The sequence below is a fragment of the Acomys russatus genome, chromosome 24, assembly GCF_903995435.1.
Source record: "Acomys russatus chromosome 24, mAcoRus1.1, whole genome shotgun sequence".
NCBI classification, from domain to species: domain Eukaryota; kingdom Metazoa; phylum Chordata; class Mammalia; order Rodentia; family Muridae; genus Acomys; species Acomys russatus.
The window spans coordinates 1,598,630-1,670,718 of record NC_067160.1 but is presented as its reverse complement, the minus strand read 5'-3'; the positions used below and the strand labels follow the sequence as shown (position 1 = coordinate 1,670,718).

Sequence of the window (72,089 nt, the reverse complement as noted above, 5' to 3'; positions counted from 1 at the left end):
ATCAGGGTCTATTAATGCTCTATACTTACATTATAAAGACACTAATGATTCACTAATAATGGTATTTATAGTATTGTAAGCTTAATATACTTTTCCTGTCAGATATTTTCATGGAACTATCATTTGCACATATCCACACATGCACATATGAAGAAGATAATGAATATACATTGTAAAATTTATTATATCTTTTTATTTGTATGTGGTATGTATGTGTGGAGAGCAACATGCAGGAGTTGTGTTTCATTTGTTTGTTTGTTTGTTTTACAGTTTTCTGAGGAAGCATTTCTATGTAGTTTTGGCTGTCCTGGAAATCACTATGTAGACCAGGCTGGCCTTGAACTCAGAGATCTGCCTGTCTCCACCCCCGAAATGCTAAGACTAAAGACCTGTGCCGCCACTGCCAGGTAGATTTCTGCTTGTCATTTTCTCCTTGTCAGGAGATCACGCGCTCCTGGTCATTTGTATTCCAAAGTGCATTACATTTATCGGGCTGCTACTGCCAATATGTGTACTGCAAAGTGAATCATGAAATTACCTAATGCTTTTCCTTAGAGGCAGCAGTGGAGAGAAGCATTGTGTTTTGCCACCTAATGGCTTCTCAGAATATTGAAAAACCATCCTCTAACACCGACCACGCTGTCATTCAGAACGTTGTGAGGTGTATGTAGGAGCCCAAGAGATATAACTTACCAAAATATGGGTTTTTTTCTACTCTGTAGGCAAAAATGAGATAGTATATGTTTTATGCATTTGTGGTTGTTGAACTCTCAAATAAACAGAAGAAAAAAATCATTATTACAAAACCGAATGTTCCGGTTAAATTTGTGTCTAGATTGGGTTAACTGAAGAGAGAAAACCCATCTGAAACGTAGGTGGCCATTCTCTGTGCAGGATCCCAGACTCAAAGAAAAAAAGACAATGATCTGAGCACCAGTGTTCTTCTTGCTGTTTCCTGTCTGTGCACACAAAGTAACCAGCTGCCTTACACTCCTAAGCACCATGCTTTGATGAGCTACTTTGGCTGAAACGATAAGCCACAGTGAACTGTATCCTCTGGAACAATGAGCCAAAATAAATTATTTGTCTCTGATATAATTGTTATAAATTTAAACACAAAAGTAAGAAGATGTAGGTTCTCTCACTTTTGGATCAAGATAAGCAGAACCCCCCCAACCCCCGAAATCTGTGGAGGGAATGTCTTGAGTGGATGTAACAACTGTCAATAAAGCATTGTTTAGCCAATTAGCTGGGCAGAAGGACAGGAAGTGGAAGGTGGGACTTCCTGGAGAGGGGCATAGCAAAGATTGACAGTTGAGAGAGAGAAAGAAAATGGTTTACAGTTGACAGGGAAGGAGAGAGGAGCCTCCAAGGATCATAGTGGCAAGTGCTTGGGATATATGTATGTGATGAGGTTTGGAGTAGTTTGTTTATGTTAGTTTATGAGTAGATTAGTGGCAGTTTAGATTCTGCCCCCCATAGAGCTAGCAGCTTTAAAGTACGTTTCAGACTCTGTCAGTTATTAGCCATCTTAGGTCTAACTGATACAATTTACTGTAACAGGAATCATTTTTATTTTGTGACCAAGGACAAGAAAATCAGAATCCTTTTAACATTTTACTGCATTTTGAACCACACATGATATGCAAACACATGTGGTCATACCAACCTCTATCTCTGAATTTCAACTCCTTCCATGATGTCTGCCAATATACTCCTTCCTATCTTCACTTGTTTGTAACTCTTAGTAAGATCAGTTAGAGACGCCTGTGTGTACATGGGTGTAGGAACGCCGCTGGAGCATGAGAATCCTTCCAGTTGTCATGCGCTCCATAAAAAAATTGTTTCTCCACGCATGAGCCACAATCCATTGCCAATATCTCTTCAGTAAGGTAGGAGGGCTGTAGATAATCTATACCAGGTCTTTTCCTGGATTGGCCACGTGTAGATCTTGGGTAAGAAACACAGCTACTGTAAGGTCACAATTTCAACAACCATCTCATATGCAGGAGAGAGCACTGCATTTCACTTTACTCTTCATCACCAGCTGGCTCTAATTTGTGGCACTATTTCAAGGAAATCCAAGATGTCACTATGGCCTTCCAATGGGTAGGAACTAATTCATGTTATGGGTGTAGAGGAGTTTTGGCTCACAATAAACTACTTTCATTGTGGTTATCCCGCTTATTGGATGCATGACTACAATAGGCAGGTAGTTGTCAGCTTGTTTAGATCTAAAATAAGCTAGAAGATATACCTATGGACATAGTTGTTATGAAAATTCTGGATTGGTTTATTTAGATGAGGATACTATCCCATCTGTGGGAAGCACTTTATGTGGGATAGGGTCCTATCTTAAATAAAAATGAAGAAGCCAGGAGAACACTCACATTCTTCTTGTCCACGTTTGGACTGGCACAACTTTCTGTACTGTGATGAAATTTTGCCTCAAGTGTAAGTCAAAGCAAACCTTTCCTCTCAGACATTGTTTTGTCAGGCAGTGATCACAGCAATGAAAAAAAGAATACATCTTAACAGATGGAAGAAATCCTCACTTTTTTTTTTTTAGCTTTGAATTTTAAGTAATAGATAAAATTGGAATAAAAACAATATTAATATCCTAAATTATGTAGTGGGTTTATTTTATAGTGTCAGCAATTGAACAGGGTGGTAAATTTGGATATGAATTTTAAAGTATGAAGAATGAGGGAAAATTTTTTTGAGGAAGCAAATGAACTAAAGAAAATTTGATTTATCCCTAAATTATGGGTTACAATGCAAGAAAAGGTAACTGAGTGAGACAGGATGAGATAACAGAGGCATGGAATATTATATGGTAATATTTTCTCTTAATTTGTTTGGCATAAGTGATAAATCACCAACACATTTTAATATAAGCTATTGTTGGGGACGATATGCCATATGACCAATGTTCAGCCATCTTGTCCAGGTCTGCACCTTTAAGTCTCTGTTTTTCCCAGAGCTTGCCTTTTACCAGAAACTGGCTGACCCTATTGTGGGTAAGCAATTAGACTAAAGACAGATAGAGATGGAGCAACCCTGTTATGGTTTAGCAGTTAGACTAGACAAAGAGGGAGCTAGATACCCTGTGTGGCAGGACATTATGACCCTGCCTGGAATTCCCCTGTGTTTTGAGAAAAGCCTGCAGCTGGGTTGCTATAGCAATATGTTTCCCTGCCTTCTGAACTACAAAAGCTGCTGCCTGACTAATAAAGTTTGAGACTTGCTCTTCTTTCTTGTGTCTTGCATTCTCAACAGGTGACCTCCCTCCCGAGTTTTAGTCGAACCCGGCAGGTTGGGTCAAGCTGACAGAAGGATAATGTTTTTGAGCCATTTTTCTCAGATGTTACTGAGTCACAGTTTCTGTAAAAAGGAATTATTTTGTTTCCAAGGAGGGCAGGCAGATAACCACCATCTATCTAGGGCATGAAATCCTCTTTCCAAGGTCATTTTATTCCTTGTCTGCTTCCACTAAGCTTCCAATGAAATTCCAATACCTTAAATTTAAGAATTCCTTGCATAATAGCTATAGAAATGCACAGTTAGGACATATTTGCATGGCTTTGAACTAGAATTTATTAGGGGTATATGACTGTATGTGCTATCCTATTTTAAAAGCGAGGAACCGAGATGGATAGTTTAGAAAACCAGAAATACTCAGTGGGACAAACCACATTTTTTTTTTTTTGGTTTGCTTGTTTTATTCATAGGTAACTACTTAATATGTTTGACTCATTGTAGTGAACATTTACTCATCAAGTGGGATGAACTAACACAATCCTATATTCTTTCCTTTTTTAGCTGAGCACCTAACAGCTTTTGCAATGTAAGGAAATTGATTGTCTTTTCTATAGCTCAGTTGCTTCACATCAATATTTCAAATTTGGATACAAGGACTTTAATGGGTTTATATCAATATTGATAAAAAGTGTTAAAAATGGTGTTTATGAAACTATGCTGCATTACTAGTCATATATATTATGAATACATAACCTTGGTGAAATTCAACTACTATAAAATGTAAAGAATAGCCTAGAAAATAATGAATTGGAGAAGTTTCCTCAATACATTGAACTGATTTGAAATTTCTCAATTTTCAAATTTTGGGAATTCCTTGTTTTTAATAGCTGAGTAGTATTCTCACGTGTTTTTGCATTTTTCTAAACACTTAACAATATAAATAAAGCAAACAAAACCAAAAAGCTAAAATGGCCTCACAATGTTAACTTTCAAAGGAACCTGTGTTCTGTGCATGATTGCTGCTTGTTTGATTACACTGTGCCAGGTTATGCAGCACAGTGGTTGTAAGGTCCTTACCAAGACAGATGAAGTCCCCGAAGAGATCAATCTATTATTCCAACTCCCAGGTTAAAACTACCTGAGCTGTCTTCAGAGACTTACAATTGGCAGGATTGAGGACTTTATTTATTTATTTTTATTTCTATTTTTAATGGTCTAGAGAAAAGCTCTTTCTTATATATATAAGAAACACCTTTGGTTATTAGCCTTGAAGGCTCATTTATTTTCCTACTTCCATTGTTCTTTGTAGGTAAGTTGTTGGAAAGTAGACAAAGTGCCATTTTATGAATTGTTAGGGTTGTTTTTCATGGAGTACAAGCATTTATTCATAGAAGTCAGGTATGGCTAGACAACTACTATATAACTTTGTTTATTTTGACTTATCTATGTGTATGTATAGTGAAAAATATTCAAGATCTGAGAATGTGGGTTATAAATACTAAACAAGTAGTGAAATGCTCAAGGAAGATTGTGAATTCAAGGCCAACCATATATATATATATATAGTGTGTGTGTGTGTGTGTGTGTGTGTGTGTGTGTGTGTGTGTGTGTGTGAAACTGCTGCTGGTTGAGGTTGCAGGTTGCCGACCTCCCAGTTTGGAGAGCAATTCTGAGCTCTGGATTAAGTGTAGGCCTCCCGATCCCCAGCAGGGCCTCCTGCTCTCTGCCTGACCTCATTTAGAAAATGTATTTAGACATAGATGCCCCTAGCCACATTTGAGAGCTCCCTTTCACCTATAGGATAATTAATTGGGTACTGTGTTCCCATTTATACGATCAGAGCATGCTGAGGAATCCACACAACCGTCCTCTAAGTGCTTTGCTACAACCAGTTACGTGTACATATCATGGAAGCTTCCATCCACTCTTCAAGGACTTTATAGGCTTTCTTCTCCCTGATTAAGGTTGGCCTAGCTCTCTGAAGTGGTTGGCAGAGTATTCAATCTCAATAGTGCTTGCATTCTGCCAAGCTCTGCTCCTCAGCTTCTGTTCCTCCTGCCTTGCTTGGCTCAAGGCCAACATCCTCCTTGGAAGAGGAGAAACACACAGGCACACAGACACACAGACACACACACACACACAGAGTACACATGCACACACACATATAGGTAAGTATATATATTAATATATAAGTATAAATGTTAATGTATATATAGAAAGAAGTAGCTATAGATATTAATTTTATATTAGCATTTATTCATTTGAGTAATATATATATATATAATATATATATATATATATATATATATATATATATATATGGAGAGAGAGAGAGAGAGAGAGAGAGAGAGAGAGAGAGAGAGAGAGAGAGAGAGAGAGAGAGAAGGACAGACAGAGAAACAAGCCTATGACGGAGGAGTGGATTAAAATTGTTGACTGATTTTCACCCTTCTAGTTAGACCTCAGTAGCAAATTCAGATTGAAAATAAATAAAAATGAGGGAGAATTGCCAACTGTTTGTTTTATATATTTCTTCTACAGTTTTTTCTTTCCCCCAAGGCTTAATTTTTAGGATTAGTTATTACTTTGAGAAGAAGCTATATTTATATTATTATTGTGTGCAGTTGAATATCAACCAAGACTCTGAAATCCTAGCCTGTGATTTCAGTGACTACTGAACATCTCACTAGTCTCACAACTGTAGACAAACAACATGAATTAAGTCACTTCCATATCCCAATCAAAGTCTGATATTTGCATAATTCACCTGTATAATTTTTATTGAGGTAATTGAAAACATGCTATGAAGTTTTCCAAAACCATTAATGTGGGATTTGTAATTACTTGTTCATTTGACAGGATATTTTTCCTTCTAATTAGGAAATATGAGTTATTGATATTTTGTACTTTATAAAGATATAAAATGATTTTAAGCTATCATTTATAACCATTGCATATACAATAGTAAAGGTTTTACATGGATTGGTCTAGAATCAATGTTAACAGCCAATGTCTTATGTCCTTTCCTTCTTTGTGTAAAGTAATCTGGAAAATTAAATCTTAAAAGTGGTAAAAATTCATTTGTCTATTATAATTAGTGGGGAAATATCTTAGAATTACAAATTGATATGAAGTTTAAAAGTAGAATAGAAAGATCAGAAATGAACATGAAAGTAAGAATTCTAATTTAGAGTAAGAAGGTTTGTATTTCAAGAGAAAAATACAAACTAAATGTTTAAAATATATTTTATTTTTTACATAAACATTTATATTATTACATACATAAAAAAATACCTACAGCAAGAAAAACCATGACATGATCAGGAATTATGTAAGTGTTACATTCTTAGTATTTTGGCAATTTGTATTTGACGGGCTTGAAGAAGACATCTTTCCTATCTTGGTGTGTCTAAATTCTGAATATAAACCAATATCTATCATATCTCATCATTATGAACCTAAAACATCTATCTAGACCTAAAACATCTAAACCCATAAAACAACTAAGTTTAATTACAAATAAACTATTTGGTCTTCAATTCCATCAGAGATTTGAGAAGGAAAATGGATTAGCTGGGTGTATTGAGTGTATGGGTTAGTAGTTTTCCAAATGAGAATATGAAAGACACTTTGCTACCTGAGCAGCCACCCAAAAATCTCTATAAAACTGGAGCATTGTTTTCAGATTGCTGGCCCAATATATCTCACAGACATATTTGTGAATCAGGAACTATTGAGGACTTGCTTACCCTGTCTTGGAAGAGTTTGGTCATCGACTCTGCCTGCATCCAAGCTTGCCCTTTAGGTATAAGCCTGTGTGTCATAGAAACAAGGACATTTTCCCAGTGGCTTGTTTGCCACATTTGAAGCCATCTCCATGAGGAGGCTCTTAGATGATCATCATCCTTTTTGAGATAGGCTGGGTGTTGCCAGGATTTAAACTGTCACATTGTCAGTAAATCTTTAACAGAAACACTTAAATGCCGTATTCTCTATATTTCTGAGGTTTTTGAAGACCTTATTTAACTAATTTACCTTATCTTTCTATAGAAACATATTTATCTGTTGTGCCTAAGATGTATATTGTTGTGACATAGACTAGTAATTGATATGACCATGATATGATCAACTAACATTTAACTTGTATAACTTATTTATCCTAAACAGCCTGCAATAGCACTTTCAAAGTATTTGAAAATAAACCTTGTATTATAATTGAATTATATGTGTACAATACATCATATTATAAGTAATATATAAAATGTGTGTGAAGAATAAACTTACATTTGAATTCTATATCATGGTATCTAAAATTAAAGTTATTTAGCATCTATATACAAATTCTGTACCTGTGAATTAAAAATAACCTTGTGAGTGACAATTAAGGCATGAAGTGGAGTAGATTCACTTACCTACTTTTTATTCTTTCTTCTGTATATATTTTTACAATCCCCCTTCTTTTCTTCTCAACTCCTATCTCCAAACCTAAGAATGGATGATAAAGGAATAGAGAGACATCCCTGAGTCCAATCTTGCTTTCTTTCTAAATAAGACCAATAACTTGCAACCAACTCCCATTGAAAATAACCATCTATAGTCCAAGAAAGCAACCAAAAACCTACCCAACCCCCCTTAAAGGAAATGGGGCATCATTCTCTTCAGGTTCCTTCTAGCTGATTTGGGACTAATAATACCTTTTTAAGGGCCCAAGTAAAGTTGGGGAAAAGGTTAAACAAGCTGGGAATAGCACTTTTGGTCCAGTTTCTAAATATTGAGTAATTCTAGGCTTGATTAGAGTCCTGTGTGGGACAGTCTGAAATGCTGGACCAAATAGGATCGAAAGTTTTCTTTGAAGGTGTCCTGGGAACTGTCTTATTCTGATGAGGGACGGCAACTGAAGCACTTGGTGCTGGAACATGAAGGATGCAGGATGTCAGCATCCAGTATGCTGGGAGCAATGAATCCTCTAAGGTCTGATCCAATATCAGTGTCCGGTTCTTTTGTTCTGAAAGCGTATAATTTCTCATAAGCATTATTGACTCCTAATATTATAAATGTATACGGGGTGTGGGATGCAGAGTACAATTAAGGCGGGTTTTCTGTTCTTTGTATGTGCAGAGAAAAGGACATCTGTAAAGCGTCATTCATGCCATACTAGAATGGCATCTAATAATTCATAGGTGTTCTTTAGCCAAGAAGAAGCATTGTCTATGCCTAGACATTCATATCTCAGCCAGTCTCAGAGCTATTCACATATAGTGGGTTTAGCAATATAAGTTCCCTGCTTTTTCTGCAGTTTAAATTTTTTCACATGCCAATTGTATCCTCCTGCCTCATGCCCTTCTGATACCCCCTCTCTCCTTCATCCCTTTTCCCTCCCTCCGCTGGTCCTCAGAAAGGGGGGGCCTCCTCCCCTTACATATGACCTCAGTCTATCTCGTCTCATTTGTACCTCTATTACCTCTTCCTCTCTAGCCTGGCAAGGATGTCCTACCAGAGGAGAAAGATCAAAGTTCAGTGGCTGGAGTGCATGTCTGAAGTAGTCCCTGCTCTCCACACTGTGAGGCCCACAAGGAGACTGTGCTGCTACATCTGAGCAGAGGGTCCAGGTCCACATCATACATGGTCCTTGGTTGATGTTTCAGTCTCTGTGTTGTAGTGTAGTTATCCTGTATTATGTGGCTAATATCTGCTTATGAGTGAGTATATAGCATGGGTGTCTTTCTAGGTCTGGGTTACCTCACTCAGGATGATCTTTTCTACTTCTGTATATTTACCTGCTAATCTCAAGTTTTCCTTGTTCTCAATAGCTAAATAGCATTCCATTGTGTAAATGTACCACAGTTTCTTTATCCATTCTTCAATGGAGGGACATCTAGGTTGTTTCCCATTTCTGGCTATTACAAATAAAGCTGCTATAAACATAGTTGAGCAAATGTTACTGTTGAATGGTGGAACATCTTTTGGGTATATGTCCAGGAGTGGTATGGCTGGGTCTTGAGGTAGAATTATTCCCAATTTCCCAAAAAAGCACCAGATTGATTTTCAAAATGGTTGTACAAGTTTGCACTCCCACCATCAATGGAGGAGTGTTCCTTTTTCTCCACATCCTTGGGAGCATGTACTCTCAACTGAGTTTTTTTATCTTAGTCTTGGGAAATGTGTAAGATGGAATCTCAGTGTCATTTTGATTTTAATTTCCCTGATAACTAGGGATGTTGAGCATTTCTTTTAAGTGTTTCTCTGCCATTCAATATTCCTCTGTTGCGAATTCTCTCTATTTAGATCTGTACCCCAGTTTTTAATTGGATTATTTGGTTTGGTGGTGTTTGATTTGTTGTGTTCTTTATATATTTTGGATATTAGCCCTTTGTCACGTGTAGGGTTAGAGAAGATGTTTTCCCAGCCTGTAGGCTGTTGTTTTGCTCTGTTGACAGTGTCCTACACCTTACAGAAGCCTTTCAGTTTCATAAGGTCCCATTTACTAATGGTTGATCTTAAGGTCTGAGCTGCTGGTGTTCTGCTCAGGTTGTCTCCTGTGCCAATGAGCTCAAGGCTCTTCCTCACTTTTTCTTCTAACAGATTTTCTGTGTCTGGTTTTATGTTGCGGTCTTTAATCCATTTGGATTTCAGTTTTGTTCAGGGTGATAGATATGGATCTATTTTCACTTTTCTACATGTAGCCATCCAGTTAGACCAGCACCATTTGTTGAAGATGCTACCTTTTTTTCCATTGTATGGATTTGGCTTCTTCGTCAAAAAGCAAGTGTTTATAGATGGGTAGGATTATGTCTGGGTCTTCGATTAGATCCCATTGACAACCAGTCTATTTCTATGCCAGTACCATGCTGTTTTAATCACTCTTGCTCTACAGTACAGCTTGAGATCTGGGATGGAGATTCCACAGAAGATCGTTTATTGTACAGGACAGTTTTAGCTTTTCTGGGTTTTTTGTTTCTTTATAAGAAGTTGAGAATTGATCTTTCAAGGTCCATAAAGAATTGTGTGGGTATTTTGATGGGAATTGCATTGAATCTGTAGATTACTTTTGGTAAGAAGGCCATTTTACTATGTTGACTCTCCCGATCCATGAGCATGGGAGATCTTTCACCTTCTGAAATCTTCTTCAGAGTTTTGAGGGTTTTTTTCATACAAATATTTCACTTTCTTGGTTAGAGTTACACCAAGATACTTTATATTATTTGTAGCTATTGTGAAGGGTGTAGCTTCCCTAACTTCTTTCTCAACCTGTTTGTTTTTAGTTGATTTTGTATCCAGCCACTTTGATGAAGGTATTTATCCAGTGTAGGAGTCTCTCGATAGAATTTTTGGGGTCACTCATGCACACTACTACATTATCTATAGACTAGAATCTCAAATGGGTTGAGACTCGGTAGCCAATGTGTGCCTGCTAATGTTTAAAACATTAATTTCCAGTCTACAGATAGATTAACAGGGAAGGCAGGGTGATATAAAAGAAAATAAAAATGCAAACTCAGTTGGGAAACAATTATTACAATATATTTAAATGTGGCTCCTTTATGGAATGTCTATTCTGACATCAAGTTTTTCTTTCTCTCTGCAGGCCACCATGAAGAAAAACTTCACCTCTGTGACTGAGTTCATTCTCCTTGGACTTACTAACCGTGTGGAGCTTCAGGTTTTCTTTTTTGTGTTGTTTTTGATAGTGTATATGGTCACAGTGGCAGGCAACCTGGGCATGATCATGCTCATCCAGGCCAATGCCAGGCTACACACACCCATGTACTTTTTCCTGAGTCACTTATCCTTTGTGGACATGTGTTTCTCTTCCAATGTGACTCCAAAAATGCTCCAGATTTTCCTTTCAGAGGGAAAAACTATCTCCTACCCTGCATGCTTGGTCCAGTGTTACCTCTTCATTGCCTTGGTTCATGTTGAATTCTACATCCTGGCTTTGATGGCCTTCGATCGGTATATGGCCATCTGCAAACCTCTGCTTTATGGTAGCAGGATGTCCCAGAGTGTATGCAAGTCCCTCATCACAGTGCCTTACGTGTATGGGGCACTCACTGGTCTGATGGAGACCATGTGGACTTACAGCCTGGCTTTCTGTGGCCATAATGAAATCAATCACTTCTACTGTGCTGACCCACCGCTGATTAAGCTGGCTTGTTCTGACACTTACCGCAAAGAAACCTCCATGTATGTCGTGGCTGGATTCAACCTCTCTCTCTCCCTGCTCATTATTCTGACTTCCTACCTGTATATTTTTCCTGCCATTCTGAGGATCAGCTCAACAGAAGGCAAACGCAAAGCTTTCTCCACCTGTGGCTCCCACCTGACAGCTGTTACCATATTCTATGCAACTCTCTTTTTCATGTATCTCAGACCACCATCCAAAGAATCTGTTGAACAAGGCAAGATGGTTGCTGTGTTCTATACCACAATCATTCCTATGTTGAACCCTATGATTTACAGCCTGAGGAACAAAGATGTAAAAGAAGCAATAAGAAAAGAATTGTCATTGAAAAATGCATTTTTATGAAGAAAAAAAAAATGTCAGTTTTTGCACACATGACAGCTTTTTATGAATTAGACTTTTAAGTTTCAGAAATAATACTAGCAGGCAATTAAAGTATGACAAGATGGTAGGGAGCAGGAGATTTTTATGAATTTAATTGTTTTATAAAATAGAAGCACATTAATTTTTTATTATAAATTTTATATTCCTAATTTTTTTTACTAATTTTTTTACATATACATTTATATTATTATACATATATACAATAAACTACCTATAGCAAAACAAAAAAAACCCATGACACAATCAGGAATTATATAAATGTTACAGTCTTAGTGTTTTTGCTTTTTGTATTTGGCAGCCTTGAAGAGAAGATCTTTCCTATCTTGGTGCTTCTAAAATTCTGAATGTAAATCAATATCTATCATATATTGTCATTACTAACTTAAAACATCTGTCTAGACCTAAAGATATCTTAACCCCTAGCCAACTAAGCTTAATTGTAAAACTAAACTTTCTTGGACTTCAACCCCATCAGACTTGAGAAGGAATAAAATTAATTACCTGAGTATACAGGGAGTATGCAGGTTAGCAGCTTTCCAAACAGAAGATAACAGACACAACAAAACTCTCTAAAATGTTGTCTCATCATCTTCAGCTCTGGCACAGTATATCTTACAGACACATTTGTGAAGCAGGAACCACTGAGGATTTGCTTACCCGGTCTTGGCAAAGTTTGGCCATCAAGTTGTTTGCCACATTTGAAGCAATCTCCACAAAGAGGTTCTTAGATGCTCATCATCCTCTTTGAGGTAGGCTGGCTGTTTCCAGGACTTAACCTGTCTCAATGCCAGTGAATCTTTATAATAATAAAATCATTTTAAATGCCATATTCTGTATGTCTCTGAGGTTTTTAAAGACCTTATCTATTTTACGTTATCTTTCAGTGGAGTCACCTAAGATGTGTACTGTTGTGATAAAAATAGATTAGTAATTGATATAACTATGATTTGATCAGCTAACAATTACTTGTATAACATATTTATGCAAACAGCCTACAAAAGCACTTTCAAAGTATTGGAGTAGACCTTGTACTATAATTGAGTTATGTTGGTACAATACCTCATATTAGAGTAGAAATATATATGTCATGTGTGTGAAGAATAATCTTACATTTGAATTCTATACCACTGTATTTAAAATTAAATTTATTTTGCATCTATATACACAATTCTATACCAGTGAATTAAAAATAACCTTGTGAGTGACAATTAAGGCATTAAGTTGAGGAGTAGATGCACTCATTTACTTTTTGTTCTATCTTCTCGATATATTTCTATATTTCCCCCTCTTTCTTTTCAACTCCTGTCTCCAAAGCTAAGACTAGAAAATAAAGGAAAGAGAGACACCCCTGAATCCAACCTTGTTTTCTTGCTAAATAAGACTAATAATAACCTATAACAAATTTCCACTGAAAATAACCCTCTTTTTAATTCAACAACTGTTTTATGTTCTTTGTATGTTCTACATAGTGATCCTTTTTTCCCACAATTTTAAGTATGTGGCTACTTCTGGAAGATGCACTGTGTTAGAATTCACAGATGTTTCTACTTTTCTTATTAGCAATCGTTTGTTTTCTCTCTATTATATTATGTCCTTTTGTCATGATGGGAATCAATATTTAAGATATTTTGTCATAATACATGGCAAGGGATTCTTAAAAAAACACACACTAGAAATCTAGAATAGTTTCAGCTACATTTGTTTTTAGGAAACATTATCATCTGTTGAGTATGCTTGGTTCCACAGCATGATATGATCTTTTTTGATGGGCTGAGTATTAAACACCACTTATTCCAATGTATTGTGTTTTGAAAGATTTTATGTATGTAATTACATAAATGGTTGAAATTAGTTCTACTTTATAACTTTAAAGTTATTGTTGAATATGTATGATAGAGTTTTAATTGTCAAATATTCTGTGCTGAGTACAAATGCCTTTTTCATTTTCATTCCACCCATAATTCTTGACATGGAGCAATACATCTTAATTTCTTTGAAGAATTAGCTAATTTTAAATCATGCTTATGTTTCTACTTTTTAAAAAAATGTGAATTTGATTTACTTGTATTTTTTAATCTTGTTAGAATTATTTTTTACTAATTTCTATATTCCTGCCCTACATGAATTTTCTTAACTTTTCAATAGAATATTTGATATTTGTTGAAATTAAAATGAATATGACCATAGTTATGTAATAGTCATTACTTTGAATGACTGCTACTCTTGAAACATACAGCATCAGCATGAATTGTAATCATGTAATACTGTGATTAAATTTATACTGACTGCAATTTTTGCTTGTATAATTTAATCCTCATGAATCTAAAAACCGTGTTTAGTTGGTTTTCATATTTGGTTTTTGTAAAGAAGACCACACCACTATTTATACTCACAGGATCCAGGGGTAGGCTTTGTGAGACAGCATAGGCAGTGAGAATGCCGTTTGCTCTAGGCTTATCAGGGCTAGGTGCCGGTTTCTCCTAGTGTTTCTCTATCTGTACTTTAACTCTCAAGCTTTCAGGCTCTTTGGAGCCACTGCTCACAGAGAAACTCTGAATTTTCTTAACTCTTAACTGTCAGGATGATGGCTCTGGTAGCCTTGCTATTTTGGAGCCCTTGATCACAATCAGAAATTCATTTATACTTTAACTTTTAAACTCTCAGGTTGGCAGCCTTGCTCTTCAGAAACTCTCTTTTATGTATACTTTTAACTTTTAAACTCTTGGGCTCCTATCTCTTATCTACAAAAGAAAGACCAAAAGAGACATCCCTGAGTCCAATCTAGTTTTCCCTTTGTATAAGACCAATAATAACTTATAACCTACTCCCAATTAAAATAAGCATCTGTAGAAAAAGAGAGCAAACAGAAATCTACTCAACCCCACTTAGAGGATATGGGAATCATTCTCTTAAAATTTCTTCAGGCTGATTTAGGGCAAATAATACCTTTGAAGGGGCCAAAAAATTGGGGAAAATGGTTCAGCAAGCTAGGACTAGCATTTGTGGCCCATTTTCTCAATATTGAGAAATTCCAGGCTTAATAGGAGTCCTGTGTGGGACAGTCTGAAATGTTGGACCAATTGGTATCAGAAGCTTTCTACAACGCTGTCCTGGAAGCTGTCCTGGTCTGATGGCTAACAGCAACTGAGGCTCCTGGAACATGAAGGATGCAGGATGTCAGCTTCCCGCTTGCTGAGAAGAATGAATCCTGTCAGGTATGATCCAGCATCAGTGTCTGTCAAAATCCAGCTTCGACATCAACTGGGGAAATCTGAGCTGGCAAGGGAATCCTGTGGCTGGCTGGCTGGTGACCCTGTAGACTTTCTCTGAGGGCCACCTTCTAATCCAGAACCAATAGTTACCAGCAATAGCTTCCACTAATGTTGGCAAGCTGAAGCTAGAACTGATGGCTCCTAGCTGGGGCTAGAGCTCATGGCTCCTGGTTGGGGCTTCCACTGATGATGGCAAGCGTCTAAAAAAAAAGGGAAAGAAGGAGAGAAAACAACCATGCACGCACGCGCGCACACACACACACTCTAGATGACGAAGTAAAACAGACTTCAGCAGGTAGATTTCAACAAACTTCTTCTTTTCATCTTTTTATTATTATATTTTTATTTTCACCCGCATTTTTATCCATTTTCTTATCCTTATACTTTTTTGTTTTCTTATCCTTCTTCTCACAGTTAATATACCCCAACAAAATTTTTGAAGCAGTATCCTCCCATTTCTCCCTCCCTCCCATTTTTCCCTTACTCCCTTCCACTATGACTGTGACTGAGGGGGACCTCCTCCCCCTGTATATGCTCATAGGCTATCAAGTCTCTTCTTGGTAGCCTGTTATCCTTCCTCTGAGTGTCACCAGGCCTCCCCATCTAGGGGATGTGGTCAAATATGGGGCACCAGAGTTCGTGTGAAAGTCAGTCCCCAGTCTCCACTCAACTGTGGAGAATGTCCTGTCATTGCGTAGATCTTCTATCTCTCTATAAATAAATGATTACAATGGATATACATAAGAAAATCATGTTCCCCAATATCTTCCCATGATCAAATATTTCACATATTATGGGTGCAGAACAAACATGAATAACAAGTTATTTCTAGGAACCCACATACATTTGTACATAAGCTACTTGTTACATATTAACAGAGTATATGCAAGCAAGGGAATTTGTCAGGCAGCTTTTCTTTACTGGCAGGCTGTAGTTTGTAGTTACAAAGGAAAACCAATTATCTTAAGAGTTAATCTTGTAAAGATCTTAAAAGAATCACAAATATAAGCTCCTATTTGAAAATAATCAGTCATTTCTACTTTAAATCCTAAAGGTGCTCATGTACTCATTAATATGTTTTATTAAATCATATCAGTAAGCTGAAGGCAGAAAAATAGAATAAAGAAATGAATCGCCATCTTAGTCACTAGACCAGCTTGAAATGGTCTGCTATGGGCCATTGTTCTTGCTTTGCCAACCTCAAAAGGTTTCTAGCTTTACTAGTAAGATGTACTTTCTCTTAACTTCAATTGTCCCCTAAGATTTCCTGCATCAGGACCACTAGCAAAAACATCTTTACCTTATTTTGCTAACCAATCTATTTTTCCTGAAGACTTTCTCCATCAGGACCACGGGCAAACACATCTGTACCTAACCTTGTTGAACAATCTATTTTTCAAAGTCTTTCTAAGGGTGATGATCATTGTTGATAATCTACACTTGTAGATTGTTTTCAAAGTGGTGGTTAAATCATTAATCTGCTCCAGTAGCAATGCCTAAAAGAGATCAAAGATTGTTATTTAGTATGTCAATGATACTGCCCAGTGAGGGGCTAGAAGTCTCCTTCATAATACTCACACAATTCACATGTAGAGGGGACTATAAGGACCGCAAAGGTAACAAATAGAGTTATGCTCCATAACAGCATGAAGTCCTCAGGACACGTGGTTCTCGAGGTTATGACTCTCCAAGAGACACACATCATGGGTTAGCTAACTGGTGGGCCCCATTCCATGAGTTCTAGAGCTGTTTTGCTGTTCCTCTTGCACATACCCCAACAAGTGACCAGTTCTTTTGTTCTAAAAACATAATTTTTCACAAGAATTATACAGTTGTAACATTATTATTGAATGAGGTATACATGATGCACAGAACAATTAGGGTTGGTTCTTTGTTCATTGTAGAAGCAGAATTCAGACATCTACAAATCTTCCTCTAAAAATAAGTCACAGAGACTCATGTGACCAACATGCAGCCATGTCTATGCATAGAAATTCTTATATCAGCCAGTCTTAGAGCTATTCCCATGTAGTGAGATTAGTAATATAAGTTACCTGCTTCTTCTGCACTTTGAATTCTTCACATCCTGATTGCTCTTCCCTCCCTCATCACCTCCTGGTCCTATCCCCTCCCTCACCCCTTTTCCCTCCCTCGCCTAGTCCTTAGAAAGGAGACCCCATCCTCCCTTAACATCTGACCTCAGCTTATCCAGCATCCTTTGCACTATCTGTAACCTCTTCCTCTGTGGCCTAACAAGGCCACCCTGTCAGGGGGGAAGTTAACAACATTAGGAGGGCTGAGTCCATGTCAGAAGTAATCCCTAATACCCATGTAGTGGGACCCACACAAGTTAACTCCTGGCATCACCTAACCTACCTCAAAGAAGATAATGGCATCAAAGAACCTCCTTATGGAATTGGCATCAAATGTGGCAAACCAGCCTCTGGACAAAATGTCCTTGTTTCTGCCACAGACAGAATTATGCCTAAAAATGGGCAAGCTTAAATGCAGGCAGAGTCAATGGCTGGCTAAACTCTGCCAAGACAGGGTAAGCAAGTCTTCAATAGTTCCTGCCTCACAAATATGTCTGTCCGTTATATTGGGCCAGAAGATGATGCTCCAACATTATAGAGAGGGTTGGGTGACTGTTCAGGCAGCAAACAGTCTTAGTAATTTTTTCAGTTTGGAAGCTTCTAACCTGCACTTCCAACTCACTCAGGTATTTACGTTTTATTCCTTCTCAAGTCTCTGATAGGGTTGAAGACCAGATAGTTTAGTCTTTTTTTTTTTTTTTTTTTTTTTTGACTTACTGATGTTTTTAATGTATCTTTTAAATTTTTTTATTAATTTATTCTTGTTACATCTCAATGGTTATCCCATCCTTTGTATCCTCCCATTCTTCCCTCCCTCCCATTTTCCCCTTATTCCCCTCCCCTATGACTGTTCCTGAGGGGGATTTCATTCCCTTGTATATGCTTATAGGGTATCAAGTCTCTTCTTGGTATCCTGCTGTCCTTCCTCTGAGTGCCACCAGGTCTCCCCCTCCAGGGGACATGGTCAAATATGAGGCACCAGAGTTAGTGTGAAAGTCATACCCCACTCTCCACTCAACTGTGGAGAATGTTCTGTCCATTGGCTAGATCTGGGAAGGGGTTTAAATTTTACCACCTGTATTGTCCTTGGCTGGTGCCATAGTTTGAGGCAAGGATGTGGGGAGAGAGGAACACTCCTTCATTGGTGGTGGGAATGCCAACTAGTACAGCCACTTTGGAAATCTATCTGGTGCTATCTCAGAAAAATGGGAATAGGGCTTCCTCAAGACCCAGCTATTCCACTCCTTGGAATATACCCAGAAGATGCTCCAGCACACAACAAGAAAATTTGCTCAACCATGTTCATAGAAGCCTTATTCATAATAGCCAGAACATGGAAACAGCCTAAGTGTCCATCAGTAGAAGAATGGATAAAGAAACTGTGGTACATATACACTATGGAATACTACTCAGCCATTAAAAACAAGGAATTCCTGAAATTTGTGGACAAATGGATTGAGCCAAATAGTTTAGTCTTACAATTAAGCTTAGTTGGTTAGAGGCTTAAGATGTTTTTAGATCAAGGTAGATGTTTTGAGTTAATAGAGATGAGAAATGATAGATATTGATTTTGACTCAGTAATTTAGACCCAACAATATAGGAAAGATGCTTACTTAAAGTTTGCCAAATACAAATAGCCAAATCACTATGAATGGAACATTTATATAATTACCGATTGTCTCATGGTTCTTCATGCTGTATGTTGTTTATTTTATTCATGTATAATAATATAAACATAACATAAAAAAACAAAAATAGATACAATCATTATGTGTTTGCTTTTGCCAGTCCAGCATGCAATTGCTCCCAGCTCTCTAAAATGTTGGAGCATCATCCTTAACCTTCTAGCCCACTATATCTGACAGATATATTTGTGAGGCAGGAACTACAGATAGGTATGATTCTAGAGACAAATAAGGAAAAATAGTTAGACAAGGTCTCCAAACCTTCAGAGTCCTACAGATTATGGCATTTAATGATGTTTATATTATTTTAATGATTCTTAGAAAGCAAGACATATTAACTCCTGGAAATACCCAGCCTACTTCAAAGCTTATGATGAGCATCAATGAACCTCCTCATTGAGATGGCTTCAAATATGCCAAACAAGCCACTGGGAAGAATGTCCTTATTTTGACCACTGACAGAATTCTGCTTAAAACTTGACAAGCTTGGATGCAGGCAAAGTTGATGGGTAAACTCTTTCAAGACAGGGTAAACTAATCCTCAATAGTTTCTTCCTCACAAATATGTCTGTTATCTTTTTCTTATTTAAAATGTATATTATGTGTTCAAAGCAAGTTTTTTATGTCAATGTTTTTTTTCTAATAAACAGGTGTCTGTCTTCTCTTGTTTAGATAATCATTTATTCTTTGTTTCTATGTTCATAGTCTTTCTTATCCTAGTGTACACTTGGGCCTTATCCTTGGACGGAACCTAGTATGAATGTATTTCCTTGATCATTAACTTGTTTCATTCTAGTTTTCCTTCTTGGTGTAATTCACATGGAGCTCTTAAAGCTCCTAACAGTCCTAATAATATTTGCTATATGCACAAGGGTTTAAAGTTAGTGATTTTAATGCGACATATGGCAAATTTAATTCGTCAATGAATAGCCCAGAAAGAGTCATCAGATGAGTGTGTGAGTCTGTCAGGTAGACACATAAACAAACCTGGTTAAAAACAAAACAAAACAAAACAAAACAAAAAGAAAAAACTCTCAGATACTGACCAGAGTATCAAAGAAAGTAAAGAGGTCAGGATTGCAGATATTTGCCTGAAGGCTCTGGCTGATGTGTTCATGTTAAGATGAGGAAAGTGTCTCTGATAGGGTGATGATGAGAAGAGCACTATGGATGTGGCTACCTTGTGTATGTGTCTGTCTGAAATATTTGAAGTCATCAATTCATACAGTCAGAAAGTTTATCCTGGTTGTGTATTTGGATGTTGCAGTGTGATATTGATCCCGTTGTTTTTAAAGACTCTTTAAGACTGAACATCTTGGCAAGGAACACATCAGGAGGCAACGTTGCTCACCTCCCAGAGGAAATGGAGTAGTGAGAGCTGTGTCTTATTACCCTTCCAAGGGCAAGTCCCTGGGACCTCATGGGCTCCCGCTATGTTCTTTTTCTCTAAGTTCCTACTTGCCCATTGATGCCACAGTGTGAGGAATGGACCTTTAAGAACACTTATCTCTCCTAAAAATGGGTTCATAAATAAGATCAATACAATAGCAATTTAGGCAGACATATTAACACTCAAGTGGGGAAATGTTTTTGAGTCTCATCCCTATACAAAGAACCAAGGACAACTATTAGCTTCTGAAAGAAGAAGAATTAATCTTTCCTTGGTAAGATCTCTCTTACTTGTTCTCCAGTGCCCAGTGATCAGGCTGGACTCATGATGATTTATATATATATATATATATATATATATATATATATATATATATATATATATATATATATATATATATATATATATGAAATGATGACATTCATAAAAAGGCCAACAACTTGAGAGTAAGGGAGACGGGAAAGGGAAGGGGCAGTGAGCAATGTAATTCTACTCCAACTAAAAACATTAAAATTAAAGAACTTGTATTCATACCATGGCAAAAGTCTTTGTTAAATTCCAAGTGAATCTCTGAGATACTTCTTTCAAGGAGTTTGCAGGATCCTTTCTTCTAATATATGTTAATGGCATACATTACTAGTTGACGAAGAATTACATTTTATACTGTTATTGTTAATATCTGTTTGTGAATTAAGCAGGGACTTGAAGAAAAAAAACTGTCATCCAAAATAAAACATACTTACTTCAAGCTCACAGATTTTGTGTGTGTATAAAATGTATCCTACTTTACTTTTCATTTCATGTGTATGTATGAGTAATTCAATACACATAAATGTGTGCATGTTGTTATGCACAACAAGCACGTGCACATGTGCATGTGGAGGTTAAAGGTCAGCTTTGGGTATTATTTTTTAGGTGCTGTCTATCATTTTTCTGAGATAAGCTCCTCCACTGGCCTGAATCTGATCCAGTGGGCTAGTGGGTCTAGGGATCCACCAGTATCTCTCTCTCATAACTCTGCCATACAATCTCTTGCCACGACAATTTTTAAGCAATGTGGCTTTTAGGATTAGTCTTATGTCCTTATGAATGCAAGGAAGCCCTTTGCCAACTGAAGTATGGCTTCAGTCCCATTATCTAATTTAAACAATTTATTTATTAGAAACAAAGACAAATAGGCATCTTCTTTAATAATTAATTACCAAATTTGCTTATTATGAGATAGGGCTTATTAAAATATACATGCCGTCATATGTATGTTCAGTTCTAGCATCACCAAACGGGAAATTAAGGCCTTTATCAGGAACACAATGCACACATCACTATTAACAAAAAACACTTTAAGGCAGGAAGAAGAAAGAATATGTTAGCATACCATCTGCTTTAAAGTTGTAATTCTACCGAGAGTTGTTCATCTCCTGAGGTTAATTTTCTGATTTGCAGATAAATGATGTAATATGGAAAATTTTAATTGCATCTTCTGGGTCCCTCTGTACTTCCCAGTAAGGTATACAGTGTGTAAAGTTCCCTCATAAAATGGATCCGAGCTACTCACTGATGCTCACAGAAGCAATGTTCATACTTTCTGTGGAGGTAGGTTTATCATGGAGCTATTCTGATTATCTGCACTTTTTTCCCCCTGTTGGTTGTTTTGTTTACTTTTCAAGCAAAACCAGTCCAAACTGCCAGCCTTTGGGACCGCCCTTAAAATTCTGAGGCACAAGTGATTGTTTTGCTTAGGAGCATCTGTGAAGAATGTGTTCCGTAAAGAGCTGCAGTGTGACAGGAATTGGATGTGATATAAATACGCTGCATCCATGCACCAGATCACCAAAAGATGAACAAATTTAACTGAGAGAATTGGACAAGCTTCACAGATATAATGGGAGTCTGTTGAGGAGGGTTCTTTAGGTCTGGTGTGCCAATCTAAGGATGATAATTTGTTTGTGATAGAAGTATACTGAAGCAAACGATGTGAAATATTCAGACTGTCACCAAGGGGTGATCAAGAAGTATGTTTTATGTTGGAAGATTTTGTTATTGGGGAGGGGAAAGGTTTAGTTTAGCTTATAATTCTATGTAACATTTGATCACTGAAGGAAGTCAAGGCAGGCATGAACCTAGAGAAAGGAGCTGAGGCGAAGACCACGCAGACGTGTTTCTTATTGGCTCACTTCCAATGGCTCAGTCTGGTTTCTTATAGAACCCAAGGCTTCGAGGCAAGGAGGGCTGGGAACTCCCCTATGAATGACTTGTTGAGAAAATGCTTTACAGGTTTGCTTACAGTAGGATGATTTCATCGAGGCATTTTCTTAATTGACGTTCCTTTCGCTCAGATGACTTCAGCTTGTGTCAACTGACATAAACTAGCCATCACAGGTAGCCTCCATGCTCTTTTTATGCCTTATCAGTAAAATTAGGATGCAGGTAGGGACTTTCTTGGTTAAGTGGCCTCTAGTGTTCTTTCCAAGTCATCAACACTATGTGTAAAGGATTCAAAATAATGAAGATATTTGCTGAGAACTGCCAAAAACCCACAAGGCTATCAGCTAATGTTCAACATGGCTTCAAAAGCCCTCAAGATTTTCAACTGGGAGTCTTCCTAGATGTCAAAAGACCAGGATGCTGATTTTAACCTAGAGATTAATGAGGATAAGTTTCCCTAAGGGCCAAGAAAGGAGGTTATGCAACTTGGTGAGACAAAGCATTGTGGTTTTTAAAAACCTTGCCTTAGTATTAGTTTATCTTCCAATATTTCTCTCTATTACAAGTATACAGAGTCAGAGGTGAACTTTTACTCAGTAGTGACATTTGTGGAATATCAGCAACATATATGCAAAGTTGAATAACATTTTGTTCATATTACATTAAAATATCATAAATTATAAATAAACCAATAGATACTTTAAACAAAAACAAAACCTGGGTTTCTCTTCATCTTAATTATTTGGAATTTAGCACAGAAACAGTCTGAGATATCCAATCAATTGGATTTGCCATTTTAGGTAAATCTCTCCTTTGCTAGGGATAGAATTCTGCAGGTTTCTATAAGAACTGTTGGCACTCAGAGGAAGGACAGCAAGTAGCCAAGAAGAGACTTGATACCCTATGAGAATATATAGGGGGACGTAATCCCCCTCAGGAACAGTCATAGGGGAGGGGAATAATGGGAAAATGGGGGGGGGGGAGGAATGGGAGGATACAAGAGATGGGATAAACATTGAGATTAACAAGAATAAATTAATAAAAAAAAAAAAAAAAAAAAAAAAAAAAAAAAAAAAAAGAACTGGCATATTAAATCATTATCTTGAACAGTGACATCTTAGTTGTTAAGGACCATGGTGCTTGACAGAATACAAAAAATTTATTCTGAAACAAGGAAGTTCTCAAACTGGTTGATACCTGTCCATAGGTCATATACCTTACTACAAGCCTAGTAGTGGTGAAGATGTGGACAGATCCATCAAGATATCAGGAATTTGATCTCCTGTTTCCATTTCAAATTAGTCATTAAGAACTACTAAATTTTGAGAATTCCTCAGAACCAAAGATATTTCATTTGTCTTTACTTACTGATACACTCAGTAGTTAGGGCTTGAAGCCTAATATCAATTTTTTCATTCACAAAAATTATTTGAAAATAGTTTTCATTAATATACTCTGATCATGGTCTGTCCTCCACTAACTGCTCTGAGATCTTCCTCTACTTCTTCACTCATCTAATTCTATGTCCTTTTCTCTCTCCTTAGCAAACAGGCAAAAAAAAAAAAAAAAAAAAAAAAAAAAAAAAAAAAAAAAAAAAGGTAAAAAAACAGAATTTTTAAAACACAAAGAAAACTACACTGAGAAAGCACTACACACACACACACACACACACACACACACAGACATTTTCTTTCTTCTATTTTTGTGAATTTATCTGCTTTAAATAGAAAGGCACAAATAAAAATGTTCCTGTTAATGTTAGAAGTTTAGTAGTAAACAAATCAGTGATAGCCTACAAAATAATTATTAAAATGCTTTCAACACTCCTGCATTGAACAGGAAGACAAGATAACAAATTTATTACCTGTAAATGTGGGAAAGGTTGAATTACTTGAAGAGGTCAAAATAACCATTGTATATCTCCTGATGAAGTAAAAGATGTATTAAGATTGCTGTCTTGATCTCTCCCCTCTATGAGTTCACAGTTTATAGAACCATTCCTTACTCCTTTATAGCTTGCCCCAATGCTCCTCTGTCTTGACTCCAATCATTTGAAACCTGAGAAGAAAATAATTTCTTATTTTTATAATTTCCATCATCTTCCCATTACATAAATTCCATTATTCACATTATAATTAGGAGGAATTATTGGAACATAAAACATGGGGTGAAAAAAAAGGGAAAAAGGAGAAAATACAGATTCTAACTAAGTAGTTAAGGGCTATCTCTACATAATAAATGCACTATTAAAATTGTTATTGGTGTGTGGAAGGAGAACCAATTAGTTTTTTGGAAAAAATAAAGTGCAAGTAAATAGTGAAATAATGAGTTAATATGGCTTTAAACCCAATGAAATTTACTTTAGATTGTTAGGAAATATATATATATATATGCCACACTAAAGTTAGTGATCAACATCCCGTTAATTGGTGGTTTGGCAGCAGTGTTGTGACCCTGCAGATAGACAACTCAGTGCAAGGTTACTAGGAGGAGGATGTGGAGGAAGTGATTACTGATATATACAGGGAGAGATGATGGTCTGTGACTCAGCACTGTAACAATGCTCAGTGCTTCGTCTGTTTCAAACATTCTTACTCTCATTATGTCTTATTGGTCTCATTGTATCTTATTCACTCCTCCAAAGGAACATTATTTTAAGAAAGAGAAATAGACTGTAGAGGGAAAACCCCTTAGTCTCACATTTCAGAGAGAAAATAATACCTAGGGTGATTCTAATCAGAGTAGTTTATAAGGAGACACAACTGAAAATGTTAAAAAAGTTTTAGGGTTATTTAAAAATGAAGTTACCTTTTAAAGACCTAATAGGGGTTTATATAATTTTATAGCAAGTTTTGCAATATCGTTTGATGCATTTCCAAAGTATGACAAAACTATGTATACTTCATAGGGATAAAGCATGCATGTACATACACACCCACCTACACACACACACACACACACACACACACACACACACACACACACACACACATTTGCAATGCAAACTTGAAATGGGAAATATTTGTTTCTAACAAGTAAAACTGAGCAATGTGGTGATGCTATTTTATGATTTTCCAGTGTAAAAACTATAATGTATGTATGTGTGTGTGTATGCATACATGTATTGCACCAAATAGTATAAATTGACATAGGCAAGAGAAGAGACATTAATAAGACCATTAGCTCTACATGAAAGAAAATAAGCTAGGAAAAAGTTATATCAATACAATGTCTGCATTCCACCTGAAGACTTACTAATTTTCTTTTCTTTTTCTTTCTTTCTTTTCTTTTCTTTTCTTTTTTTTTTTTTTAAGATACAATGCTTCTGTCTCTGGATGATATTTGAGAAAATGCCCAATTTTACTGATGTAACAGAGTTTATCCTTCTAGGGTTGACCAGTCGTCCTGAGCTGCAGCTCCTCTTCTTTGTAGTTTTCCTGATGGTCTATATTGTAACTCTGATTGGCAACATTGGGATGATCATATTAATCAGGATCAGCCCTCAGCTCAGCAGTCCTATGTATTTTTTTCTCGGTCACCTGTCCTTTGCTGACGTGTGGTTTTCTTCTAATGTCACCCCCAAAATGTTGGAAAATCTAGTGTCTGTGGTGAAAACCATCTCCTACCCTGGGTGCATAGTGCAGTGTTTCTTCTTCATCGCCTTTGTGCACGTGGAAGTCTTCATCCTGGCCGTCATGGCCTTCGACAGGTACATGGCGATCGGCAATCCTCTGCTCTATGGCAGCAGAATGTCGAGGGCCGTGTGCGCGCGGCTGATATCCTTCCCTTACATCTATGGCTTCTTTATCAGTTTGATCTCGACATTGTGGACTCACGGTTTGTACTTCTGCGGGAACATTGAGATTAACCACTTCTACTGTGCAGACCCAGCCCTCATCAAGATGGCCTGCGCAGGCACCTTCATTAAAGAATACACCATGCGCACGTTAGCTGGCCTCAACTTCTCTTATTCCTTACTGGTCATAATCGTTTCCTACATCTTCATCCTCATTGCCATCATAAAGATGCGCTCGGCAGAAGGAAGGAAGAAAGCCTTTTCCACATGTGGCTCCCACTTGACAGCCGTCACCATATTTTATGGAACCCTGTTCTTCATGTATCTCAGAAGCCCAACAGAGGAATCCGTGGAGCAGGGGAAAATGGTAGCTGTGTTTTACACTACAGTCATTCCTATGTTGAACCCCATGATTTACAGTCTTAGGAACAAGGATGTCAAAGAAGCCATGTCCAAGGCTGTCACTAGAGCATTCTTAGCAAAATAGAGACTTAAGGTATACAAGGACTTACTGTTCATAAGACAATACTCTTGGATGACTTTGAATTTATTTGTATTCTTGTTAAATATAAAAGTTTACTTCTTAATTTTTAAAATAATAGGTGCTATTCTTTGAAGGTTCCAGGCACTTATACGATGTAGCTGGATCATATACACATACTATTATAAAATACATTTCTAATTAAACAGAGAAAAAACAGTACAGAGGTTAAGAAAGCATGCCACAAAATGGTCTGCATCATGAAAAACAAAACAAAACAAAACCAACATCACACACATGCACACACATGCACACACACACATGCACACACATACACACACATGCACACACACATGCACATACACACACATGCACACACACATGCACACACACACATGCACACACACATGCACACACATGCACACATGCACACACACATGCACACACACACATGCACACACACACATGCACACACACACATGCACACACACATGCACACACATACACACACATGCACACACACATGCACACACATACACACACATGCACACACACACATGCACATACACACACACATACACGCATATTTTGGTTTCCATTCCATTTCAAATTTAATAAGTAAATTCACAGTTCAGAAATCTTTTTGCCCACTGGAATTTCAGGCGTCTGCTGTTAAAAGAACTATGTAGCTTGGTCTGATTTTACAAATAAATAGTGGTCTGTTTAAAGGTTACAGGTTATTTTTTAATGTTTAATTGCATGCTCACTAGTAGTCATTGTTATCTTTGGAAACAGAAATCCCAGATTCTGGAATTTTGACCATATTATAAATTGTTAGCAGCTTTAATTAACTCTATAGTAGGGGATTTTTAAATCTTCAAATGTATACTAATGCAATAAATAAATTTTATTTTAGGAAGCAAGGTGTCACATTGCAATGCCTTTATTGTAGTTGTTTGTCATGTCATGTGCTAATTTCATGTGTCGTCTTATCCTTTATCCCACTGTCATGAAGTTTGTAACTCCAAAAGCATTTATCTCCAAGACCTAACATTGTTTTTAGTTATATCCTGACTTTAGATCAACTTTTGTAGTAGAGACAATTACATGGCTTTACTAATTTAAATATGTTTGAATGCTAATGCATTTAATATCACAACACACTACTTGGACATTGGATTATCTGAATTATATGTATTAGTATCATTTTCTGTTCAACAACCATATTGTGTGAAACAAAGTGGTCAGCCTATTGCCATACTTCTCTGAATGAGGCAGACCTCGTCTGAAATGAAGTGATTGTCCTAATGAGACTCAAAGAGTATTATCTTATTGCTCTTCAAATTCCCTGAAAGAAGACCTTTTTTTAAAAAAATTTTATCAGCTTACAATGACCACATCATATACTCCTCATCGATTGGGTCTAGTCTGTGTCTGCTGGTCACATCAGCGAGCTGATCAGCACTCATGTACTCTGCATGGGATGGAGCTCAGTGAGCAGGTTTGTTAATCACGTTAGGTATCCCAGTACATATTCTATAAGCCACATGTTCTGTCTAAAGGTTATTAGTTCTCTTCATGTGTGTATACAACTTTTCAAAGATTATATAATTTGAATAAATATTCCTCATTTTTATTGTCTCATTGGTGTTATGAAAAGCTCTTCTTCCTGATTTAGCATTCTAACCCTGTTTGCATATAACTGTCATGTTCTTTTAAAGTAGCTTATATTTGCTGAAGGCCAGGTAGATAAAGGGTTGTGCATTAGTAGAAGTCCAGCCAAAGTTTCCTCAGGATTTACCCCAAATTTTATCTATTTTTGTTGATCCACAATCTGCTGTTCCTTAAGTTTGCAGGAGATGCTGTGAACCCCATGGTGAAAAGGACAATCATTGTAACTCTATTACAGTCTCTTACCAAAAGACCACTAACATTTACTTAAGCAAAAAATAAATTGTGCCATCCTAAAGTCACTATCATGCCAACCTGTGAGAGGTCCAGAGAGTATTCTGTCCGGCAATGTTATCTTAACCTACTCCCATGCTGTAACCCTCCACACCAAAGCTCATTGGCTCCCTGAACTTTGCAATACCCAAATTTTTCAGACTTTAATTTTGTATATTTTATGAAGAAAAAAATCATAGTTTGTTTCTATAAAATAGTGGCTAGCATTTATTTAATAATCACTAGTTATAAACTGCTACAATAGATAAAATCCGTTTGTCAATATTTCTTTGTTGTATTTTTCAGTGTTATGGAATTTTTTCTCATATATTCACTTAACTTCTGTTAGTGTACTGTGTTCTGTGTGTCGACCATGTCTTACTTTTGTGAACTGTTTTTAAAGATATGGATATGGGAGCATGTGGCTCAGCATTAGAGGGCTTGCAAGTTTGAATAAACACTTGTTTTTGATAGATATTCACGCAAGCAAGTAAAATAAAAGATAAGTTTAGGAAACATATTTCACATGGTTACAGAATTAGCCATGTAGATATTTGAAGAGCCTCAATCTAAGTTCTACACAAAATAGTCAACAACATCAAAGGTAGTTTTTTTGAGACCACAGTCAGAACCAAGTTATTTTTGAAGAAGGAAAATATTGGTGATAAAAATGACTGGCTGCTTTAGTAACATGGCGTGAGGCTTTACCATAGATGGGCAGAGTCCCTGGAGATATCCCTGAAAAGCTGCGATGTAACATGTTCTATGTGCTAAAGGGACAACTACAGTACCTGAGTTTACAGTAGATGGCAGAATGGGAACAAGTAAATCAGTCAGTCGTACAAGATACCAGCCATGGTTATAGATAAACACAACAGAAAGGTCTAAGCCTGTTTGACTGAAAATTTAAAGAAGGCTTTGATATCCACCTTGCCTTTGAGTTTCTCTATGTCTGTCTTCTCCTTTCCTTCTACCTCTCCAAATCATTCCTATCATTTATGACATGGGGAGAGAATGTTGTCCATCTGCATCACAAGATTTCCAGGTTCAGAATTTCCTAACAATAGATCATTAATTTTTCTTATTATTTCTATGGTTTACGGTCCCTGTCTTCTATATAAGGAGTCAAGGGTTACCTTAGCCTAGGTTTTCCTCGAGGCAATACCAGGAACCCAAGGTTGGTATTTTCTAGAGCTACAAATATGGCTATTAACCCATTCTTCATACCCAGCCCTCATGACTAAATTACCACTTAGAGGTCTTATATGAACCACTCTCTTACCAGTGAGAAATAAAATCAAACTTTAACATGAATGCTCTGAGAAATGGGTTAGCATAATCTGAGACATATTCAGTATTATATTCGTCAATCATACTGCAGTTATGAGCTTTGTAAGAACTTGCAGTCTGTGTCAAAGGATTTATTTATTGGAAGATTTATCAATAGTTATCCTGTATGATTAAAGACATTTTCTAGCACAGTTGGAAAATACTATTTGTTTTACACCCCTCTTATATATACAATAAAAATAATTTTAGTTTTAATAATGTATTTAAAGCAGTAAATGTGATGTTTAACATACAAATTTAGTCTGTTAATTCAACTTCAACTTAACAATGTTATTAGTGCCACTGTTTTATGGAGGAGAAACAACTTAAGTTGGCCAGTGCCTTGTACAAAATCACATTTTCGTGTGTGTATGTGTGTGTAGGGACATTTTGCCTGATTTTTAGTATTCATTTAGTATTCATTTACTCACTTTACAACCCTATTGCAGTCCCTTCCCTTCTCTCCTCCAGGTCCCACCCTCATCCCTTTCCCCCCTTCTCATCAGGAAGAGGAGCCTCCCCTCCACCAATATCTGGTGTATTTTCAAATGAGTCAGGAAGCACATTCCTGGTACCAAGATTTGTATCATTATCACTTTGTATTGTATAATGATGTTGAAGCATTTGAAAGAAAAATATGATGAGATGTTTTCTATACTTGGATGTTTCTTTGTTTTATTTAAGGGGATGCTACAGAGGTAGAGGGCACATACACAGGGTTGAGGTGATGTGTGAGGCTAGAATGCATTATGTGTAATTTACAAGGATCAATAAAAAGTTGTGAAAAAAAAGCAAGAAAAAGATGATATTTATATAGCCAAAAAAAGTGTGACTAATTTCTACAGTCTGTGTTATTGAACATCTTAATTTGGCTGTTTAGCAATTTATACAAAGTCTTAAACATATTCCCTCCCCAGCCTGTTCAGTTTCATATGGTCAGAATAACCGTCCTTCAGTGCAAGCACAAAAGGTCTTGGCCAGGGAGGAACATCCCCAGTTGCCTCTCCAACATTAAGTGATCAGCCTAGAGATTATGTTCATGCATAAAATATTACATGGACAGAGCAGGTTACATTTATATGTTTGGAATGTATATATCCATCTGTTTATGTGTGTATGTACTTACATATGTGCATATGTTTGCATCTGTTTAAGTTACGACAGTTAAAAACAGACCAAGGATTTGAGGGCAGCATCAAGGGTTACATGATAGAAGTTAAGGAGTGAAAGGGAAGGAAGAAAATTATGTCGTTATGTTATGATAAAAATATAATCTAAAAAGTGCAGAATATGATTCTTGTTAAAAAAAATCTTGAGTTCTTCCTGGGTAGACTTTCTCATCCACGGCATAGACCTGCAAGCAGCTCCTTGATCTCGGCCCTTGCAACCATTATCACTGAGCTCCAAATAGCCACCTATTATTCATAAAATTTCCAGTATCATCTCCAGTCATAATCACAGAAATTAATGCAGAACTATATAAATAGCATAAGATTGGGGGCAGGATAAATTTATCTTATTATTATGAAAAATAATGAGTTAGCTTTTGCTCTAGAGATACACTTCCCCTGGGTCAGTCCTGGGGGAAATCTATAATTGTTCGTTCTAACCCACCACAAACATTTAAGGGAGGATTCTTCTGAAAATATCCACGTTCTCTCAGGTTTGAGGTATGGTCCAAGATATTTTGCATTTTCCTGTGCAGCTCACCAATTTTTTTTTAAAATCTCTGTGTTTGTTGATGGTGTTATTTCTCTTCATTTTCAGGTTTGCTTAACAATAAGTCTATCCAATGAAGCTTGTACCATACACTTTTATCTAACTGTTTTCTTTATAATAAGACTTTAATGATCTCATCTCCAGTGTATATGTGTATGTAAGACATAGAGACAAGAGAAGGTCAAGTTTTTAGTATGAATTACATATAGTTACTATACATTCTTGATATAATACATTCAGCAAATGTTTCCTGCCTGCTCACTATTTTTAAACAATCACTTAGTTTTATGTTTGTATATGTATAATAAAATGCACACTATCATTAATGTTGTCATATTGTATAAAATAAAACAGGATAGACTGTGAATATGATCATCCCATATTGAACATCAGAAAAATCTGGAACAAAGTTAAGGAAGCTTCAAACATGCTCAACTTCACAATATAAGTGTTGGATCCTAGATTCAACTATGTTGCAACAATAGAAACAGAATATTTACCTGGGATATTAACTACTGACTTGTACATGATTCAGAAAAAATACTCTCATCAGTTATTTAACTTAGAATAGAATGATAGGCTAGGAGAAGTTTCATATACACATTTTAGAATTTAGATTACAAGTAATCTTCTAAATGCCCTGTAGATATTGGATTGCTGTTTCCTGGTAGCCATTGTACTTTTTTTCTATTGAAAAAAGATTAATTATACGTCCATTTAACAAAACATCAGCAATCAATTTTCAGAGCCATGTTAAAGGTGAATACATCACAGTTCTTTTTTTGGCATATACATTTATATTATTAAACACAAATAAAATAAAGTACATACAGCAAGAAGAACCATGAGACAATCAGCCAAAACACCATGAATTCAACATTTATACTTTGAGGATTTTATATCCAACCAACCCAAGATCTCCCTAACTTATTATCCACCAAATGGGGATGCACCACTCAGAGTAGTTTTTAAAATTAGCTTACAGGAATTACGAAGCAATGCCATCATCTATACATTTTCATGTGTTTAACATGATACTTCATACCATATAACCAGCTTAAACATTCCTAATAAGAGTCTAACTGCTGTAAATTTTAATGATATTTGTAGAGGAACACAGCTAACTGCACAATCAACATATGTCTTTAGTGTCTGATAGCATTCATGATCTGATATACTTATAATTCCTTTTCAACTGTGAGTATGTGAAAACATATTTTAACTTTTCATTATATAGACTTGAATTGTACATTGTATAGAAACTGTTCTGGACAAAGAAAACCTTTGCTGTAGTTCTTTCTCAGGTACTATCTACCTTTTTTCTTTCAGCACAATGTTCTTTTTCTCCTTTAACTTATGTATATATTCACTTTACTGTCTGATAGCACCTCTCCCTTTCTCTTCTCAGTCTAACCCTCACATATTCTACCCCCATTATCCTTTCTTCTTCCCCTCAGAAGAGGAGAGGAGCCATTGGGTACCAACCTACCTTAGCAGTGTTTTACATTAGGAATTGAGCTCACACTGATTTAGCCACATTGTCTGAACATAGAGCATCAGCATTCTTCTTGTATCCATCTCTTCAATGCACTTTCCAATGTGCCCAACTTTTTGCCTTGGTTCTTGGGTGAGACATCGGTCTCCATGTTTACATATGTGGCACTTTAGCAAATTGTATCAAATTTTGAGTGACATAGGAAGAATAGCCACTATAGAATTAATTCCCACCTAATTCTTCATAGTATAATTCTATAAGATGGGCTATGTAACTCTATGAATCATGAAGACATACAAGTTTGAAATTTTTGATGGAAGAATAGTTATGAAACTATCTTCATAATAGCAGTTACTATCATAGGAGACACTAAGGGTTTTCAGGAGAAATATATTTTAAAATCTCTGTTTAAAAGTATACATCTACTAAGAAGAGACTTGATACTCTATGACCAAATACAGGGGGAGGGGTCCCCCTCAGTCAGAGTCATAGGGAAGGGGAGTAGGTGAAAGTGGGAGGGAGGGAGAAATGTGAGGATACAAGCTATGGGATAACTATCGAGATGTAAAATGAATGAGTTAATAAAATATATTTTAAAAGTATAGGTTTCACATTCTACATGAATAAATTTTCAAAACACCCAAGAGAGTAGTTTTCTTGGATTCTCAGAATAATATTAATTGTTTTTTTAATTTTTCGTTGATTTTACATGTTTAAGAATATATTCCAGATCTACCAGCCTTGATAGTCTCCCTGTGGAGCTGCTGACAAACCTCTCCCTGCCTCCCTGTCCTTCCATCCCCTATCTCTTTCATATAACTCGCAGATATGGACTTAGGGGGACCTGCACAGACTGATGCACCAAACAAGGACATTTCAAACTGAGAACCTAGACCCCTGTTCAAATGTAGAAGATGGATACCTCATTCTCCACATAGAGAAATGGAGGGGAGAATGGGGGACTGGCTCTAACTGGTACTCTGGTGCCTGCAGTTTGATCACTTCCTCTTAGCAGAAAGGCTCCAAGGGAACACAGAGGAAGGGGTACGAGGTATCCAGATAAGACCTGATAAGCTGTGATCTTCCAGTGGACAAGGAGGAACCCACCTGTCAGAGGTCTAGGGGAGGACAGTAAGGTGGAAAGAGGAGGGAGAGTGCTAACAGGAAGATAAGAGCAAGGGGATTATAATTGATTGTAACGTAAATAAATTATAATAAAATGCATAATAAAAACCAAAAAAGAATATATTACAAGCTTGCAAAGTAATTTTGCCTGATAGAACAGTTAACTAATTTATTTCATCTTAATCCACAGAGATTGATAATTCATGTTAGCAGAAGTGAGAAGATGCTTAATTTCACTGATGTGACTGAATTCATTCTTTTGGGCTTAACCAGTAGAAAAGAATTACAAGTTCTCTTTTTCGTGATTTTCCTTGTGGTCTATATCATAACAATGGTGGGCAACATTGGCATGATGATATTAATTAAGATCAGCCCACAGCTGAGCAGCCCAATGTACTTTTTCCTGAGCCATTTGTCATTTGTTGACGTGTGGTTTTCTTCCAATGTCACCCCTAAAATGCTGGAGAACTTGCTGTCAAAGACAAAAACAATTTCCTACCCTGGCTGCTTGGTACAGTGCTTCTTCTTCATTGCCCTTGTGCATGTGGAAATCTTCATTCTTGCTGTGATGGCCTTTGACCGGTACATGGCAATTGGGAAGCCTCTGCTGTATGGGAGCAAAATGTCAAGGGCTGTCTGCATCCGACTGATTTCTTTCCCCTACACATACGGGTTTCTGACCAGTCTGGCTGCCACATTATGGACTTATGGCTTGTACTTCTGTGGGAAGACTGAGATCAACCACTTCTACTGTGCAGATCCACCCCTGATCAAGATGGCCTGTGCGGGGACTTTTGTCAAAGAGTATACCATGATCATCCTTGCAGGCATTAACTTCACATACTCACTTTCTGTTGTCATCATCTCCTACCTGTTCATTGTCACTGCCATTCTCAGGATGCGCTCAGCAGAAGGGAGGCGCAAGGCATTTTCCACCTGCGGCTCTCACCTCACAGCGGTGGTAATATTTTATGGCACTCTCATTTTCATGTATCTCAGGCGACCCACTGAGGAGTCAGTGGAGCAAGGAAAGATGGTGGCTGTGTTCTACACCACAGTGATCCCAATGCTGAACCCCATGATCTACAGTCTGCGGAACAAGGATGTCAAGGAAGCCTTGGACAAAGTGATTACCAAGAAATTATTAACAAAATAAAATAAAACTTTCCTTATTTTGAGTTCTATTATTTGTCCAGGAAAAAGGGGCTAATATTTCAAGCATGAAAACAGGAATATTAATAGTATGCTTAGAAATAAAAATAAGGCTCAAAAATTAGAGAAAATGGATTAAGATTTGCTGATAAATGCATTGAAAATTGATTCCAATGTATAAAGTAATTGAAATGACTATTAAGAATTCTTACATTCACTAAGTTGAATATTAACATTCTTAGCCACACATGAAATGGGTTCTTATTTCTTATTTAAATGTGCATCATGTGAATCTTTGAAGTTTTATACACTTAGGAATTGATATTTGCAGGCATCATGTAGTGTATTTAAGTATGTTCTGAATTTGAGAACAAGATTATGTTTTCTTTTATACTCATGTGGTTTGTTTTCTTTCACAGCTTCTTTAAAAGAGAAGGGGAGATTCATTCAGTTGTGTGATTTTTAAAATAACATGGCTTGTTTAACACTTTCACAATTAGTTTAGACCTAACAAGATCTCATTATTTTCCAATACTTCCAATTTTAATATTCATATGGGCACATATTACACATTTTATATTTCCTCATTTGAAATATATTCAGATTGATAGACGTGTAGGTAGAATTTGAAAATAGATCTTTCTTGAATTAAGTTAGTAAATTAAATTAAAATTCTTCTAGTATTTTTGTCTAGCTGTGGTGATGACCCATTTATTCAACTTTTACACTTGAACGAAAAATTATTCAAGATGATCTGTCTTTTTAAAACTATGTTTTAGTATGTCAAACAATGTTAGTATAGAATGATTCATGTTACATAAGGTTCACTTTTTAGTACAAGGATGTACAGGCAACACAAAAATTTACTTTTATTAAAACTTATATTATTAGTAAATCAGCTTTTTTGGTACAAAATGCACAGCTAAACAAGTGCAACTTGTATATACATATATTTTCTTCAGTTCCAATCTTTATTTCCTTTAGCTATTACATATTATATAATAATTTACTTGTGCAAAGTAGTTCTTACAGTGGACTTTCTACATAATAGGCATGAATAAAGCAGTTAAGGCATTTGGGTTATTGGGTATTGAAGGATGCAGAAAAGACCTTTGCCTGATTACAACTCTGTCCATGATTAAAAGACCAAACTGATTTAGAGTGATGGACAGCATTATTTTCTTCAACTTGTCAGCTGTCTAAAGATATTCCTTTATAGTTATTTTATATATTCATAGTTTTCTTCAATCTGAGGATAATGCTAATCACAATCCAAAAAAAGAAAGCAGAACTTGAAGTCAGTTAAAGGGAGATCATAGAAGTAATTAATTTTTTTCATTATTCATGTGTAATTGGTGTTAAGAGAGTCAATCTATGCTATCTGAGATCATCACAAACACAGTATGAAAATTATTCTTCATAGATAAGATAATCAATCTTGGATAAAAGATGTTTCACAAATTCATACAAAAAATTGAAACTATGGTTTTGTTTACAGATGCACTGCACAGCATAGTTCATTCCCTCACTTATTATACACTTGTAGTTCCATCTATTTGCCCAAATTCTGTCACTGACTTTCACTTTGAACTGCCCTTTGACATCAGGAATTGACAAAAAGATGTATTTAGTGTGCATTATTGAAATCATCTATGATCACACATAGTTCTTTCAGAGTATGTACGTAAGAGTGTGCACACCCACTATAATTTTTATCTATAATTGCCAATTTGTACAGTAGACAGCACCATGAGCCAGTGTGAGACAGATGAGGTCATGTCAAGAATGTCATCCTGATGGTCTTGAAACAGTTTTTGGAACTGTTTTTCTACCATGTCTATTCAGCTTCTTCCCAGGAGATGTTGCTAGTATTTCAGTCATCATTTATTTCATAATCATTTTGGTATTACCCTGGGAGATTATCTCTGTTTTCTTAATGAGCACGACTATATCATAAATATTGAGAAATTATCATTTCTGTTCTCTTCCTCTATCAAGGTAGGTGGGTATGTTTCAGGATAGTTAAAGTCTAGACTGATAAATTTGAATATAATAATTTTAGGTGACATTTTGATTTAAAAATTAACACTGTATCATTGACTTATATTTGTTATCAAAGGAGTTTTCTGCACTGCCCATTTTGTTTTAAAATATTCATGCATGGACTTGATTATAGATGGGAATAAGTAATCAGGAATGTATAATTTGTTGTTTATGTTTATGAGAAAAGTACAATAGTAATAAAAGCAAATTTTCTTGTCTTTAAATTACATGTTCTACTGTCTTGGTAGATGCTACTCATGTATGTAATAAATTGGTGTTCTCACAGAAGGCAGTTGCGATCTGGGTATATGTTAGCCAGACCATCAGAATTCAGGGCGGAATAAAGAGGTGAGGCCCTAGCATATTCTTAGGTTGCAGAAACACAGATTAATTCATAGAAAAGTAAGTTGAAAATGAATGGTTTGTTTCTGTCTTGGAGAGTAATCAACAATACATTTCAATTAAAATCAACATGCTAATAGGCTAAGTTATCAATTAAGCTTGAGAAGAGTATATTAAAAGCACAAACTGGTATTAAATTATTTGCTTAGTAGCATGGTCTTGCCAGTTAGTAGACATCTGTACCAGGGAGAGCTTCTAATTTTCTAAGTACTTCCATTCCCTCATTTATAAAACAGACATGCATACAGAAAGCTTTATATGGCACCACGTATACAAAATAAATTAACTGACTTCATACAAATATAATAAACCTGGTAGTGTGTTACTAGATATTTTAAAAGAAAATTTCAGTGTTGAAATAGTTTTAAATTTCTTTAAAATATTTTTTACATATATATCTATATTATTCCACATATGTACAATAAACTATCTATTGCAAGAACCATGACACAATCAGGAATTATATAAATGTTACATTCTTAGTGTTTTGCCTATTTGTATTTGATAGCCTTGAAGAGAACATATTTTCTATCTTGGTGTGTCTAAAATTCTCAAATTTAATATAAAAAATATGCCTGGAATACAATGGCATGGCAACGACCAGAATGCTAGTATACACACACACACACACACACACACACACACACACACACACACACACACGTAGTCACTAAGTTAGGCCGTTTAAGGAATTCCATAATCAAAAGAATCCTTGGTAATACAGAGCTGTAAATATATGCACTGAAAGAACACATATTTGATCATGAGTGAACAAATTAAGCTTATGTTCCTAAAATGTTGCCATTTGTGTATTTCACATATAAAACTGTCATATTATTTATACATGCTACTTAATTAAATTCTGATAAGAAAAATACGGGTTATTTACTTTGAATCAAGGTTTTTTGTTTTGTTTTGTTTTGTTTTTGTTGTTGTTGTTGCTTTACATAGGGGAGCCCGTGACTGCAGCTGTATTTCAAAAAGTGAAAAACCTTAGGCTATCAGTAAGATACTTGCATAGTCTCAGTACAACTGATAAAAATTCATTTGGATATGAATATTTTACTATATCTGTATATTAAAATCATCAAATTTCTATGATCCTCAAAAGCAGTAAATAAATAAGTGACTTCTGCTTGTAAATCATGCTAAAACTGTAGATTTTTCAAAATCTACAATGGAAAAAAGACTTGCATAATAATTGACCTAAGGGACTATTTTACTCTCTGTTTTTTCTTTTTGTCTATTGTTTTCTCACACAGTTCACCCTGGCCATAGCTGCCCTTCCCTCCTCTTGAATGAGATTTTCAAATGAATGTTGATTCAAGCTTACTTGCAAATGCCCTTTCTTAATTAACAGAAGTTCGTTGCAGTTTCAGTGCCTACATGCCAATTTTCATTATATGATTGAGTATATAGGACACGCCACGCTAAATAAGGAAAAATTACACAGTAACGTGTCACTATGGGAAGCTAGATCTTTCCATTTCTGTGGATTTCATCATTCTAACTATTTTTTTTTCATGTGAGGAAATAAAATAATTCTTGTCAGGGTGTGGTTTTATACAAATCAAATGCTCATATATTTCTATAATCACTGTAGCACAGAGAAAAAATATTTTAAGTAATTTGTACATTTTAAAATGAATTATCTTTATCCTTACATAGTCACTCTTCTGCCAATTATCCTATAATTAAAAATATACAAATACTCAAGCTGTTTTATAATTGCAAACATTTTATTTTAGTTCAACTTTAAGAAAATGCTCAACTTTCATAAAAATATTAAATATGCTTTATATTTACATAAAATTCTAACTATTTAAAACATTAAAAATCCAATCCCAAGAAATTAACTAAAGCCTTTCATATCTATACTAGGCTACCTTGCATCAGATTTGAAAATTGAGAGGCATTTCTGTTATGTGATCAAAACAGCTACTTTAAATATATCATATTTAATTGCAACCCTAGACATAAGAAAATCTGCGTCATTTTATAAAGTATCTAATAAAGATAAGAAAATCTTTTTAAATTTTTAAGAATGAAAAGATGTATTTATGATTTAATTTTCTTTTCAGGAAGCACAGACTCTGTATTAAGGCAATGCCAAACTTCACGGATGTAACTGAATTTCTTCTCTTGGGGTTGACAAGGCGCCAGGAATTCCGGGTTATCTTTTTTGTGTTGTTCTTGGTTGTTTACATGGTCACTCTGTTGGGCAACATTGGCATGATAGCTTTGATTAGCGTCAGCGCTCAGCTTCAGAGTCCCATGTACTTTTTCCTAAGTCATTTGTCCTTTGTGGATGTGCTGTTCTCTTCCAATGTCACCCCCAAAATGCTGGAAAACTTATTATCAAGAACAAAAACCATTTCTTATGTGGGATGCCTGGTACAGTGCTACTTTTTCATTGCCCTGGTTCACGTAGAGGTCTATATTCTGGCCGTGATGGCCTTCGATCGCTACATGGCCATCTGCAACCCTTTGCTCTACAGCAGCAAGATGTCCAGGACTGTCTGTGTCCGCCTCATCTCTGTGCCTTATGTCTATGGGTTCTCTGTGAGTCTGATTTGCACTCTGTGGACGTATGGCTTATACTTCTGTGGAAATGTTGAAATCAACCACTTCTACTGCGCTGATCCTCCTCTCATCAAGATTGCCTGTGGAGGAGTGCACATCAAAGAGTACACGATGATTGTTATTGCTGGAATCAACTTCACATATTCTTTGTCAGTGGTTCTCATTTCATACCTGCTTATCGTAGTCGCCGTGTTACGTATGCACTCTGCCGAAGGAAGGAGAAAGGCATTCTCCACCTGTGGTTCCCACCTGACAGCTGTTTCCATGTTTTACGGAACTCTTATATTCATGTATCTCAGGAGGCCAACGGAGGAGTCTGTGGAGCAGGGGAAAATGGTGGCTGTGTTTTATACCACTGTGATTCCTATGCTGAACCCCATGATCTACAGTCTCAGGAACAAAGACGTGAAAGAAGCAGTCAACAAGATAATTGTCAGGGCAAACTTAAGGAAATAAAATGAAAGCAGGTATTTTAGAAATATGCTACTCCAAATGTGTTGACCAAGCATAAAATTCTTAGCTTGAAAATCTTTATAAAATCTCAAAGATCCAGTTTTCCACAGTGATGCTTACAGCATGATTGTCCCTTACTAAACTTTTATCTTAAATACACAACCATTTTATGATAACCTATATTATTTATCAGTTTTTGTTATTTCAATTATTAGAGATATTTGGAAATAAGTTTGGATTAATAAATATTAAAATGTGAATTTCTTACTAGAGTTGATTGTTACCTCCTCAGATGTTTGTTAACCACACTTTTCTTCACATTTATCTCTTCAAAATCTACAGCTCAAGCAGGAATAACAGAACTCATTTATTTCCAAAGACTATAGAAATATGATGACCATGAGATACATGAATATTATAAAATGTTCACATACAAAAAAATTTATCGATGAAGCTGCATTGATAACATGAAATTATACTAGTATAAGTAAAGGTTTTTGTCCAGCATAAACCTTTTCTTAGATAATGTTGTATACTGTTTTTTATTGGTTTGAATTCTCAGTTCAGTGATAAAATATCTTTTTCCTCATGCTTAACATTTGTGCATCTACTCCCTGAGGTACTACTAGTAGGAAAATATTTCTTAAGAAAAGGCCATTGTGTTCTCCAGTGATAGCACTATTGAGTCTTTTGCTTCCAATAAACAAACTCTTACCTCTTCACATGCAAGAAAATATAATAAAACTAGTAAAAATGAAATACACACACACACTCCCCTGTGCACACCTACACAAGACATGAAATTAGGAAGGAGAGTTGCTGGAAAGAAGAAAGGCAACAGTGGTAAAGGGATTAGCATTAGAGATAATAATGAGATTGAAAGTGATTAATATCTTATATACCTTTTGAAATGGTCAAAGAATTAAAATAGTGTCACTTAAATGGTTATGTCAAATCAAGACACAAAAACGTATTGAGGAGCTAATATGTGATCCACACTCTTATCTTATTATATTTTTGTACTTGAATATGAGTCAGTTATAACAACTAGAACAACTTAACGCTCCCTTCTACTGATTACCATTTTCTGGCATATGTTATGTGTCTTATCCCCTCTCCATTACTACTTACTTCCTCCAACTAGTCAAGCTCTCTAAGGGTCGGATTACTGCCTTAAGAATAATCCCTTCGGAGCACCTCGCCACTGTATTAATGACTATGCAGAATGGATGCTTAATACTCAAGAAATGAAGTAATGAAGTTTGGTGAGGCATATATAAAAATAAACTCTAAAACGTAAAACCATAATTTAGCTCTCTATTAAGGTTTGAATCATAAATCTCTACAATAATACGTGGGAAGAACTTTGCTATCAACTGTTGGCATTGTTAGAGGTGACAAAAGCTTAGTATATGGGCCTGGATGGGAGAAGGTCAGTGAGGTATGCGTTGAAGAGGACATTTTGATCCCTGGGTCTTCTTAACTCTGCTTGCTTTCGTTGCACTCACCATGGTGTTCAGCTTTGCTGCAGGCTGGTGGCAATATGTCAAAAGAATCACACACGAAGACCTCTGAGATGGAGAGAATAAATACACCTTTCCTTCTTTAAGTTGATTTTTCTCCATTATTTTGAAAAACTGAAAATTAATATATAGTCAACGTTTTTTCTCATTCTGACTTTGCAGTATATGAATGAGTCATGTAACACAAGTGTTCTTTTCTTTTCCTTTATTCTTCTGTCGTACAATACATTCTGACTACAGTTTCCCTTTCCTCGCTCCTCCCAGTTCTACCCCGTCTTCCCTCTCCCCTAGAGTCATTGCTTCTATGTATATGAGGGTTTGTGACTAGTCTTATATTATCTTCCTGTACAAGTATTCTCACAAGTTTGTCTTTAACTTAATATTGAGACTTCCACGTCAGTATATATTGTGAAAATGACAAATGTTTATATCTTATTGGATGAATAATATTTAATTGCTTCCTATATATCACTATGATGTATTCATCCATTGGTGAACACTACAGTTTTTTGTTTCAGTAAACAACTGTAGAATTATGATGTCATATAGGAGTTCCATAATTAATTTTGGAAGAACACTCCCCTATGGTTTTCCATAAAGTCCATACCAATTTACTTTTGTACCAAAAATGTGTAATGGTTTCTGTGACCTACAAAGTGGATAGGAGAAATGAAAATTGTTCAAATTTTCCAAAGAAATAGTCAGAAAGAATGAATAATTTCTAGTTTTGCATTGCATAGCAGGATGGTTACAATCAGTAATAATTACACTAGGAAATATCTTGAAGAGTGTTTTGAATGTTACAAAGAAAATGTTTCTGATAAAAGACAAATGTTTCAGATGACACTTATGCTAATTATGTTGTTTTGATTGAAGCACAATTCAGACTTATTTCAAAACATATGGAACCAACATGAAATGTGAATCTTAGCATTCATATTTCTAAATCACAAAACATAGTTCAATGTGATAAAATGTCATCTCATGAATCTCTAAAATCTACATATAATTATGACATCTATTGAAATATAACACAGGATGTAAAAGACATATGGTAACATACATGTATGTGGAGGAGACAGTGGAATAACTGATATGAAAGAATGAGTTTCTGGCGAAGATACTTTATTTCAATGTTTATGTGGAATGGAATTAGGGAGATGAGGAATAGGAAACAGTAAGTGGTGGTAAACAAAACTAATCACATATGGGGAAGCCTGTGGAAACCTAGTCTGTAAGCTAATTAAAAATATGATCTCAGGCAGCAAACTAACCTAGTCAATTTGTTCATTTTGGAAGCTGCTAAGACACACTGCTGTTTCACTCAGGAATTTAAATTTTGTCCCCTCTCAAGTCTCTGAGGGGAACTGAACGCTGGATAGTATAGTTTTACAATCAAGTTTAGTTGGCTAGGGAATAAGATCTTTTTAAATCAAGATAAAAAAAGTTAAGTTATTAGAGTTGAGATAGGATAGATATTGAATTTCATTCAGAAATTTAGACCCAACAAGACAGGGAAGATGTTCAAGCTGGACAAATACAAATAGGCAAACCACTATGAATGTAACGTTTATAGAACTCATGATTGTCATATGGTTCTCTCTGATGTATGTAGTTTGTTTTTATACATGTGTAATAAAATAAATGTATTTAATAAAAATGGAGTTTGTACACAGTTACTCCCATCAAGTTGCTTCAAGAAGGGATAAATTATTAAATTCTCACTGGTATGAGGTACCTCATTATATGTTTAAGGACATTTTGAGTTATTTTCCCTTCACTACTCCTAAACAGAGCTCAACTTGTTTTTTTATTAAATATTATTTTATTTTTACATATACATTTATATTATTACACAAACATACAATAAACTACCTACAGCAAGAAGAACCATGAAGGAATCAGAAATGATATAAATGTTGCATTCTTAGTGTTTTGGCTACTTGTATTTGGCAGCCTTGAAGAAAACATATTTCTTGGTGCATCTAAAATTCTGACTGTAAATCAATATGTATCATATCTCGTCATTATCAACTTAAAACATCTATCTAGACCTAAATACATCTTAACTCCTAAATAACTAAGTTTAATAGTTAAACTAGACTATCTGGTCTTCAACTCCATCAGAGACTTGAGAAGCTATAAAATGGATTAAGTGAGTATACTGGAAGTGCAGGTGAGTAGCTTTCCAAATGAGAAGAGGACAGAGACAGTTTGCTACCTGAATAGTCACCCAAAACTCTCTGTAATGTTGGATCTTCATCGTCCAATATATCTGACAGACATATTTGTGAGGCAGGAACTACTGAAGATTTGCTTACCTTGTCTAGGCAGAGTTTGGCCTTTGACTCTGCCTGCATACAAACTTGCCCCCTCTTTTAAGGCAGAATTTGCTCAATTATGTTCATAGCAGCTTCATTTGTAATTGCTAGAATCTGGAAACAACCTAGATGTCCCTCAACTGAAGAATGGATAAAGAAACTGTGGTACATTTGCACAATGGAATACTGTTCAGCTATTAAAAGTAAGGAAATCCTGAAATTTCCAGGCAAATGGATGGAACTAGAGACAATCATCCTGACTGAGGTAACCCAGACCAAGAAAGACACCCATGGTATATCCTCCCTCATTATTGATATTAGCCACATAATACAGGATAACTACACTACAATACAGAGACCGAAACATCAACCAAGTACCACGTATGATGTGGACCTAGACCCTCTGCTCAGATGTAGCAGCACAGTCTCCTTGTGGGTCCCTCAATGTAGAGAGTAGGGACTACTTTAGACATGCACTCTGACCACTGAATGTTGATCATGTCCCCCTGGCAGTGAGGCCTTGCCAGGCTATGGAGGAGGAGGTTACAGGTAGTCTGGAGGAGATTTGATAGGCTGAGGTCAGATGTTAGGGGAGGAGGGCTCCCTTTCTGAGGATGAGGGGAGGGAGGGGGAGGGGATGAATAATGAAGGAGGGAAGAAGTATCAGAGGGATGAGGGCAGGAGCTATGATCAGGGTGTGAAGAATTTAAACTTCAGAACGAGCAGGCAATTTATATTGTTAATCCCACTATATAGGAACAGCTCTCAGACTGGCTGAGACATGAATGTCTAGGCATAGACAATGCTTCCTGTCGGCTACAGAACCCCTATGAATTATTATTAGATGCTTTTCTTCGTATGGCATGAATGAAGATTTACAGATTTTTTTTTCCTGCTCATACAAAAAGCAGAAAACCAGCCTTAATTGTTCTGTGCATCACGCACCCCTTATACACTTATAATTTTAGGACTGTATAACGCTTGTGAGATATTATATGTTTTTAGAACAAAAGAATTGGACACTGACATTGGATCAGACCTGACAGGATTCATTCCTCTCAGCAATCTGGATGCTGACATCCTGCATCCTTCATGTTCCAGCACCAAGTGCTTCAGTTGCTGTTCACCATAAGAACAGGACAGCCACCAGGACACATTCAAAAAATGCTTCCAATCCCAATCAGTCCAGCATTTCAGACTTGTACCACACCGGACTCTAATTAAGCCTGGAATTTCTCAACATTTAGAAATTTGACCACAAATGCTATTCTTAGCTTTTTTTAACCATTTCCCATTTTTTTCATATTTAAATTTTTTTGCATATACATTTATATTATTACACATATATAATAAACTAACCATACTAAGAATAACCATGACACAACCAGGAATCATACAAATGTTACGTTTCTACTGTTTTGGCTATTTGTATTTGACAGCTTTGAAGAAAACACCTTTCCTATCCTTTGTGCCCCTATAAAGGTATTATTCATCCCAAATCAGCTGGAAAAAATATTAAGAGAAAGATTATCATTTTCTTTAAGGGGTGTCAGATAGGTTTTTGGTTGCTTTCTTGGGCTTTAGAGGGTTATTTTAAGTGGGAGTTGGCTACAAGTTATTATTGATTTTATTTAGCAGAAAACAAGGTTGGACTCAGGGATGTCTCTCTTTTCCTTTATATTCTTCAATTCTTAGGTTTGGAGAAAGGGGCTGAAAGGAAAGAAAACGGGATATAGAAAGGTATAGGGAAGAGAGAACAAAAAATAGAGTAGGAATTTACTCCTTAATTTCTCAATTGTCATTCACAAGCTTATTTTTAATTCACTGGTATAGAATTGTGTATATAAATGCAAAATGAGTTTAATTTTAGATACACTGGTATAAATTCAAATGTATGTTTATTCTTCTCATTCATTATATATATTTATACTCTATTATGAGTTATTGTGCCCATACAACTCAACTATAATACAAGGTTTACTTCCAATACTTTGAAAATGCTATTGCAGGCCATTTAGGATAAATAAGTAATATAAGTTAATTGTTAGCTGATCAAATCATGATCATATCAATTATTAGTCCATTTTTATCACAAGAATATACATCTTAGGTACAACAGATATATATGATTCTATAGAAAGATAAGGTAAAATAGTTAGATAAGGTCTCAAAAAAAAAAACCCCTCAGAGACATACAGACTATGACAATTTAAAATGTTTTTACTATTTTAAAGACTAACTGACAAGTGGACAGGTTAACTCCTGCCAACACCCAGCCTACCTCAAAGAGGACAATGAGCATCAAAGAACCCCCTTGTGGAGATGACTTCAAATTTGGCAAACGAGCCACTGGGTAAAATGAGCTCAACTCTTAAAATATTAGCAACCACAGTCTTGGCCACTTGGTTTTAATGCACTCCATTGTACATCTATTCTATTGTAATGGCTTCCAGTTTTCCAAGATTTAAAAAGAAAGTTTGAAGTCACTATTTTGCTTAATTGAGACATATATCTCCAGTTCTGCTTTAGGTAGGTAATAGAAAGAAATACCATCTCGAAGAACATGTTTTCAGATTTCCACAATGAAATGTTGCTGAGAGATGTGTTAATTGGTTCCATGTCAGTGTTTTCTAGAGCGATAAACCTAATGGGAGTAAACAAATGAAACGATAATAGATAGACAGACAGACAGGTACATAGATTAATAGATACATTGATGAAGGAAAGATGGATAGGTTATAGGAGTTTCCTCATGTGACTGTGGTGGCTGATGTATTCCAAAATATGTTAAATGCAAAGAAAAAGCATGTGCATAGGTAGATGATGACTTAATTCAGTATGAGTTGAAAATCTGTGAGCCCCAAAATCTGATAGTATTATTTCCAGTTTCAAGCTTGAGTAGTGAGGCTGATGAGGCTGGCATAAGTCATGGAGTCAAAAGGCTTGATAACCAAGATCTGAGACTCCTTGCAGTGGGATATATGGAGCCTGAAATCGCCACCTTTTGTAGCCAGGTGAGACTTTCAGTTGAGGGAAAGGGGCACCAATTCACCCGTAAAACTTTCACCCCAAACTTTGTCCTGCCTACATGAAATCTAGGGATAAAGATGGAGCAGAGACTGAGAGAATGACAAACCAATGACTGGCCCAACTGAGACCAACCATTGGGAAAGAACCAACCCTGACACTATTAATGACACTCTGCTCTGCTTTCAGACAGGGTCTATCATAACTGTCTTCTGAGAGAGGCCTCATCCAGCCCTGTTGGAAACAGATGCAGAGATCCAACAGCCAAACAATAGGCCAAGCTCAGTATGTTTTATAAACGAGTGTGAGGGAGGATTGAGAGATTCAGAGATGTCAAGGACACCACAAGAAGACATACAGAGTAAACTAACCTGGACCAATGGGAGCTCACAAAGACTGAACCACCAATCAAAGAGCTTGCATGGGCCTGACCTAGACCCCTAAACATATGCAACAGATGTGCAGCAGGGTATCATGTGAGTTCCCTAATAATGAGAGTAGGGCCTGTTTCTGACTTTGTTGCTTGCCTTTGGATTCCTTTGGGCTGCTTTGTCTGGTCTCAGTGCGAGAGGATGTGTTTAGTCCTGCTGTGATTTGAGATGCCAGGGTAGGTTGATGATGCCCGTCAGGAGCCCCATTTATCTTAAAAGAAGGAAAGGGGGGAATGTGGGAGGGGTGAGGGCAGGTTGGGTGGAACAGGGCTGGTATCAGGCTGTGAAGTGATTGACTAAAACAAAAAGAAAGAAAACCAAGATGTGATGCTTAGGGTGGAGGGGAAACTGATGCCACAGTTCAAAGAAGCAAGAGAAAAACCACCCTTTCACTACATTATTTGTTCAGATTAAGTTATTCCTGCCTACATTAATGAAGGTTATCTCTTCTCTTGATTGTAAATGCTAACATTTTTAGGAACACCCTCATGGACAGAAATAAAACTTTGGCAGCCATAGAGGCATCGTATAGTCCACCTGGCCCATAAAATTAATTGCTACATCAAGGAATATCAGAAACTAACAATTATTACTGTTGTTAGATGTACAATGAAATTTTATGACTAGCATACATGGTACATATGAGCAAGGAGTTACATAGGATTGTAATATATCCAAGGGCTTGGAGAAGTAGCTCAGTGGCTAAAAGCACTTTCTTCTTTTACGTGGGAGCTGAGTTAAAGACTCAGCACCAAACAGTGGCTTAGGAAATCTGACACTTTTAGCTTTCAAGCGTACCATATATGCAGATGATGTATTACATAAGACAGGAAAACCACCAATTTGCATAAAACAAAAATAAGCAAAGTTTAAAAGGATTCCCAGAATATCACATTTTTGGTTTATCCTTTATCTTTTAGTAATGTATTGAATAGGAAATAAATTAGAAAACAAGAAGATAGATTCTACCAGCTTAATAGAAGCTTCAAGTTCAATGATATCAGAGCTACATGTTCAGTCAATAATAATTTATTAAAACCTTAATGTAGTGTCTTTTGAGAAATATGCTCTCTTGAAAAAAAAAGAGAAATCTATTCTCTCTCTCTCTCTCATGTATGTGTGTGTGTGTGTGTGTGTGTGTGTGTGTGTGTGTGTGTGTGTTCATGTGTGAGTATAGAGACATCTTTGCCAATATCTCTATGAAGGCCAGAGAACATTTTCTGGTGTTGGGTATCACCAGAAACCTTGTTTGAGATGATATCTCCTATTATCCATCACCACCTACACCATGTTAGCTGTTCTATAAGATTCTGGGACTTTTCTGTCTCAGCCTCCCATCTTACCACAGGGGTAGTGACATTCAAAGCCAGGACCCCAGGCTTACATGTCAAGTGCTTTATCTACTAAATCATCTTGAAATTAATCTATTTATCATCTATCTATCTATCATCTGTTTGTCTGTCTATCTACCTCTCTATCATCTATCAACCATCTAGCTAATCTATCTTGTGTCTATTTGTCTACCTATCTTCCACTGTATTTATTTTGCTAGAGAACTCTACCACGGACATAGTAGTAGAAGGACTTTACTCATCAAAGGAATAATAAAAATGGAATTTATTTAAATGATTAAAAAAGAATATATATATATATATACATTGCTTTGGTTCTCATCAGGAAATCCCTTTCTTGAGGTGCAGTAGAGGTAGCACATAGCATTTTTCAAGGGCTTTTCTTAGAGCATTTTTTACTTCTTGGTTCCTTAAGCTGTAGATCATGGGATTGAGCATAGGGATAACAATTGTATAAAACACTGAGGCCATCTTGTCTGTGTCAAGGGAATGGCTTGATTTGGGCTGCAGATACATGAAAATAAGTGTTCCATAAAATATAGTCACAGCAGTGAGATGAGAAGCACATGTTGAGAAGGCTTTGAATCTCCCTTCTGTGGATTGGATTCTCAAGATAGCAGCCACAATGTATAAGTAAGAAATCAGGACAGTGGTCAGAGAACTGATCATGTTGAATCCAGCAAAGATGAATATCAGAATCTCCTTGAGGCTTGTGTCTGAGCAGGCAAGAGCCATTAAAGGGACATCATCACAATAAAAGTGATTGATAATATTGGGGCCACAGTAAATCAATTGGAAAGTAACTACTGTGTGAAGCATTGCAACAGCAAAGCTGTAAAAGTAGGGGCCCATTACAAGTCGGAGGCATACCTTCTGTGACATGACCACCATGTACAGTAGAGGATTGCAAATGGCCACATAGCGGTCATAAGCCATCACTGCAAGGAGAAACATCTCTGAAATCAAAAAGTACAGAAAAAATCCGAGCTGGGTTGCACAGGCATAGAAAGATATAGACTTTCTATTAGTGAGGAGAGTCTCCAGGAACTTGGGGGCTACTGAAGAGGAGTAACAAAGGTCTACAAAGGCCAGGTTACTGAGGAAGAAGTACATTGGTGTGTGAAGTCTAGAATCCATCCTGATTAATGAAATCATTCCTACATTTCCCACCAAAGTCAGACTGTAGACCAGAAGAATGAGCAGAAAGAGGATGATTTCTATCTTTCTATGTACTGCAAACCCTAAGAGAATGAATTCTGTCACAGTGGTGGTGTTCTTCTCGTCCATTTCATCAAGTCTTAAGATCTGAGAAGCAAGAATGGAACAACATAAGAATAAGACAAATTATTAGTGCAGCAAAGACATTGTAATCAAATACAACTGTTTTGTGAGTTTTTAATATAGTCGCCTAGCAAATATATCAAATTTCAGTTCTCCCAAGTTCTTATAATTTCCTAAGCAAACAATCAAAGGCAAATTTTAGAAACACAAAGAAACTAATTGGGCCATGGTTATTGTTCAATAGCTGAATATTTGCCTAACATACAGTATCTAAACACAAAGAAAACTGCCCTCTCTTTCACAATCATATGGCTAGAAGGGTAACGGCGAAGGTGGGTTGGGGTGGGTAGGCTGAAAATTGATGGATGGGGCCTCCTCCGGGTAAGCAAAACTCAGACGAGATGTGGAACCGAATGTCGGCTCAGAACCAAGACAACAACCATACATACTTACGACACTTGCTACACCCAGGGAAATGAAAACAGGGGGGATGGAGGCACCGCGATCCCGCCCCGCGAGCGTCGCGAGTATCGAGCGAGCAGCGAGCGAGCAGCGAGCGAGCGAGCTGCGAGTCTAGCTAGCGAGCTAGCTAGCTATCGAGCAGCTATCTATCGAGCGCTAGCTATCGAGATCGAGCGATCGAGGGAGCTAGCGAGCTATCTATAGCTATCTATCCTAGCTATCTATCTATCTATCTCGATCTAATCTATCTATCGATCATTTATCATCTTCTAGCATCTATCTATCTATCTATCTATCTATCTATCTTCTATCTATCTATCTATCTTCTATCTATCTTCTATCTATCTATCTATCTATCTTCTATCTATCTATCTATCTATCTATCTATCTATCTATCTATCATCTGTCTACCATCTATTTATCATGTATCCTTCTATCTATGCCACCAGAAATTTTCTCTCTCAACTATATAATTTCTTATTGGTAGAGCAAAAACCCGTTTTTAAGAAGATGTCATGCTGAAGCTGGTAAACTCACCTGGCTATTTAAAACAATATTAATAACTCAGATTCACATTTTGGGTGTCAAGCATAGGAGAAAATCAGGCAAAATGAATACTGGTCAATATTGTTCCACTTTCAGATGTAGGAATGTACAAATTGTGGCGCCATTTCTAGTTCTCTTGTCACGAACCTCTCTTTAGATGCTGTGAAGAAAACAATGGGGACTTTGTTGACACAGGCTACTGCCCTTTAAAATTTACATAGATAAGATTTGTTTTCCTTCCTGATACACTATAGTAAAAGGAAAAATTATTAAATACATGAAATCTCACCAAAGCATATATGGTTATTGAATTTCACATCCTGAAAAGATTTTTCTCATTTTGTGTATTGTCTCCGTTCATGAGTCTCTGTTTCTCATGTACACTTTTAAGCCATTCATATTTTCTCCTATAAGTAAGACAGTTCTGGATCAAACAACTGTTTTTTTAAATGAGAACTGTTTATTTTATTAATCATATTTTCTTTAGCATTTGCAAGAACTAAGGAGCAATTGAGGTAGTACTTACTTTGTGCAGAGGATTATTGACATGCTATGTGCACGGATATCAGCTATGTGTTGTTTAAGTACAGTTGGATAAGACCATGGACTGCTGAGTAGGAAAATTACTGGAAGATATGGCGAGGAGTTCTATTGCAATCAGCAGAATATCTTTTCTTACTTGGCTATGGAAGAAATCTCAGCTCAATTGTTACTATTCTCTATATGGCTCTTCTCTATGTTAGTAAGTGATATGAGCGCATTTATATATTTATGCTGGGGGTTTCTTATTCAGTATTATTCTTAATATTCTTTGCACAGTAGTCTCCAAGGTCTCTGAGTCTCCTGGGTTTAACAGACATTTGGAAATTCTAAGGAGAAAATGACTGGCCACTGAAGGCAAAGGTATCATGAGATCACACTTGAATCAAAACCATCTCACTTACCATGGAGTAAAAAGAATTGCTCATATGTATGAATTATAATTTGTGCAAACAGGATGAGACTAGGCTTGAACGATGGTAAACCGTGAAAGTACCGTTTCCTTTTCTAACGTGTCTTTGGATTTTGCCGTTATCTTTTATTTCATTTCCTGACTAGTTAGAAAATTTCCCATTGAATAATTTATTTTCATAGCTCCCAACTTTGGGCTTTTATATCTATGAATCAGAGATTTTAAAATAGACAATTTATTTTATTTTTCTTTTACAAGTGTAAACCTGAAACTGATAAAAAATTATTTACAGTAGGCATATCTATTTTTAAATATTTATCTTAAAAGTATTGTTTGAGAACTTAATTCCCTAACCCTGATTAACAGTATAGTTATATCACCCCATCTCAGACACTTTGTACCCTCTCATGTCATCTGCCTCCTAAATCTATGGTCTATTTGTAAATATTTCATTACTTCTGTATGCATATGTATATATGCAAACAGGTACATATGTATGAGTGTTTACATTTAAATGTAAATGAGTATTTACAATAAATATGCCACATAAGTGGCATATATCCAGGGGAAGCTTAAAGTGGTCGCCTAAACTACTAATCAGTTAGGGAACTGAATAAGTTTTCTGTGTTATTCATTCAATAGGAATTTATATAATGTTTTATCAACTAAAATAATTTAATAGAAAAATATATACCTATATGCATGTGTGATAACAAGTAATGAAGAGAGAGGCCCCACATTTAAAATCACAAGTAGCAGTATATAGGAGAATTTGGAGGGAGGAAAGGGCAGTGAAAAATAATCTTAGTCTTTTTTTTAGTCATAATCTTCTCCTATTCTTTTAAATAAGTAATACCATCCAGTATCTCAAAAAAGGAAGAAAAATTTAATTTCCCCACTCTAATGAATAAAGAACCCTGGGTCCACGTATTAATTTAAGTAAAATTTAAAATAATTTTTTTTTTAAATCTCATAGTTTGCCACACTGCTCTTGTTTTCTCAGTTCTGTTGTAAATTTATTTTCACTGATCTCAACAGAAAAAAATTGAGGAATCAAATCCGAAACTACTTTTGTTGTCCCATCTTTGCTTTATAGCTAGGCATCTTGTTTTTTATCACTAATTAAAATTATGTTACATACATTTTGCTTACATTTTATTTTCTTCACACAATTGGCTAATTATTTGGTCTTCATTTAACAATTATCTTGCTGTAGGATATTTACTTAAAATATCAAGAAACTGCAAGTTCCAAATATTACTCAATGTCCTTGAGACATAGCAGTGAATAAGTATAGATTAAAATATACGATATTAAGCAGTACTTATTGTATAGGAGTGTAGGATAAATACAGAACAAAAGATGTTATCTAAAACTATATTCCACTATGAAGAAAAATCTATGATTGTATAAGAAGCCATAGCATAGGAACCTGTTCTAAAATTGAAATTTTCATTTTTTTATTAAAATTAAATATAAGGAAAGATTTAAATGCTGCTGAAATAATTTGGACTACTAGTAACACAGGGAATTTCTTTAGTTTCTGTATTGGTTCATTAACAGAGGTTCTATTCACTATTGTGAGCCATGTTGTTAAGATTATTGTAGAATTAACATCTCTTACCATAAGACAAACTATTTTCTTATGTATTCTTGAATAATACATAAAGGTCACTCATATTTATAATGCATGTATTTTATAAATTATAAATATATTGTATACATGTGTACATTTATATTGTACATATAGGTTTAGAATATATATTGAAAAAGAAAAGCACCAGTCATTGGACTTTAATTGCATTAAATTTGTAATTTTCTTTGAAGGTAGATTTGACTTCTTTGAAATATTAGGACTACCATTCTTAAATAGGCCTACTAATCTATTATTTATGAATATTCAAATGTCTTTTATTTATTTTCTTAAGTATTTATATTTCATAGCAATTCTCTAATCCTTTTCTTTTTATGTCAGTATATGAGTGCGGGCTATATGTGAGTGTGTACAGGCTTCGCGTATACCCACTTTATATGTGAGTGCAAAAGCACATATGTGCACTTGTGTATGGAGACTAGGAGTTGATAGCCGGTGTCATCATTGATTATTTGTATACCAAATCAGAGTCTCTTCCTAAACCCCAAACTCATACATTAAGCTAGTCTTGCCAGCAACCATGCTCTAGGTTGTATCTCCTCTCTGCCTACTCGGTTCTGAGATCACAGCTTTCTGCATCTTCTGTCTCCCTCCCATTACCAGCCATTCTCCCTACACTAGAGATTAGGGAGAAAGTAATAATAATAAAGAATAAAAGAAACTTCTACTTATCCATTTCATTTCATATGACAATTAAACGTGAATCGCTTTATTATGTCGTAATTTCTTATTGTTTCTTATCTTTCCTAATTCCTAATTTATGTTTAGCTTTAATAAATACTCAAAATTTGAATTAAAAAAGTATCTTTCCTTTTTACGTTTTCAGATTTATTTTTTATTTTTTGTGAATGTATTTGTGCTTCTGTCTGTGTATATGTGTGCATGTGGGGGTAAAGATATCTTCAAATTACAGAAGTGGGTGTCCTATCTCCTACAACTTGGGCACAGAGGTTGTGAGCCACCTCACATGGACACTGGAAATCAAACAGAGATCTTGTAAAGGAACATCAAATGCTCAGCCACCTTTTCTAGGCCTTTCTTCCTTCCTTCCTTCCTTCCTTCCTTTCTTTCTTTCTTTCTACCTTTCTTTTTTTTCTACCGTTCTTTCTCTTTTTATTTTTCTGTTCTTAAAGGATTGACTCATAAAATAAACTGAAAGTTAAAACTTTATTAGAATTTTTTTATAGTTTATAGGTATATAGCAAATAGACACATTGACAAAAAGTTTAAAATTTTCACTATCTAATTTTATCAGATAACATTCTTAATGTGTACTGTCTCTGTGCTGTACTTTTTCTGTTAATAACTCCTAATCACTGTTGAACATAGAATCATAATTTCCAGTTTGAAACCCTGCTACAGTATACATAGAAAGGTGGCACTCCTTTCTGAAGTCTTTTCGGGAGTTGGGTCAATAAACACAAAAGAGTTTCAGACTTCATGTTTCAATACTGACAAAATGCAACTTCTTTTTCCATTCTGTACTTGAAATTTTAGATAATAGGGGAATAAAATAAAAAACAATAAGGTATCTCTCTCTTATCTAAAAACTAGCCAGTAATGTCAGCTGCCTCAATGTAGACTGTACTGACTTCTTGTTATTCATGCTCCCTTCATTTAATAAAATAATTCAAATTCCAGTGAGCATAGGCTTCTTTTACATAATTCTTAACATAATTACTTCTAGTGTTTCTTGTCAAATTCAGGAAGACTAATGCCTGTCTGCAGACATCCTATGTGATGCTTTTCCTTTTAAACAAGCATGCATGAAGTTACTTAATACTTTATAACAAAATTTTTATACTTTCCTTTTAACTGAATTTATGTGAGTAGTTTTTTAACAAAGGTGAGTTATTGAAACATAGGTGTTTGAGGCTGGTTGTGTTTTCTGACAATGACCAAGGCAAAGTCATAAGCATCTTACTTGAGCACAGCACAAAATGTATATTACACATAAACAGAAATTAATAATCTATATAGTCATTGGAGCTAGTAGACTATCACGGTTTTTCAAGCTGCTTACATAGACTATTCCATCACTCATTGTTAACAAGTGCATATGCTTATTTGAGTTTAATTTTATAGCTCTAGGTGAATTGAGCATGTACTGCTTGACTCCTGGATTTCACTGTTGAGTAAAGGAGGGACTGTCTCTTAGTTCGTTTAGTTTATTCTGTCCAGCAGCAGCATCTAGTCATAGTGCATGTCAAATCTTTTAATTAGGTTAGTAGTTTCAGTTTTCCAGTGAATCTGAAAAGTTTTAATGAGTGATCATGTTCTCCAATTATGTGGAGCACTTTAACATCTCAACACACAGATCAAGAGTCCCTAAGTTTCCCTATACCGTAGTGTGGAAACAGAGAGCTTGATGAGTCTAATTATCGTCAGACCTCAAAAAATTCAGAGGGTATAAATTGTGAGCAAAATGCTGTTTTCTTTACATGCAGTTTTTCATTTCTTGACTCTAATTAAACAATTACTAATCATTTGGGGAAAGAAACTGAGGCCAGAGTTTGTTAGGTGTTGATGATGAAACTGTCTCTCTGGGTATTATTATGAAGCTGCTCATAGCAAAGGGAATTCCCTATACTATAACTTGAGTTTAGTTGCTAATCAGTTTCCAGGGGCCTTATTAGAGTGAAGGTTTCTTAAGCTTTTTTCATGGGGACATATTAACTGAAAACAGTCTCAACAAACACAAAGTTTCAACTTTTTCATTAAGATTAATGAACGTAGCTTGGGTATGTTGATATAACTGCTATTCCTCAAGGACAGCGCTTTCCACTATGTTGCGGCACTTCCCGCTGGGATACAAGACAGTTCAGTGGGAAACTCTGAGCTGCCTTTCACTCAGTCTGTTCACAGAGTCTTTCACAACTTCTCTGTGCACTCTTGGGAAGATCATAAAATCCAAGCCTCAGTTACAAAATTAAATGACTATCTACAGCACAGGACTATTTAATGTCAATATTAACAATAAGAGTGCCTATATGTCCTAAGCAACTTCTAAAAAATTATTCCATTAATCCTCATAAATATTACATAATTTTGATTAAATTTTTCCAATATTTAAGCTAGGAAAAGGTTCAAATTATGTATATAATTTGTCTTCATGCAGGATTGATGCTTTTGGTCACTATTAGACAAACATATATAGATACACATATGAATATATAATATACATATGAAGTCATATGCCTATATATGCACACAAGTACACAATATATTAGCTCTTTAGTAACTGTAACAAATTTGTATACACTCACGTTATTTGTAGTAGTAAAGTGAATGAATATTGTTTATATAGGTAGGAAGACAGATGGAAAGATAAAAAGATAAAGATAAATGAGAGAGTAAGGTTATTTAGTTGAGGAAATTTTACTTGGGGTTTCAAGCTCTTTTTAGGCCCGTTTGTGTTTTTAAAATGCAGTGTTAGAAAAGGACCCTGCCTAGACTCTTTAACAAGGACCTCTGATCACTTCTGCTTAAGCATTCTCAATGTTCAATCTGCTTCCTCACCTCTCACATCAGGAAATGGCTGCTCAGCCTGGCCTGTTTTCATGAATGGCTCAGTCCGTTTTGTTTAGCCAGGATCCCCTTTACTCCTTCTGTCTCCTCACTGTCATTTTAAATCTACTGATATTCCCTCTAGCCTTGGTTCGGAGGCCCATTTTTTCACTACTTTCAGAGTGGAACCTGACTTTCACCTACATTAGAACAAGTTATGGCATCTCCCCTGTACCTACTGTGATGGCTTTAAGTAAAATGCTTTCACAAGTTCCATTGGATAAATTTGTTGACTCATGCATACTTCATACATTTAATGCATGCAAAGTTGAATTGCTCAATGTATCTTTTCTCTGCTGTATAATTATTGATATCAAATTTCTTGGCTGAATCAACTTTTATTTTTAACTAGGACTGCCATTTCCTTATTTACTAATATAGTAAAACAGGCCAATCTCTGAATTCTCTCTCTTTAAGTAGATTTACTTTATTTCCTGTGTATGAGTGTTTTTCTGAATGTATTTATATGCACCAAGTATGTATCAGGTGTCCTTGGAGGCCAAAAGAGGACACTGGCTCACCTGGAAGGCTGGAGCTGCCACACGATGCTAGGCATAAAACGTGCGTCCTCTGTAAAATCAAGAAGTGCTGTTAACCCTGAGACGTCTCTTCAGCTCCTTTTCCTCATGTCTTGTAGGTTCATAGATACAGAACAGAAGTTTTCTTTCTTTAATTTGTAATTTTATTAATGTTATGTTCACATTTAATCTTCTTCAAATCATGACAGTATTGTGCTCTTAAGCTTCCTATTTAAACACCAATTTCTGTACAAGGGGTGGGCTAACGATTGAGATGTAATATGAATAAATTAATAAAATATTTTTAAAAACTGATTTCTGATGAGATCATTCTTATGAAGCATTTCCATCAATTTCTCTATTACAGGAGTTAGATAAAATGTGTATGACTTCTAATATTATATGAATCCATGGCCTAATCATCTCTGCTATTCCCCCCCTTTTTTTTGTCATTCATTGGTTGTAGCTGGACTTTGTGCCTTTTCCCCAATTATGTCACCGAATTTCTTTTTCTTATCTTTGTGTCCACATAATTGCATTGCTTTAATTTTTAATTTATATTTAGTTTATTGAAATTTGAGAATTTCACACATGCTAATATATTTATATAATTTCCACCTCTCTGTTTCCACGTACTTAATTCTTCTGTATCCAGAAGTCATAACTTCTTTTTATTTAATTGTTTTGTTATACATGTACACACACATACAACCCAAATGTCTTTTAACTGATAAATGAGTCTGAAATCATGTTACATACACACAGTGACATTCTATTCAATGCCACATGAAATTTAAAGAAAAAATTGACTGAAATTGAAAATATTATATTCAGTTTGGTATCTCAGGCGTAAAAATACAAAGTCACATGATCTCTCATTTGTGGATCCTAGATGTGAATTTGGCTGCACACCTGAAATGGTCTTTGATAGTTATGGTATTAGCATTCAAATCCAAGCCTTGAACTTTATACCTAGGGAAAACATTCACCTTATTTAATCATTCTTTCCTTTACTTGATTCCTAACAGGAAAAAACAGTAGGACATGAGATACCGTTTAGGGCGAGACACTTCCAAGTATGTGCTAGAACATGAGCCCAAGCATCAGCCTATTAAGAAATTTTGATTGATAAATGTTTTTCTCAGTACAAGTAAGCTACCTGCTATTTCTCTGTTACATGTTTTGTTGTAATTGTACCGGATGGTGTTCTCATGAGGCTATCAACTGCGTGAGTAGACACTCTAAAGCATCTCCATCTACCTTCAAAACCTTGCATGGGACTGCAGCTCAGTGTTCCTCCCCTCACTGGAAAATGCTAGATCAATTGGAAATCTATTAAAAACACAAGCATGTAAGTGATAGAATTATCATTGCCATTAAGATTCTAAACCAGACACTCCCTTGATGCCTTCATTTGAATATTTTAATGTATGTCTTCTGCCAATAAAAATACCACATGCCAGAGCTCACACTAATGTAATTTTTATTTTCTTAAAATTATCTACAGTATAAAGAGAATTCAAATTGGATAAATTTTTAATCTATGGATACCTTGACACTCCTGAATTTTATCAATGACATGCGTTGTGCAATATGTTTTCATTTTACTGTTATACAAGTTTTCATCTTCTGAGATATATTTGTGTTTTTTAAAAGAGAAGAAGTCCTTTCTTCTTCTTCTTCTTCCTCTTCTTCTTCTTCTTCTTCTTCTCTTCTTTTTTCCCCTCCTTCTCCTGCATCTCTTTTCTTCCTTCCTTCCCATCTGTCTGTCTGCCTATTTATTTATTTATTTATTTGTTTGTTTTTACAAGAGTTTCTTTGTGTAGCCCTAAAATTCACTCGTAGACCATGCTGGCTTCAAATTTAGAGGTCGCCCTGCTTTTTCCTTTCAGGTTCTAGAATTAAATATGTGCACCACCACTACCTGACTATCTATCACATTTCTAGTAGAAATGTAGTAACATTTTAAACACCAAAGATTTTTAACCATTCAAAATTTATTTTATGTTTTACTTGGATTATTAGACAGTATTTTTTAATATTTATTTATTTATTATTATGTTTACACTGTTCTGCCTGTATGTACACCTGTAGTCCAGAAATGAGCATCAGATCACATTACAAGTGTTTGTGAACCACCATGTGGTTGCTGGGAATTGAACTCAGGACCGTTGGAAGAGCGAAGGTGCTCTTGACCACTGAGCCATCTCTCCAGCCCCAACAATAATTTTTAAAGATTAGTTATTATGGACTTTTATTTTATTTATTTATGTTTATTTTATGTACTCATTTTACATCCCGATTTTAGTCCCTTCCCAGCATCTTCTTTCTATACCTCTTTCTCTTCTCCTCAGAAAAGGGGAGCCCTCCTTTCCGTGAACTTATACCAACACATTGAGTCGCATCGGGACTGAGCTCATCCTCATCCACTGAGACCAGGCAAGGCAGCCCTGCCAGGGGGAAGTGATTGAAAGCAGGCAACAGCATCCATGCCATAAACAGAGCCCACTCAACTCACTAGGAAAGCCACGTGAAGATCAAATTGCCCATCGGGTGCACATGTTTATAGTGCCCTGGTCCAGACCATGGATGCTCCTGGCCTCCCACCCTCCACAGGACTTCAGAGCCTCCTCTGATGTATGGCTGTGAGCCTCAGAATCTAGGTGGGACCTCTCAGAAGACAGTTATGCTGAGATCCTGTCTGTAAACATAGCAGGGTGTCATTAATGATGTCAAGGGTTGGCTTTATCCCATGGGCTGTGGCCCAGGCAAAAAATAATATATTTAGGGGAATTGATATAGTATTGTTCTTATAGAACTTGTCCAATTTTAAGTTCTTAGTGCATCCAGAAGATATTCACGTATTCTGAAGTCCTCTTCCACTATTCATTGCATGGTGAGGTTTTATTTTAATAGAAAATCTTATTGTTTAGAAAATGATCAAAATGATGGCCCCTAAATAGGCATTTAGAGATATGGTCTTCAGGGAGAAGCTGTGGATGTTTAGGAGATATAGCCTTATTTCAAATCCTTAAGTCACTGAGATACCTATGAAAATTGTAGAGCCCCAGAAATCCTTACTCATCTTTAGTCTGAATCATAAAGTAAGCAGTTTACTTAGCCATGCTCTCCTGCAATGTGAGAAGGTCCAAATCAGGAGATCATGTTTGTTTGTATGAAAAAATGAAAATAATGTATCCTAAACTGCAATTATCAAAACACTGTAGATGTATCTTTCATTTCTAGAGAAATTCTATCAAATTTTACAAACTTGGTGAGCAGTATTTGTTTTATTATGGTATGGTGTGTGAGCACTTTGCATACATGTATACCTACATGGCACATATGTCTCCGATACTTGTGAGGGTCAGAAGGCTTCAGATTCCACGAATTTGAAGTTACAGATGATCATGGACCACCATTTGGGTGCTCGGAATCGAACCCAGGTTTTGTCTAAGAACAGTCACTGTTCATAACCACTGAGCCAACTCTCTATACCCCTGATCCTATTATTTTTTCAAGAAAAGTTTTTAGAACTTTACCTAAGAATAAAGTGAGAAATTCCCCTTTCTAGTAAATTGTGAGAGTTTATGATTATCAAAAAAATATGAGAAATTCAGTGCACCTGGAAAATTGTCACAATTCCTGAGAAAGAACCATAGTACATCAGACAAAGTGAGGCTAGCAAATAGAATCTTAAACGCATTCTTATCACTGGCTCAGTGGATGACACAGAGAGTACAAACCTGATGAGAAGCATGTTGTAGCTAAAATACCACTGGAAGGAGTTTTGTGAAGGGCAATTCCTGCTAGAAACATCTGCCACAGCAGGGTGAAATAGTAGACAAAGTACCTTGAGTTCCCTTCCTTGCGTCATCTGGTCTAATAAGAGTTCTCAGTGGCCACCCCTATTGTAGCTTGGCTATCGGCATTCCTGGCAGATGCAGTCTATGGAGGTCAGGAGTTGTACTATAGAAATCAAGGAAGAAAAATAAGTTCTGATCATGATTTTTTTTGAGTTAAAGTTTAGGCTTTTCAAGTTTGTTGACATGGAACCTCAAGAAGGTTCTAGGATTATCTAAGTTTCAGTTTTCACTTTTGAAAATGGAAATAAATAAGAATACATAAATAAGATCATTATAAAGACTAAATTCTGTATTTCCAAGATATCCTGAAATGCTGCCTGGCACAATCTGACAACATAGTAAAGTATTTACAAATATTGTCCCTATTAATTACATAATGTTCTTTTATTTCATAATAAATAGTTGTTGAGGAAAAGCAGAGGTAATTGATTCAGTTTAAAGAAGCAATGCTCCTTCAACTGTCTACAACAGAATGCAAGCCAGTGGTTATGCCATTTATAATTAAATAACTAAATCATGAACTAGACAAAGCATGATACAAATAATGAATCATGAGATGCTACAAATTATACATGAAAGAGTAAAATACTCATTTTCCTTCTTTGTGTTATAAATTTTGCATACACTTTTAATATTTTTATAGAGTGAAATATTTAATTAAAGGTAGATAAGCAAATGTTGCTATATTTATCTGATTTCTATTGAAAATAGTTTCAATACCACACACCCAAATCCACATACTTCCATCATCTCTTTTAATAGAAAAAGAACAGATATCTGAGAAAAATTAATCATAAAAACAAACAAACAAACTTAAACAGGATGAAATCAACAAACTAACAGACAAACAAAGATTCAGAGGAAAAGCACAAGAAACATTATAGGCATGGAGAGACCTATTGACAAACACAGAAATCCTCAAAACTCAAAATCTTAAATCATAGTATATATGAAAAAACATTTACAGTAAAAATGGAAAACTGCTTTAAAAACCATTATAAGAATAAAAACCTCCAAAAATTACATTGAGTTCCTTTTGCTTTGGTTATCTATGACAAGGCATAGGCCTAGCCTTAAGACTGGTTTGGATACTCATTAGACTTGCTTGTGTAAATTTATGTTTTCTTTTTTCTCATATACATTTATTTCATTATACATGCATAAAACAAACTACATACAGCAGGGAGAACCATGTGACAATCATGAATTCTATAAATTTTACATTCATAGTGATTTGGCTATTTGTATTTCTGAAACTTGAAATAAACATCTTTTCTATTTTGTTGGGTCTAAATTTCTGAATGAAATTCAATATCTATCCTATCTCATCTCTATTAACCTAACCCCTTTATATTGGTCTAAATTGATCTTATCCTCTAACCAACTAAACTTGATTGTAAAACTAAACCATCCATTCTTCAACACCCCTGAGAGACTTGAGAAGGAATAAGACTTAAATTCCTGAGTGAACCAGCAGTGCAGGTAAACAGCTTCCAAAATGAACAAAATGACTGAGACGATTTACTGCCTGAACAGTCACCCAACATTCTCTATAATGTTGGAGCATCATCTTCGCCTTCTGGCCCAATATCTCTGCCAGACTTATTCTCAAGGGAGGAACTACTGAGGCCTTGCTTACCCTGTCTTGGCAGTCTACTCTGCCTGCATCTATGCTTCCCATTTTTAGGCAGAATACTGTTTGTGGCAGGAACGAGGATATTTTGCCCAGTGGCTGATTTGCCACATTTGAAGCTATCTCCATAAGGAGGTTCTTTAATGCTCATCATCTTCTTTAAGGTTTCATTTGCAAGTGGTTATCAATGTGAGATAGCTTCTGGGATAGGGGATGAAAGCTTGTGTCTACTTTGCCGCTAGTGCTGGGACCCCATGCCTCTAGTGCTGAATATGCATATGTTATCTGAGTCTCTGTGAGTTCATATATGAATTGGTCCAGTTGTCCTTAGAATGCCTTGTTTCCATGGTATTCTTCATGCCTCTACGTCTTAGATTCTAGAGAGAATTCCACCCCCACAAGGTTTCCTGAGCTGTGAGAGGAGAGATTTGTTGGAGAAATCTAATTTAGAATGTAGTGTTATGAGGTCTTTCACTATCTGCACATTGCAGAGCTCTAAAGGAAGCTTCTCTGGTGACGGCTGAGTGAGACACTTATTTATGAGTATGCCATTAGGAGTCATCTTCTTGCTATGTTCCTTGATCAGAAAGGTAGCATTTGCTTGCCCCCTGTGGTCCCTGGACAATCTAGTCTCAAGTCCTTGGATGCCCAGGTAGTGTCAAGGAAAGATTTTACCTTGTGGAGTACATCTTTAATCTAATAACATGGTTTGGTCATTATCGCAAGCTTTCTGCCTCTATTGCAGTAATGCATCTTACACACAGTTTACCAGTGTAGAGCAAAGGATGTGTAGCTGGGTGTGTGATTACCTTTCGTCTTTGCTAAGACACAGAGGAACTTCCAGTATCATTAACAATAGTAAATAGGGGTGAAGGCCTTACCGTCAGTTTTGGAGAACAGCCAATGACCTTGGCAGTGGCCCGGCTTGCTTGAGGATTTCCATGAAGCCTCTTTTGCCAAGAACTTGATTATAGATGCAACACAGTCCTGGTACTGAAAGCTTCATTTGGTGAAGAGAGATCTTTAGTTGGAGCACCATCTGTCCCATTGTTTGTCGATTTCATTTAATCACATTATATATACATGTATTTGAAGGAAGCGTGACACTGTGTAGGTAGGCTTTCAGGGCTCCTAAGCTCAGGCTACACTGAGCGCGAAATCAGATTTTCCCTCTGGGTGTCTTCAAATCAAGATGTAGAACTCTTGCCTCCTCCAGCACCAAGTCTCCCTGCCCAGTGCCATGCTTCCCACCATGATGATAATGGACTGGACCACTGCTGAAATTGTAAACCAACCCCAATTAAACTCTGCTGTCTGCTTTCAATCAGTGATCAATTTGCTTTAACTGGGCTGATTTGCCTGAGGTCAGTGGATGAGGAGGAGTTCAGTCCTGATTTGACTTGATGTGCTGGATTGGTGGGGTGGGCTAGGGGAGGGCTTCCCTTTTATGAGTGCAAGGGAAGAGAAGATAGGGGAAGATTTTGGGAGGGAGGAACCAGGAGGAGAAGAGAGAGGGAGTTAAGATCAGGATGTAAAGTAAATATATAAATTAAGAATAAATTTAAAAAGGAATAAAACAGAGAACAATGATAAAACAAAACAAAAACAAGTAAGAAGAGTTGCCTTGGTCATGCTGTCTCTTCACATCAGTTAAAACCCTATGTAAAATGGCCACATGCTGGTGAGGCTGTGGAGAAAGAGGAACACTCCTTCATTGCTGGTGGGAATGTAGACTAGTGCAGCCACTTTGGAAATCTGTCTAGCACTATCTCAGAAAACTGGGAATAGGGCTTCCTCAAGACCCAGCCAATACCACTCCTTGGAATATTCCCAGAAGATGCTCCAGCATACAACAAGGGTATATGCTCAACCATGTTCATAGCGGCCTTATTCATAGTAGCCATAACTTGGAAACAGCCTAAGTGTCCTTCAGTAGAAAAATGGATTAGGAAACTGTAGTACATTTACACTATGGAATACTACTCAGCTATTAAAAACAAGAAATTTCCAAAATTTGTGGACAAATGGATTGAACTAGAAATGATCATAATGAGTGAGCTAACCCAGAAGCAGAGAGACTCAAATGGTATATACTCACTTATAACTGGACACTAGCCCAAGGCATATGTCTCATGAAAGTCTTCACTTACCAGAAAAGTGGGATAGAGGTGAGGACATCCATCATATTAGGACTCTAGATGAGAGAAATATAGGAGATAAGAAAATAGATAGATCCAGAGCGTCCTAGAAACCAACATGAAGAACACTATGATGGAGGGATCTGGGCCCAGGGGTTCTGCTCGATCTTTGGCACCAACCAAGGACAAAACATGCAGTCATCATCAAACCCCTACCCAGACCTAGCCAAGGAACAGAATATTCTCCACAGTTAAGTGGAGACTGGGGACTGACTTTCACACAAACTCTGGTGTCCCATATTTGGCCATGTCCCCTTGATGGGAAGGCCTGATGGCACTTGGAAGAAGGATAGCAGACTACCAAGAAGAGACTTGATACCGTAGCATCATATTCAGGGGGAGGAGGTCCTCCTCAGTCACAGTCATAGGGAAGGGGAATGGGGTGAAAGCGGGAGGGAGGGAGGAATGGGAGGATGCATGGGATGGGATAGCAAATGAGATGTAATATGAATTATTTCATTTTTCAATTAAAAAACCCTATGTAAGGCACCTTCTTTCCATAACTACCTATACTGCTTCACCTTCTTCCTAAGGAGGGTCTTCCCACTTCCTAGTCCCTTATTCTGTGATTCTATAGGTTGTAGCTTATCTACGTACAAATACATACCACATAGGTATGTCTGGGTTTAGGATGCAGTTCTCACAATAATTATTTAACAGCTCCATTTATTTACCTGCAAACATAATTTTTCACAACTGAGAAATATTCAATAGTGTAAATATGCCATATTTTCATCATCTATTTATCCAATGATGTACATTTAGGCTGTTTCTGATTTGTGGCTACTATGAATAGGGCATAAGAGAACATGGATGAGCAAGTGTTTCTGTAGTAGGACAACATGTCGTTTGGTATTTGGCATAATGAGAGAACATTGACCTTTGATAAATACAGCACATGCACTGATTCCAACCTAATGACTTATGAATAATTGTTAAAGATTGATGACAACATACTTACACTGCATCCTGTATTTTTGACTTGTATGGAAAATAATGTAACCATGTGTGAACACCCCCATTTTAAAATATGTATATAAACCTGGCTTGCTTGTCTCCAAAATTTAAACTTCTTTAAACTTCTCCTAAGTTGGTCTGTTTGTCACTTGCCTACCTTCTGCCCACTAAAGCTTCAAGAACTCCGACCCCAAGGACCTATACCCAACTGAGACGGTCCGTGGCACCTTGTATCTCTATTCTCTACTGTAATTTTATCACAAAGGTGTGTATGATTTTGTCAAAGACTTATTTTGCATTTGGTGGGATAACTGTATGGTTTTTGACTTTCAGTCTGTTTATGTGGTGGATTACACTTATTGATTTATATGTGTTGAATCATCCCTTTTGAATGTGTTTGGTTTTTTTCTTCTTCTTCTTGTTCTAGAGATTTTCTCTAACCTCACAAAAGAAACTCTATCTAATTGGTATTGGAAAATGACTATGGGAATAGAAGGAAAGGCTGGCAGTATGAATATTTACACTGTAATTCAGCCAATGCTGATAAGTAAGGAAGGCAAAGAACCAATGACATAGGCTCATTTGGCTAAAATACTAGGCTAAAGAGCATTGCTGCTCACCAGAGAAAGCACACAGGAGCACGTTTAGAACCAAGATGCTAGGAAAGTAGCCTTGAGTATTTGGCATTAGTTATCTTGGGCAGGCTTCAAGGTCAACACTGAGTATTTAGATGTAACACTGAAAGAAGATGTCTGGGATAGATGTATATGCACATATGGATTTTATTTATAATATACTCCATATAGTAATAACAGTTATGAAACAATCTGGAAATCCATATGTAAATGTTCATTCAAAATGTTTAGCATATTTCTTTTTGGCAATCTTGAAGAAACTATTACCTATCCTATCTAGATGAGTTTAAAGGGTTACACCTAGACCATTTTCTTGTATTTTACAACTTAAAAACATTTTTCTAGTTTGAGCAGGACCCCTGGGCTTAAACTATGGCACCAACCAAGGACAATATGTGTAGTAAAATTCTAACCCCTACCCAGATCTATCCAATGGACAGGACATCATCCACAATTGAGTGGAGAGTGGGGTCTGACTTTCACAGGAACTCTGGTGCCCCATATTAGACCATGTCCCCTGGATGGGGAGGCCTGGTGGCATTCAGAGGAAGGATAGCAGGCTACCAAGAAGAGACTTGATACCCTATGAGCACATACAGGGGGAGCAGGTCCCCCTCAGTCACAGTCATAGGGGAGGGGAGTAAGGGGAAAATGGGAGGGAGGGAGGAATGGGAGGATACAAGGGATGGGATAACCATTGAGATGTAAAATGAATAAATTAATAAAATATATTAAAAAACATTTTTCTAGACCTTAAAACATTTTCTTAAATCCCAAAAAACTTAAGTCTAACTAAAGCCATAACTATCTAGTCTTCAACCCCATCAGACTCTTGAGAAGGAATAAATTATTACTGAAGTAGGAAGTCCAGGCAAGCAGCTTCCAAAAGTAAGAGATGACAGGGAAAGTTGACTTTTGAATTAGTCACCATTCTCTCTATATTATGGTGGTGCATCATCTTAAGCCTTCTTTCCTAGTATATCTCACAGACATAATTGTAAAGCAGGAAATATGAAGGATTTGCTTACCCTGTCATGGCAGAGCTTTGCCGTGAACTCAGCCTTCATCCAAGTCTTGCCCATTTTGGACATCATATTGTCTGTAGAGAGAAAGCAGCATTTTCTCCCATTGGCTACCTTGGTATTAATGAAGCTATCTGCAAAGGGAGATATTATGATGCTCATTATCTTTATTGGCTATGTTGGCAGTGTTTCCAGGGCCTGACATATCTTAAGTCAAAAAGGCCTTAAATCAATAAAACCATCTTCAATTCCATATTTGTAGGTCTCTGAAGTTTTTGAGGACCATCTATTGTTGTATTCACATTTATATTTATGTAGTGTATAATCATATCTATCTAATCTATCAATCATCTATCTATTGGCTATATATAATAAATGTGAATAGACAAATGTTGTCTATTTCTATATATTCAACATAGGGTGTATATAGCTGTGCTAAACAAGGCTAATATCTGACATGACCATGGGTCTGATTGATTTATCATTAACTTGTATAATTTAATTATCGCAAGCAGTCTGTAATAGCAACTTTTAGCAACACTGGAATAAATCTTACATTTGTAAATGAGTTGTATAGGTCCAATAACTCATACCAAAGTAAAACTACACATATATATGTATATCAAAATAACCCTAAATTTGAATCAATATATAAAATTCTATACGAATGTATCAGAAATAAACTTATTATTGTATCAATATACAGAATACTTTAGCAATGATTTAAAAATATTTAAGGATGACAATAGTTCCATAATTGAAGAGTAGATCCAACAACCTATCCTGCTCGTCTACTATGTCTATATATTTTCTATATGATATTCCTATATTTCCCTTTTTTTGTTATGTTGAAGCTTTTATTTTTTTTTTTCACTCTATATCCTGATCCCAGCCCTCTTCTCCTCCCTCCTCCCTGTCCTGGTCTCCCACACTCTTCTCCCTTTCCCCACTACCCTTCTCAGAAAAGGGCACCCCTTCTTTCCCACCTTTTACTGACACTCCCTGCCACATCCAGTCACTTCAGGATCAAGTGCATTCTTCTCCACCGCGGCCAGACAAGGCAGTCCAGCCAGGGGAAAGTGATTCAAAAGCTGAAAATAAAGTCCATGTCAGAGTTGGCACTAGCTCTACTTACCAGAGGACCCCCATGAAGACTAAGCTGCCCATCACTTAGATATTTCTCAGGGGCCTAGGTTCAGGCCATGCATGTTCTTTGGTTGGATCTTCAGTCTCTGTAAATCCCCAACAAGTCACCTCTTTTTGATAAAATCTCCTTTTGGAGATAGCTGCATTAATGGCTAGCTAGCCACTGGGCAGCGAAATGTATTTAACACCAGTTGTGTTACAGTTGTGACACAGGCCTGAAATCTTAGTACTTATGAGGTAGTGCTAGAAAGATCAGGAATTCAAGGTCGGTTTTAACCACATAGAAGTTTGTTTAAGTTTATTTGCTGTCTAGGCTATATTAAACACTATCTCATAAAATAAGAATGAATTTGTTACTTATTGTTATTTAAATTGTGGTTTTCAAAATAAAGGACTATAAAATGAGGAAATGGAGAGAGACAGAGACAGAGACAGAGAGAGAGACAGAGAGAGAGAGACAGAGACAGAGAGAGAGAGAGACAGAGAAAGAGAGAGAGAGAGAGAGAGAGAGAGAGAGAGAGAGAGAGAGAGAGAAAGAGAAAGAGAAAGAGGAGGATAGAAGCTGGGGAGAACGATTGTGTCTCTCCTAAGAGTACTGACTTTGGTTCCCAGGACCTAGAACAGAAGGCTTACCACCCTATGTAGCCCTACCACTCTATTCTGACTTGTATAATTGTGTTTATGCACGTATGTATATATGTGTGTGTGTGTATACACACATATACAATATATCTATCTTTTGATTGGAGGGTGAATCCAATTTTGAGATTAGTGTGATGGGGAAAACAGAGGTTGTGATAATGACATGAAAGACAAAGGATGAGACAGTGCCTAATATTTTTATATTTCAGATGAGATTCAGCCAATAATGCAAAGTATTATTCACTTTGGTTATCAGAGAGCTGAATTGAAAAGAGCAACACATTATAAGGAAGATAAGGCAGTAAGTAAGACTTACAATATATTTGTAGTTTGAGTTATATTTTCAAAAGTCACACATACACACTTAGTATCTATTGTATAATACACTTAATTCAAGATTGAAAATAAAAATTTTATCCTTAGTTAGACTTTCTACTTTTAAATTTTTATTTATAAAAGCAAACACTGTATGGATAAATAGCAGTCTATACTATCATACAAAATGAGTGTATGTAAAGAAAGTACAGCTTTTTTAATAAATTTACATGGAGAAGATACAGAGATACAAATTAGTCAGAAAAAAAAAATAATCCTAGGAGCAAAAATGAACAGAACACTAAGCATATATGGTAACAAAATGTAAACATGTTATACACATACACACACACACACACACACACACACACACATTTATACACACACCACACCTTGGGGGAAGACAACTGCATAAATTAATTCTGAGAAACATCCAAAAACATCGCCAATCATTTTCATAAATAACCAAAAAACCTTGAAACAGATTTAATAACTGTTTCATAATAACCAAGATAAAAGTTAAATGTGGTAGAAATTGTTTTTTGATTTATTACTAAGGTTATCTTCTTAATATTTGTAGGATGGCTACAGTCTTAGTTTTGTATGAATCTCTTTCAAGTTCTATTATAGTAGTTTATGAAACATTTTACAAAAGTTAATTAATTCATTCTTGTAAACATAATCATAAGAAATTTAATGGCTTTACTTAAGTTTAAATTCTGTAAATATGGATTTTGTTCAAAATTTAATTATTGCTTTTTATTTTACAGAGCAAGACTTCACACTGGCAATGAACAAAAAATTAATTTTATTATGTTTTCTTTAGTTTTCTCCCATTTGGTTTAAAGGAAATATTCAATTGCTATGATGGAATAGTGCCCCTTTAGAATTCTAGTTGATAATTCTTAAAAATCAGGATGCAATTTGTACAGTTTCTCTTCCACTGAGGGAAACACAGAAGGAAATTTAATAACTCCAGGATACCTCAGGGAGGTTGAAATCTGGAGGGACAAAGGAAATAATAAATCACCAAGACAACTTCAGAA

The 72,089-nt window shown here is 36.1% G+C and overlaps 5 protein-coding genes across 5 annotated transcripts; 4 read left to right on the top strand and 1 right to left on the bottom strand.

Moving 5' to 3' along the window:
* Positions 1–10,852: 10,852 nt before the first annotated feature.
* Positions 10,853–11,788, top strand: LOC127207618 (olfactory receptor 5M8-like). The gene has a single exon (XM_051167049.1). The coding sequence runs from the start codon at positions 10,853–10,855 to the stop codon at positions 11,786–11,788; it is 936 nt and encodes a 311-aa protein (XP_051023006.1).
* A 14,029-nt stretch (positions 11,789–25,817) lies between these two features.
* On the top strand, positions 25,818–26,756 carry LOC127207170 (olfactory receptor 5M3-like). Its single transcript, XM_051166535.1, has one exon. It carries the CDS (start codon positions 25,824–25,826, stop codon positions 26,754–26,756), a length of 933 nt encoding a protein of 310 aa, XP_051022492.1. The 5' UTR covers positions 25,818–25,823.
* A 7,817-nt stretch (positions 26,757–34,573) lies between these two features.
* LOC127207169 (olfactory receptor 5M3) lies at positions 34,574–35,518 on the top strand. The gene has a single exon (XM_051166534.1). The coding sequence runs from the start codon at positions 34,586–34,588 to the stop codon at positions 35,516–35,518; it is 933 nt and encodes a 310-aa protein (XP_051022491.1). The 5' UTR covers positions 34,574–34,585.
* A 4,547-nt stretch (positions 35,519–40,065) lies between these two features.
* LOC127207344 (olfactory receptor 5M9) lies at positions 40,066–40,998 on the top strand. The gene has a single exon (XM_051166743.1). It carries the CDS (start codon positions 40,066–40,068, stop codon positions 40,996–40,998), a length of 933 nt encoding a protein of 310 aa, XP_051022700.1.
* An 8,972-nt stretch (positions 40,999–49,970) lies between these two features.
* Positions 49,971–50,936, bottom strand: LOC127207284 (olfactory receptor 1038-like). Its single transcript, XM_051166662.1, has one exon. It carries the CDS (start codon positions 50,934–50,936, stop codon positions 49,971–49,973), a length of 966 nt encoding a protein of 321 aa, XP_051022619.1.
* Between the last annotated feature and the right edge of the window lie 21,153 nt (positions 50,937–72,089).

Bases quoted from the DNA above. Each gene is read 5' to 3' on its own strand.
- LOC127207284 (XM_051166662.1), bottom strand. From the start codon at position 50,936: ATGGACGAGAAGAACACCACCACTGTGACAGAATTCATTCTCTTAGGG.
- LOC127207618 (XM_051167049.1), top strand. From the start codon at position 10,853: ATGAAGAAAAACTTCACCTCTGTGACTGAGTTCATTCTCCTTGGACTT.
- LOC127207170 (XM_051166535.1), top strand. From the start codon at position 25,824: ATGCCCAATTTTACTGATGTAACAGAGTTTATCCTTCTAGGGTTGACC.
- LOC127207169 (XM_051166534.1), top strand. From the start codon at position 34,586: ATGCTTAATTTCACTGATGTGACTGAATTCATTCTTTTGGGCTTAACC.
- LOC127207344 (XM_051166743.1), top strand. From the start codon at position 40,066: ATGCCAAACTTCACGGATGTAACTGAATTTCTTCTCTTGGGGTTGACA.